Raw genomic sequence first — 64162 nt, forward strand, 5'->3', positions numbered from 1 at the left:
GGTGAGTAGCGATAACAGTTACCTCAGCTGTAAGCGACTAGATCAGCTGTTAGCGTTAGACATTGACTAGCTAGCAGCCAAGTATTTTAACTCGCATTAAATCATGTCAATATTACAACATACTTTATTACTGTTATTAAAAACCTTGTAATGTTAATATGATTATCAACTGGTTGTGTGTATTTTTCATTTGGGTTTTGTATTTCCTCTCAGTGTCCAAGAAAGATCCAGTGACAGGAGTTGTGTGTGTGAGGGCGTTATGTCATCCGTCAATGGACAGATCTAAACCACCTCACAGTTTAAGTGTAGGATAAGTGTAGTGTTAAGATGGTGGTTACCCATGTTCTTGGGTTAATCGTGTTCTTTTGTTTATTTTCTCTAGGTTAACCATGTTCATTTGGTTGACCATGTCCCCCATTCACGTCAAAAACGACCAGTGTACGCTTAGTTACTACTATGTTTTCACTAACAGCAATCAGTGTTGTAGTAGCAATGTAGTGGTGCAGGTGTAGTATAGTTTGTTTTTCCAGGTATGCTGAACATCCCATGTGAAAGGTGAAACACATAAGATAGGTATAGAAGTGTATGTAAATCTGCTAAGTCTAAGGATTCTGAGTGTACCTGCAAATTAAACTGCTCCACTGACCACATTAAAAGAAAAAGATTAATCCCTTTACTAACAGTGTTTACAAGAAAAAAAGTTAGCTAACAGTGTACAAAAATAAATAGTAGTTTACTTGAGTATTCCATATAAATATATGACAAATCAGTTATGCTACTCCTGTTTTAATATATTTTTTAAACATCTTGTTACAGGTGGGGCTGAAGGACTCAATCCCTGTTGAGCTGGCCCATCACAGCTGTACATGTGTAGCTGGATCAGTGCTCTGTAACCATGGTGTGGCTCTACTTTTCCAGTCTGCACATTATTCTCAGCTAGACATTCCAGTTGTTCCACCAGTGCTGAGCTGTACGGAGAGTGAACAACCGTGGCACAAGCCAAGAACCCTGGCAAGTCTTGGAATAATGTAACAATTTCAATACATCATCAACACACACATATATCACATACGCTCATCATTGCTTATGGCCTATATTCACAGGGTGTTAAACCAGGTCCCGTCGAGAAGATGGCTGTGCTGTCTGCCAAACCAAAGCAGAGGACCATGGCCGAGGGAGTAAGGTGAGAATTTGGCTAGTAGTTAGTAATCTATTAATTAATTTGTTAGGCCTACTTTTCTCAATCAAATCAAGAAAACGTCTCTAGGTTACGTATGTAACCCTAGTTCCTCGAGGGAACGAGACGCTGCGTCGAAGCGCTTTGGGGAACGCGTTCAGCGTACGCGACTCTGAATATCGTGTGTAATCAGTCCAATTGAAGGGCGTGACGTCACCGACGTGGTGACGTAAGCGACCAGGAAGCTATAAAAGCACGTGCCACGCAGCTGGCGTCAGCTTTGAGTACCAGCAAGCGCCGGCAGGGGTGCCGGGGGTATGGCTCCGAGACGCAGCGTCTCGTTCCCTCGAGGAACTAGGGTTACATACGTAACCTAGAGACGTTCCTCTTCAGGAACTCGAGCTGCGTCGAAGCGCTTTGGGGAAAGAGTCCTAACGCCGCCAGACTACCAAACCCCTGCCTGGTGTGTATCCGAAGAGCACAGCTCAGGACAGGAGGACAGAAGCGCCTGGAGTGACTGGCATATCTAGGCCATAGAACCTAACAAATGTAGAGGGCGTGGACCACCCCACAGCGTTGCAGATGTCCAGCATGGATACACCTGCTAAGAAGGCCTTAGAGGCCGCCATACCCCGAGTAGAGTGAGCCTTGGCTCCCGACAGCGGGGGACGACCAGAGGACTCATAGGTGACGTTGATAGCCTCAACTATCCAACGACTAATAGTCTGCTTAGAAGCAGGAGAACCCCTCTTGGGGGGACCGTAGCACACAAGCAATTGGTCAGTTTTTCTCCACAGGGCAGCTCTGTGGACGTATGCGTCCAGTGCTCGAACCGGACACATACAGTTTAGCTTCGCCTGGTCGGGCTCCCGAAAGGGAGGAGGACAGAAGGCCTGCAGCACTACAGGTCGTGGTGTAACAGAGGGAACTTTGGGAACATATCCCGCTCGAGGGTATATGAACGCTTTAGTCATGGGTGCAAACTCAAGATAAGAAGGGGCCATCGAGAGGGCCTGAAGATCTCCTACTCTCCGCAGAGAGGTAATAGCCAACAGAAAAGAGGTTTTAAGTGTGAGATGTCTGTCTGAGATATCTTGAATAGGTTCAAACGGGGGTTTGCACATAGCCTCTAACACCACAACCAAGTCCCACGGGGGAATACGGGACCGTACTGGAGGTCTCAGCCTCAGTGCACCGCGGAGGAAACTTGTAACTAGGGGGTGTCTTCCCAAAGACTGACCGTCGAGAAGGGTGTGGTAGGCCGCAATGGCCGCCACGTAGACCTTCAGAGTAGAGTGGGTCAACCCTGCAGAGAGCCTAGCCTGTAGAAACTCCAGAACTGTACCAACTGGGCAGTTTGCTGGGTCTAGCTGGCGGTCTCTGCACCATGAAGTGAAAAGCTTCCACTTCAGGGCGTACAGTTTCCTCGTAGAGGGAGCTCTGGATTGGAGTAGGGTCTCCACAACCTCAGTTGAGAGACCAGCTGCTACCAGTTGTGCCCCCTCAGGGGCCACACCCACAGCTTCCACAACTCCGGGCGAGGGTGAATTATCGTGCCCTGCGCCTGTGAGAGTAGGTCTGTCCTGATCGGTATCTCCCACGGAGAGCCATCGAGGAGCGAGACTAGATCTGAGAACCATACTCGGCCCGGCCAGAACGGGGCTACTAATAACAGACGGACCCCGTCCCGGCGTACTCTCGCCAGAACTCCCGGAAGCAGAGCGATAGGGGGAAAGGCGTACAGACGAAGCCTCGGCCAGGTCTGTACCATAGCGTCCAGTCCCAGAGGAGCTGGATGAACTAGAGAGAACCAGAGGGGACATTGTGACGTCTCCTGAGTCGCAAAAAGGTCTACTTGAGCCCTGCCAAACACTCTCCATATCTGATCTACCACCCGTGGGTGAAGTCTCCATTCCCCGGGCCTCGGCCCCTGGCTCGACAATATGTCTGCTCCCATATTTAACTTCCCAGGAATATATACTGCTCTTAATGAGAGGAGTTTGTTCTGGGACCACACCAGGATCTGGTGCGCCAGCTTGTACAAAGGGCGCGAACGCAGACCGCCCTGCTGGTTGATGTAAGAGACCACTGATGTGTTGTCGGTGCGCACCAACACATGGTGACCTCTCAGGTCTGGGAGGAAGTGCTTCAGTGCACAATAAACTGCTAGCATTTCTAGACAATTGATATGCCACGTTAGATGGCGATCACTCCACAGACCACGGGCAGGGTGGCCACTCATGACCGCACCCCAGCCGGTGAGGGACGCGTCCGTCGCTAGTGTCACACGGCGACAAGGAGCTCCCAGCACCGGGCCCTGATTCAAGAACCAATGTTTCTTCCACATGTCTAAGGCACGGAGGCAGCGCCGCGTGACCTTGATAGTGCGAAGCGGATTGCCCCTCGGGGAAAATCCCTTGGTCTTGAGCCACCACTGTAGGGGTCTCATGTACAGCAGGCCAAGAGGTATCACGTTGGACGCAGCTGCCATCAGACCCAACAATCTCTGAAATTGTTTGACAGTGAGTGACTGGCCTTCTCTGACTCTCTTGACTGAGATGAGGATCGACACGATACGAGCAGGGGACAATCGTGCCTGCATCGCGGTCGAATCCCATACTACGCCTAGATAGGTGGTTCTCTGAGCCGGAGAAAGTACACTCTTCTTGGCGTTCAGTCTCAAACCCAGCTCCCCCATATGTGCGAGAACGACATCTCGATGTCGAACCGCAATCTGCTCTGACTGAGCTAAAATCAACCAATCGTCGATATAATTGAGAATGCGGATGCCCTGCGTGCGCAGGGGGGCCAGAGCCGCATCTACACACTTTGTGAACGTGCGGGGTGAGAGTGCGAGGCCAAAGGGAAGTACTCGATATTGGTAGGCTTCGCCCCCGAAAGCGAACCTCAGAAACTTCCTGTGTTGAGGAAGGATGGAGATATGAAAATATGCGTCTTTGAGATCTATCGTGACAAACCAGTCCTCGGACCTGGGGTCTCATTTATAAAACTATGCGTAGGATCTTTACTAAAAGTTTACGTGCGCCCAAAAGCCAAAAATGGCGTACGCCAAAAAATATTCCGATTTATAAAACCGTGCGTACGCACACCTGTAAGCAATGTTCCCTTTATAAATCACAGATCACCCGCAGATGTGCGTACGTGAACCAGCCTCATATCCCGCCCTGTACACGCCCATTTTTAACCATAAATAGTCAATGCAAATCACCTCATGATTGCTGATCAGCATGTAAATGAGAGTGGAATCCCATATATACCTGGAAAACTGGCATGCGACCCGCCAATTAATTAATCCAAGAAAGTGAAAACGTGCATTTCTGTTAGCCTAATTTTAATAGCTAATGGCGACAGGTGAGAAAAGAGGAAAAAGACGTAATTTCTCAGATACTGAGATTGAAACACTTGTAGGGGAGGTGGAGGCTCGGAAAACTGTGTTATTTGGTGGCCACAGCAGTGGGGTCACTAATAAAAAGAAGCAGTGCGAGTGGCAACATTAATAGAATGCACATGCTTTCTATTAACATAAGCAAATTCATTTTCAGATGGTGCCCTTATAGCAACATGAGTGCAGTCAATTGCGCCGATTACATTTGGGAAACCAGACATTGCTGCAAATTGCGTTTTAATTTCGGCCTGTTCTCGCACAGTGTAGGGGAACCTGATGTATCGACTAACCATATTAAGTATACCATTTAAAACGACAGATATTATGGCACTCAGGGACGGCTGTGATATACCAGACCTATAGGGTGAGATGATAGATTCCAATAGAATTATTTCATATACAAAAAGGTCTTAGAGACAAATTTGAGGATTACTTATAGTTTTTTTATATTATTAATTTACCTGTCTGCCAATTCCCGCTGGAAACAGCCGGTTGCCAAGAACCCCAGAGTGGTGAGGACTTGTATTTGGACTGGGATGGCATGGTTCCGGCGTGTTGCCCTCTCTAATACTGGACCCAATTCAGCACATAGATCCAAGAGCACAGCTCTAGGGAATCTAAATCGGCTTATTAGCCAGTCATCATCATGGGCCAGGAAATCATCATGGTCCCTGAAAACTCGTTCTCTCCTTATTCTGCCATTAGCGTAATCCTCCAACAGTGCCAGGAGTGCCATCATGAAGCATTACATACCCGGGTCACCGGAGAATTTATATGTTTCTAGCAAATAGACTGATCGTTAACACCTTGACAAAATCACTTAATTAATTTGTGGGCGAAAATTTAAGACGAAAATGTTATAGTGAACACATGCTTCTTGACGGTTTTGTAATGAACACCGTAATAGTTAGGACCGATGATGAGTAGCGATTGTGCTTCATGACTGTATTTGCAGACTTTGACATTTTATGATATAGGCTATGTACATTAAGGAAAATATTTCCTTTTTACACTGTGTTCTGCAGTTCTCTAATAAAAGGGTATTTCATGCTATTCTGTAGGCTATCACATGTATCGCGCCATGTCCTCCTGTGCTCCCGTTGTGGACAATGTGACTGTAAGGCAGCGCTGATTATTATTTTATTTTACTTTTAATACATTTTGAATTACGTTTGGATTTTACTAGATGTATATAGCCTAAAATAATCGGCACAAATAACACTGTTGGATTTAATCTTCATGATAATGTGGATATAACGTATGAAATGGAGTGAAAATTAAATGTCATTCATTCTTATAATCGTTCTTCTCACATTTATTTTCTACAATCTAACTTCAGTTCACGACCTCACCATCGGTGTCGCCAATTCCCTTTGTCTCCAGAATGTGCGTACGCACGGCTCAAAGTTTGCTTAAAGGTGCGCACATTCTCCCGTCAAGTTTGTTTTTTATAGATCACAACCTTTGCGTGGGAACTGGCGTACGTACGTTTCCAGCCCCGTTTTGTGCGTACGCACACTTTATAAATGAGGCCCCTGATCTGAGCTACAACATGCTTGATTGTGAGCATTCTGAACTTCAGTCTCATAACTGAACGATTTAAGACCCTCAAGTCTATAATCGGACGCAGCCCCCCATCCTTCTTTGGAACTATGAAATACCGGCTGTAAAATCCGGACTCCCTGTCCTGAGGAGGGACCACCTCGATGGCCCCCTTCTCTAATAGGGTTTCCACTTCCTGTTCCATAACCAGACCCTGCCCGGGGCCCACTATCGTGTGAACGACCCCGTTGAATATAGGCGGCACGGAGCCGAACTGAATGCGGTAGCCTTTTTCTACTATATGCAGGACCCAACGAGATACATTTGGCAGTAGTTTCCACGCTGCTAAATAATCTACTAAGGGAATCAGTCTCTCGAGACTGACCTCTGGTGTAAGAGACCCCCGCAGGGGCGGCGAGCGTCCCAGCCCCGCTACGCGCACGGGCGGAGGATACTGAGAACGATGCTCGCCCGGGGCCACTGCGCCCTGGAGCACTGGCAGGGTTGGCAGAACGACCCCTAGAGGGCACTGAGGTGGGACGGGCACCGTGGACTGCGGCGTGTACCGTTCTACCCCAGCAGAGGCTGCCCTCTGAAACCCCGGGCCATTGGCGTCAGGGTTTCTTGGCCGAGGACTTCTTAGCTTCGATAACCGCCCTTAAATCTAATTTGGGCTTAGAAGACCTCGGCCTAGAGCGTCGCTGAGACTCTCGTTCCCGACGCGGAGGAGCACGAGAGGCGACGCTCTGCTTCTGGGCCTCGCGGTGTGAGGAGCTATTGTCCACTGACAATAGTTTTATATAATGAGTTTATTAATTAAATTAATAAAAAGACAAAAAGACCTTGAGATATGTTTGTTAATTGTACCTGAATTAATTGAAAATTAATTTGCTACATTTGACTAATATATTTGTTTTCCTAAAAATTTTAAATTACATTTTAATTAACAGTAACTTAAAAACTTTGCATTTTGAATGATGTCAAAAAGACGGAGTACATTTTTATGTTTACACTGTTTGATCACGCCTCGATAAAGAACCCGCGTATCTAACAGTAGTTTCGCATTACATCAATTAATTTGCACGTGAGTTTTATTTATTTTTATACCGTGTATTCTCCGTGTAAATTTAAGCACCGAACCGTGACGCCCGTACCGTTTCAGTTCAATTCGAATACATGTACCGTTCCACCCCTAGAAGTGATATACCTTACTGGTGTTTCTCAATTGGTTTCAAATAGGTCCACACTGTACAAAGCCATCAGTGGAGAGTTGCTGGACCTGTCCATTCTCAGAGTGTCAGAGATCTACAAAGAGTTCACCCCAGTTTCTGCACCAACCATTTGTACAATGGGTATCACCTGTGAGGTGCCACTAGTGGACTCTGCACTCGGTTTGGTACAAGCAGGCAGTCCCCTGTCATACCAACAACCCAAGGCAAGAAGTCGCCCTTTTCCTCACCATGACGCTCCACCACGCCCAGATTTGCCATTAGCTGGCTGCCGACTGGAGACATCATGCAGTACGTTCGTTTTCACTGAGCATCAACAGCTGCACTTCAAGTCACTTGAGGTTACCTGGGAGATGGCTAACAAAATAGAAGATGCAACTAGGAGTCAAAGTACATCAGCAGACTGGCATAGACTGAGAAAACCTAGACTCACTTCCTCACATTTTGGGGAAATATGCCATGCTAAACCATGCACCTTAGATAAGATGGCAGACCGGCTGCTCAAAGGGGTCCGTCAGACAGCAGCAATGAAGAGGGGTCTCGAAATGGAAGCTGATGCCATCAAAGAGTACTGCAAGCTCAAGAGGGTGAACTACTACCCTTGTGGCTTCATAATACACCCTGATACTCCATGGCTAGGTACATCCCCAGATGGGGTTGTCTTTGACCCAACAGAAAGTACTGAATTTGGCCTTGTGGAAATAAAATGTCCAAACATTAAGAGCTATGTTGATTATCCACATCTGAAAATGCACGATGGCAACTTGGAATTGAAGCAGGGTCATGGCTCCTACTGGCAGGTGCAGGGTCAGCTGCTCTTAACAGGGATGGAGTGGTGCGATTTTGTGGTGTTTGCGGAGGAAGACACCCTGATTCAAAGAATATACCGGGACAGTGGTGTGATGCAAAAAATAAGAGAGAGAGCAGACTTCTTTTTTTTCTACACATACCTACATGCATATCTGCAGTAATAAAATGAATTATCAGTAAACAATAACTGTCTTTGTTCTTGTTGATATCTCATTATAGTGTGAGGCCTTCAAGTGGGTTGTTTTAAGTTAATTTAAATTTGTCAAGTTACTAATCAGAAAATATGTGCTAAACAGTGTTGTAAAACAGGATTGACCACTTGCCTTAAAGTGTACACAGCAAAGGTGAACCCACACCAATGTATTGCTAGAATTTAAACTAATATTCAATGAGTCAGGCCGACTTTGGGGGAAATTAAACAACACAAAGGGAGACCAAGTTAATATAGATTTCAAATAAATAATTTATTAATTAAAAAAAGTCAGTAAATGTAAGCCAAAACTAAATTGTGGTGTGAATCAGTATATTGTTTGTAAAAAAAAAAATAAAAAAAAAAAAGGAAAATGAGGAAAAGCAGCAGCCAGCCATGAAGCAAGCAGTCAGATTTCTACCTGGCTCTTATGTTCTCTCCAGTCTTTGACCAGAGGTCCGTTTTGGTAGTTGCACAAGATACAAGATACAGTGAAAAGTTGGTTAATGCTCCCTGAAATAGACAAAGGGATTACAGTGTCAAAAAGTTTGTTCTCCTTAACCCGCCTGATTAGCCTTTCAACATGAACCCGCAGCCGCGCGATTGACTGTGTCTCCAGGACGTCCTGTGCTGCCATTTGTTCCTTGTTGGAGCGGAAGGCAGGCCTGTGAAGTCTTCCTGGCACAAGGTTGTCCACTCTAAAGCCCTTGTCCACCATCACAGCCATGTCAGGGGACAGGAGAGGTATGATGCCAGACAATCTGAAGAGCTCACGGTCACTGATAGAGCCGCCATAGAGAGCAGAAACAAATGTCAGAGGACCATGTGGTGCCATGCCAATCATGGCCTTGAAGGTACAGTGTGATTTGTAGTGCGAGTACACCTCACTCTGTAGCACAAGTGAGGATGGAGTTTGGCACCGCAGTTCTGTGCAGTCAACAATGACCTGGGTGTCTGCATATTCCTTGAACTCAGGAGGTAGGCTGGCTGTGATCTCTTCAGGTGTCATCCAGATACACACAGCTCCCAGTACACAGTAAAGAAAGTTGGCCCAGGTTGTGATGATCCTGCTGGCTGTTGTCCGATGGATGTTAAATCGGTGGCCAAGCTCTCTCTGTGTGCATCCGGTTGATAGATAACTTAGAAAAAGAAAAAACTCATCTATGGGCGGCAACTTAGTTGATCTGTTCGATGTTGTCTTCCCTGCCACAGAGGCCGATGCTTCTCTTGCCACACTTGTCACACGGATCATCTTTGATGTTGCTGGTTCGATGAGCCTGCAGAATGCCATCAGATGGTCATAAGAATGGAATCTTTTAAACAAAAATAACATTGCTGTTAGTCATGGTAGTCTAATTTAGTTACACATGATCAATTATCTTAATTTTTATTCACTACATTTATTTTATATGAAGAAAAGACAATGAAAGGTTGTGTTGAGTGCTGTAGGTAGCACAAGTTTTGGCCTGATCTCATTATGTTAGTCATAAATTACATTACTTTTACTTTTGATATTTGATGTACACTTGTAGGAAAATACTCTTCCTCTTGTAAGGTGGACTTTTAGTGGAGCAACATTTTACATGTGTAGTAGCCATCTTTACTTTCACTAAAGTGCATGACTTGTGTGATTTTTTTTCCCATCGCTGTTAATATGGTACAAGATATCAGCTTCCTGCAATTCAAAACACTTAATTATGACTCACCTGGTATAAAATCGGATGTCCTCGTCCGATCCTGCAAAGCGCTTCAGTCTTAAACAACTCCGCAGCTGGAGATCCTGAATTTGTAGTTCGAGCTCCTTTACTTTCTGGCGAAGTGTATCGTTTTCCTCAGCTAACTGATCTGCGACCATTGCTGTTGTAGGAGTAATACAGTAATCATGATCTGGTGCCAGGGTAGCCAGCTCCATCTCTTCTTCTGAGTCGATGTCATGGACAGGAGGAGGGCTATCCGCTCTGGGTCTCCGCTCCCACACGCTCGCCCTCGGTGCCGGTGTTTGAAAATTATTCCAGGAAAAAAGAGCAGGAATGGCCCCTTTCTTCAACCGTCTCAATTTCCCCGGGTTGTTTACAAAATCGCCCTTTTGGAAATGCCTGCTGCAAACACGACTCGTCTTGCTTGGGGTGAAGTCGGCCCGCCGTACTCTTACCATCCATTCGGCTCTCACCAACACATCCACTGGAAAGCTATGAAAGCTTATAGTACTGTTGTACCTGGACGAATTCGCACACAGGGGTACACAACAATGGAGTGCGGTCTTTTTCACGCGTTGATACGCCAACCGCCACTCTTTTACCCGAAATCCGCTCATGTTGAAACTTTGTCTAACTTATGTCTACTCAAAACTAGCTACTCCGGAAAATCTCCACTACAACAACAACACGACCTACCGGAAGTAGTCGACCGCACACTCAAAACACGGAAGTTAACCGGAAGTTCTATTGTGCACGTAGCCTATTCTAGTGTCCGATTTACAAACGCCGTGGGCCGCTTCACCATCTTGCTTGGAGTCAATGTTTGTCGGAACTGCCTCACATAGTAACGGTTGCTATGATGTGTGATTGGACAATGGCCGTTTTGGGGGAGGGGCCGGCGAAAGGCTAATTCCCTAGGCACGTTCATGATTCCATGATTCCATCCAATCCTTTCATATCTTTCGCAACGGGTTGGACTCTGTAAGCACGAAAACACACTTTCCTGGCAGCAGACATCCCATGCACTCTATATCTGCCTGTAAGCACCAGAGGACTGGAATGTATGATCCGTTGCAGCATTGAGGAGCACCCAGTAAGCAGACGACAGCTGTATCTTTGGCTCCCCGAAATGTTGTTTAAAGTGAGACTCTGAGATGGTAATATCCCTTGAACAAATGTCGACATCGGGTGGGTACTACTACTATTTTTACATCCACTGTCAAACAGTCTCCAAAAGCACTCCGGCTTTGCGTTTCTGGCACTACCTCTGCCTTCCAGTCAGGTGTATGCCTCTACATTCTTGAAGGCCCGCTGATGCTTGCCAAGTAACCTGATTTACTTCCCTTAAGTATTTTTCTGTGGCTCTCTTCTCACAACACCAGAATGAGGGTGAACTATCTTCCTCAGGTCAGGTGATAGAATCCTGAATCAGCTGTGCAAAAGTCAAGTTCTACTCTTCCTTGATCCTTTGTTTCATCTCTCTTCTTAGGAAGTCATCTCTTCGTCCAAGGACTAACTGCTCTTTCAAAGTACTCTCTTTACCTACTTTGCCTTGTAAAGTTTCTCCTGTAGGTCATAAGCATAGGAACGTATGTTCTCACTAAGTCTTTCAACTTTGAGCCAATAGGTACCTTGTTCCCATGGGTTTCCTGAGCACATTAAAAATGGACTCCACACAGTCATCGTTTTCTCCCAAAATGAACATCACAGTATCTTTAGCTCCCCCCTTTAGGTGATGCTCTATCAGCTCCACTTGATCTTCCTCTAGTACTTTCATGACTCGAAATGCTGATTTCATAGAAACTATCCACTCTTTCATACTTCTGCCATCAGGCTTTGTGGAGCCAGAGAAATCTGTAAGTTTATGATCCCTTGGGATAATGTTTGTTGCTAAGGGCGCAAGAGCGTATGCTTGCTGCTCCATTACCGCAATTCAGAGGAAATCAGCAGGAAGAGGATCAAAGAGTTTTTGTCGATACGAGACAAATACTCGGGCCAAGACATCTCCTCAGCACACACTTTGAGCAAATGCTCCTCTTCGTATCACACATCACACGCAGTTTGGTTCCTCAGCAATCATGCTCGGCTGAAATTCACAACAACACACACTTGATCCAGCTTCTTGTAAGCTCGCTTCAACACCAGTCAAATGCTTTCCTCTCAAAAGCACAGAACTAACTCCCCGCTTATTTTTTTTACATTCCCAGCTTCTCTTGTGGTTGCATTAGTTTCATTCACCTCTCTTTATATATAAAGAGAAATATAAAGAGAAGAGGTTGGAAATATCTCAGCTTGTCTTGCGCTTTTGACAGGCCTATCAGGTGTTTTCACCATTTCTACCCTTTCCTTCCTGTCCTCATTCTGTCATAGCCGCTCTGTCTCCTCCTTGAGTCTAGCGTAAAGTGTCCCAATGCACAACACATGTAAAAATGCATTATAAATAGGCTAGTCATCAATCAGTCACTCATCGGTGTAAAAGAAACCCACCGGTCTCGCCAATTTACTGCATTTCCATTGTTGAGTGATGGATGACAATCTTGTTGTCTTCGGTTTGAGCATACACTGTGCTTTAATCACTTCTGTCACACTTCTGACATATAGCAGCTAATCAAAAGTGTATTTCTGATTGGAGACTTCATTATTCGGATACATATATGCGCTCTCGTGGCTGACATTTGCTCATATCTATATTTATCCACCAGAGTCTGGCCAATTACACAGTTTTATCCATGAAACCCGCGGCTAACACATGGATCGTTTGAGCGATGATTCATGACCTGTGTCGACCGGTATATATTTGTGCAGGAAGAGAAAAACAGCACTTTGTGTAATGGCTGGGATTGAGTCAACAAACCCTGAGGGAGTGTGTGAGAGACTGGATCATATGTGGCTCACCAGCCAACAACTCATGTTATGATGGCAGTGTCTTCTGCACAATAATAAACAGAGTTTGTTCACTGAAACACCAGGTAAGATGTGCTAGTGAGGTAATGGCTTGTCTCGATGACTGTACTTTATAATACAACTAGCAGACATGCTTCATACTGACCTAAAATGAGTCTCGGGTCACATACAGCTGAGAAATTAAAAAAGGTTTTCGGAAAATTATATAAACTGCTCAAAAAAATAAAGAGAACACTTGTGGGTTACATTGTGTTGTTAAGTGTTCCTTTTATTTTTTTTTAGCAGTTTATATATATATTCAGCAGGGATGCTTTAAGTTGATGAAAAGTGATAGTAAATGAATCTTTTTATTAAAAAACTGTTCTTTTGCACTCTCTATTCAGCAGTTAATCCCGAAAAATAAAATATATGATGATTTCCACAAAAATGTAAAGCAGTACAACTGATAATAATCAGAAATGTTTCCTGAGCAGTAAATCATCATATTATTCTGATTTCTGAAGATCATGTGACACTGAAGACTGGAGGAATGATGCTGAAAATACAGCGGAGCGTCACAGAAATAAATTACAGCTTAACAGAGATTAACATTGGAAAAAAGCTGTTTCATTTGTAAAAATATTTCACATTATTGGAGATTTGTATGATTTGTTGACGTAAAAAATGCAGCTTGGTGAGCAGAAAATAATATTTTTAAAAAACATCAACAAATTTGAACATTACTGTATTTGTTGATTTCAAATCATTTTACAAATATTCACCTGTTGTGAGATAACATTTCATTATTAATAATGAAAAATTATATTTTCTATTGCTGTACTTTACATAAGCCATTTTGGAAAGAATGTTGTTTTAGTATCATTGAGATACTATTACACTTTTTAATCATATTTGTTTTCCATGATCAATACAATGTAAGTTAAGGTTTTAGGCATTTTTTTGTGTGGGTTTTTGTCATTTTTTGTTTCTCACATATCTTTATTACTATTTTTTCAACAACAAAAAAATTAAATGTCAATTATTATTTTTATTTTTATTTTAGTTTGTTTCCTTTTTTTGGCGCACAAGTTTTACTAAATAAAAATGTTAAAATATTTAAATATACTGTATATTATTTCAAGTAACAACTTTTTGTATGGTTTTAAGTTTTATTCCCCTTGGAAAGTCTGTGTATGCAGACTTATATGAAGTGCAACAGTGTTAAATGCTTTTCAGTCATATTGTATTTACAAAAACCAAACAGTACATATACATAATCAGAAGCTGATTTCATGTTCTAAGACAAGTGAATTTCTGAAGAAAGCTTGTTCTCTCAGTGTCACCAGATGCCGACTCTTGTTTGACAGAGTTGCTGTTGTCAGATGGTGGCTCTGTGACCTTTGACCTCATGAAACCTTGCTTCTCTTCCTGAATGAGGACCGGTTTGGATGAACGAGAACAACCAGCGTTGAGAGTGGCCTGTCAGAGGAAGCACAGAGCAGAAACGAACAGAGAAATCAATGCAGGCCCAGCCAATCACCTTCAGAATAACATGAAACACAGCTCTTGCTAAACATTATGCAAATGAGGCACCTGAGTGGATTAACATGAGGCATCATACATGATTTATGGAAATGTTGTGCACAAGGTCACTTTTATCTAAAGTCAAACACAAACTTTTCTCCGTCAGGGAGAGTAAAATGAAATTAATCCGCAGTTCACCTGCTGTCACATCCAATTTCCTGCGATACGTAATTCTTATTCATAATTCATCTGTAAACAAAGCGTGTGTGAAAATCTGCCTCCACTAATCTAAAGATGTGAACCTTGTTCAATTGGCCGCGTTTACAGCTGATGCCAATAAAAATGCTAATTCATTCTTTATTTTTATTTTATCATGTGCTGTCAATGAATCACAATACAGTTTATTAATGTGCACAAACTAAAAGTACTCAAATTGAAGTTATGTGTGTGACCCTGGAGCACAGAATCAGTCTTGAGTCTCTGAGGTATATTTGTTGCAACAACCAAAAATACATTGTATGGGTCAAAATTGTAGATTTTTCTTTTATGCCAAAAATCATTAGGATATTAAGTAAAGATCATGTTCCATGAAGATATTTTGTAAATTTCCTACTGTAAATATATATAAAAAATATTGATTAGTAATATGCATTGCTAAGATCTTCATTTGGACAACTTTAAAGTTGATTTTCTCAAATATTTCAATTTTTTTGCACCCACAGATTCCAGATTTTCATACAGTTGTATTTCGCCCAAATATTGTCCGAAATAAAACATTTTGCACACTAAACGACAAACAGCTGAACATACAGCTATGAGGAAGTACTGCAGTGCTAAATCATTCAGAATAAAACTTTAATAAAATATTGAGAAACAAATATCAATTAATGTTTATTTGTATAGCGCTTTCCATAATACAAATCATTGCAAAGCAGCTGTACGATGAATGTTCCTACAATATATTTAGTATTTGGTAATATATTTAATAAGCTATATTTATATACTAAATACTTGAGAACAATGAAGTGAGAAACACACGTTACCTTGAAGTAGTTTTTGAATCTTTTGCTGACCACATACAGAGCCACCGGGTTGATGCATGAGTTCACAGACGCCATGTTGAGGCCGATGTAGTCAAGAACAAGAAACGTGCTAAACATCAAAAATATAGATTTAGATCACTTAGTTCACTAGTTTTTGGAGCAGAGCTCATGTGTTTATGCATATGCATGCATTATAATATTAATAACACGTCTTACCTCAGTAATTTGCATCTGTTGGGATCGTGTTCATCATAGATGGTTAACTTGAGGATCCTGCTGAGGTGAAGAGGAAACCAGCAGATTGCAAACACAAGAACCAGACAGAAAACAGTCCAGGCCACTTCATGTCTCTGTCATCAGAAGAGAGGATTCATCACACACTGATCAGACAAATCATATCTGTCTTCTGCGCTTTCAGTCTGGTTATTGCTAACTAGAAATGGTTTAATATAAAAATAAATAAATAATATATATAAAACATTTTTTGTTGTTGTGTCTTGTTGTTGTTGTTGTTTTTGTTTTTGCGATTATACCAATGTTTTTATTGTTGACTAAAACTAAAACTATTTAAAATCAAAATAAATAAAATATTAGATTTTTTGGGTGATTCATATCACTGTTGTTGTTAATTAAAACTATTTAAAATGTAAATAAATTATATATATATATATATATATATATATATATATATATATATATATATATATATACAGCAATTTATGCCAGTTTTGTCATTGTTAACTAAAACTATAAAATATAAATAAAATATAAATAAATTATATATATATATATTTTTTTTTTTTGCATTTATACCAGTGTTGTTATTATTAACTAAAACTATGATAAAATAAAAACACTAAAAATGAAAAGAAAAACAATAAAATAAAGGTACATAGAAATATAAAAACATATATATTAAAAAAAACTAATAAAAACTTTAAAAGCACAAAAGACTCCTTAAAAAAAACGTAAAATAAAATAAGTAAAACATTTATTTTTTTATAAAATATTAACAAATACTACTGTATGTACTGTATAACTAATACTACTAGTAATACTACAGTATATAACTCATTTTGCTGTATTGCAGACAGTAGTTTTGTTTGTATGATGGTATTGTGTGATTCTGGTCACTCAGATATTCAGATGAACTGGAACAGCTTTCCAAATCCCAGGTCCAGATTTACCTGCTTTATGTGTTTGTCCAACTTCTTAACGCTTCCGCTTAAGATCCTCCAAGTCATCAGCGAGTAAAAGACAGCGATGCACGCCAGCGGCACGATGAAGTAAAACCCAAAGAGCCACCAGTCTTTGGCCATTTTATAAAACTAGAACGAGAAAAAAGAGAGTTCCTGATGATCTTGACGTTATTTCAAAGGAAGTATGTCATCATTAGAGTCTCGAACAGATCTGAGCTCAAACCACGAGCTGTTTGATGAGGGAATCAGACTTTCTTTACAGCAGCTGCTGTCTATATCAAAAGTTCCTGACATCATAGGAAATAATTGGTTTTAATGACATGCAATATGCAGAGCTTGATTATTTGTGTTGATGATTTTATTGCATGTAGTATCTCTGACTACAGTTGAAGAAATAGTGGACCCAAAAATGGTAACAGTTGTTATTTATTCACATCAAATACATTTTTTGAGGGACACAAAAAGATAATTTCCCCCCAAATTGTTTTATAGAAAAGAGCTGTGTGCAAATCATTCCGAAATTCTCCTGCAGAGTATATAAAGTTCAGTTTTTGGGGTGACATATTCCTATTACGTATTATTACAGAGCAGCTCACAAAAACATTGTGTTCACCGGAAAAATGTTGCTTTTGCTTGCAAAACCTCCTAATTATAGTTTTTCCTCCCAGTTTTCAAAGTGAACACAAAGTTTCTTTGGGAAACATAATACTTTATCGAGAGAATGCAAAGGTTTTACAAGTAAATGAAAGTTTTGCAAGCAAGTGCAAAGTTTTACGAGTTGGGACCTTACGCTAACTTGTGCTGCTCTTTGATTGCATTGGACATTATAGAAATGATCTGGCTGCCTTTGTGTTCTTTAATTAGCACATTATCAGTAAATCATCTGCAGAACTTTACTATCGCATCGCTGCTTTTATGGGATTGCGCTAATTTGCCTTGTTTAGTAATTCTGGATCAAAGTACAGTATCTTGGGGGACTGCAAAATGCATTTTTCCTCCCACACCTCCTGCATGTTCCCTAAGGGGTCTTTATATTTTTTATATTATATTGTAGTCTTTTATAGCAGTATTTCTTAGTTTACCTGCATGAATGGAGTGGATTGTACCGGATGAAGGAGGCATATCCGCAGATGCTCGCCTCTGTAATCCATCGTAATCAAGTCAAACGCCACAGCCTCCGGAACAGCCAGCAATGTTGAAATCATCCATATTAAAGACAGTTTGATAGCAGTCCATTTGGGAAAACCAAGACCTTTGATACGACTCCTGGATGCAACGACTCGGTACCTTCAGAACAACATACATTTCTCCTTTAGGTACAATATTCGATCCCCAGCTCTGCTGCACTACATTATGCACTGCTCTCTGTGTTGTTAGGATTAGAAAATGCTTTCATAAATTAATAAACTGGTCTACTTCAGCGGCTTAACAGCACTCATGGCAAAATGTTTGTGATGACTACTCAAATCAAGGTTTCGTTCACAGAAGACTAGCACGAATCCCAGCGTGACACTTCAGTTTTAAAGTTGAACGTGTGAGATAAGATCTAAGTAGCTAAACAATTCATATTTTATGACAGAAATAGAAGTATTATCCAGTAGGTGACCATTCACTTCATTAAATACAGTATATTAATAATTACAGTAATTGCAACATTTTAACTCACGATTCAGACTTTTTTCTAGCAATTCTGAGTCTTTTTGAGATTATCAGGATTGCGAGGTATAAACGTAAAATCGAGAGATATAAACATGCAATTCTGAGAAGAAAAGTCTAAGCTGTGAGTTGTAAACAATTACCTTTTTAGTTTTTTTTATTTTGTGGCATGAAAACAGAATTGTGAGATGTAAACCTAGATTTCAGAGAAAAAAAAAGACAAGTGTGAGATATGAACTCAGGAATTGTTTTAGTTTTTTATATATATAATCGTGAGAAAAACTTGCAATTACATGTATTTATTTAATTATTCTGTTGTATAAATTGTCGTCCATACTTTTCTGCCACATAATAAAAACTACACAAATACGAAAAACGTTTTTGAAAAAAAAAAAAGTATACATTTATATACACAGTATATATATATATACACAAATGTAATTGTGACTTTATATCTCACAATGCAGACTTTTTTTGAGCAATTCTGAGAATGAAAGTTAAAACTGGAATAAGATGTAAACTTGCAATTGCGAGAGAGAAAAAGATCAGAATCGTGATTTAAAAAGTCACAATTACTGTTATTTTTTATTCCCTGGTGGAAACTAGCATCTATAGAAATTAGCTTTCATAGAAAATTGACTATTATTTGAATGTTAGAGACCAGAAACTTTAACAGAGCCATTTAGTTATAAAATTACATAATTAACTAGACTTTCTTTTTCTTTATTCCTTTTAAATTCTATTTGATTCCTTTAAATAAAAGGACAGTTACATTTGTGACAGCAAACCCTCTCCCCACAAACTAAACAATTTGGTCAAATAATTTGTTCCCCCGATGTTCAAAACATGGCTTTATAAAGTAAACATATCTAAACTTAACACTCTTACCTGTCTATGCTCAGAGCGCACAGACTCAATACCGTTATCCCAACAGAGGTTTTCTGAATGAACGGCAACAGTTTACAGAGCAGGACACCAAACGGCCAGTCCACTGCCAGGAGCTGCAAAACACAACAAATGATTTATATCATCCTATTTCGAGTGTTTTCAATGCACAAAAAAATTCAGCAAAGTTACCTTATAAACATTAATGGGTATGCCAATCAAGACGTGCAAAATGTCGCCTAAAGCCAGACTGCCGATGATAATATAGGGTCCATTTCTCAAGCATTTGTGTTCTTTGATTATTCTCAGGAGAGTCAGGTTTCCAACCATCCCGAACAGGAATACGAAACACGAGACAATGCTGTTGATGTACTTGAAGGCGTCTTTGATCCGTGCTGGTCCAGAACACATCGGGGTTTTGTTTGCTGTGGCATTCACTGGTTTCCATGAGATATTCTTTGCATCGTCAGGAGGTTTGTCTGTTGTCTGAGCACTAATGAACCCTAGTGAACTGTTAAAACACAGCAGTAACAGGACAATGACGGGCCCCTCCATGCTAAAGACTGAGAAAAACCAGAAAGAGTGTCATTTCAAAAGTTTTGCATGAGATATTAGACAGATCCAGTCATAGTGTCTTACCTGCAGCTCTTTGTGTGTTGTAGGTGTGAGTTAGGTGTGTATATATATATATATGCTCTTTTATGAGCAGCTTCTGCAGCACATAAATCATGTTCTTGGCAGGATCTCAGATTCAGTGTGTCATTCAGACGCCTGCGGGTTACGACACTGAGATTCCACTGTAAACTAGAGTGTGTGACACATCATTGTTACTCATTTCTCCTGACGTATCGATGTCCTTCCAGATGTTCACTGGAGCTCCGCCTGAATCCACTCACTGCCAGACACATGAATGAGATGAATGCAGAGACTGTTCACTATCCATCTGTCTGTCTGTACATCGGTCTATCTAAGAACGGTCTATTTAAGCAATTTTGAGCGTGGCATGGTTGTTGGTGCCAGACGGGCCGGTCTGAGTATTTCATAAACTGCTCAGTTACTGGGATTTTCACGCACAACCATTTCTAGGGTTTACAAAGAATGGTGTGAAAAGGGAAAAACATCCAGTATGGGGCAGTCCTGTGGGCGAAAATGCCTTGTTGATGCTAGAGGTCAGAGGAGAATGTGCCGACTGATTCAAGCTGATAGAAGAGCAACTTTGACTGAAATAACCACTCGTTACAACCACAACACACACAACCTTGAGGCGGATGGGCTACAACAGCAGAATTGAAGTGACATTCAGCAAAGGATGGTGACCCATCCAATCATCTCAATTTATCCATCAATTTATATCTCCATCCATCTCTACATCAGTCTATCTGTCCAACTATTTATCCATCCATCCATTCATCCTTCCATCAATTTATATCTCCATCCATATCTACATCAATCTTCCTAACCTTCCAACTATTTATCCATCCATCAGTCTTTATCTCCATCCATCTATCCATCCTTTCATTAATCTATATCTCCATCCATCCATATCAACTTCAATCTAATATCTAACCAACAATCTATCCATCCATCTCAGTTTATCCATCTGTCCATCATTATATATCGTTATCCATCCATCTCTTCCTCAATCTATCTGTGCACCTATCATCTATGTTCTTGTGGCTCAGTCGTAGAGCATTGGATTAACAGCACCAAAGTCTGTGGGCTCAATTCCCAGGAAACACACATAATGAAAAAATTTACAGCCTAACTGCACTGTAAGTTTCAATACCACGACTTAGGTGCCCTTGAGCAAGGCATCGAACCCTCAACTGCTCCCCGGGCGCCGCAGCATAAATGGCTGCCCACTACTCCGTGTGTGTGTGTGTGTGTGTGTGTGTGTTCACAGTGTGTGTGTGTGCACTTTGGATGGGTTAAATGCAGAGCATGAATTCTGAGTATGGGTAACCATACTTGGCTGAATGTCATGCCACTCACTTTCACTTTATATCTCATCTATCTATATCTACATCAGTCTAACTAACTATCCATCCATCCATCCATCCATCAGTTTATATCTCTATCCATTTCTCCATCAATCTATCTATCCTACCATTTCTACATCCATCTCTCTCATTCCCCAACTCCATCCCTCTATCTCTCTTTCTCTCTCTCGCTCTCTCCCTCCCTCTCTCTCTCTCTTTCTCTGCACAGGTTATGTCTGTATTTCTGCTGTTGTTGTTGGAGGAGCGGCTCCATATGTTGTCTTTTGTCTCTCGCCCCCAGCAGAGCTGCTCCTGACTCACTAATTTACCCAGGTGAAGGGACGTGATGACAGGGTCATCGCCATGGCAACCAGCCCAGCTCAGACCGAGCGGGAATAGATGAAGCACAGCAGGCAGGCGGACAGCTGTGCGCATCAGTCATCATCCCAAACACACACACACACACATATACACACACACACCAGGCTCAGACCGCTGCTAGATCCTGGAGCTTTAATGCTCCTCTCAGTGACCTTCATTTAGAGCTTCTGTTAGATTTCTTGTCTTGTTTTTATTCCTTGGCCCAGACCCAGTGACTTTTGGCACACTAATGAAGATTGAATTGAGAAAATGACCTTGCATTAAAAATTGTATTTTGCATGATTAAAATGCTGCCATCTTTGCTTATGGATACACATATTTTATTATAAAATAAAATAAAATAAAAGACCACAAGGGTTGATTGGTCAATCATGCATTTAATGAGTAGCTAGTGAACATGAGCCGAAACACTGAAGTTCTCTGATTATTACTTACATTTATAAAAAAAAAAATAATTGTTACAAAAATTCATATTTCCAAGGAGGAATGCACACAGTGGGAATGTTAGCAATTTTACAAACTCTCACTTTCACCCACAAACCACATGTTCCCATCTCCACGGTTAAGACCATCTGCACAAACTTGCTCCACGATTCTCTCTCTTTCTCTCAGAGAAAAGACGTACTGATGAGATTTCATCAAAATCACTCACCTTTTGTCACAACTTCTCTGGCTCAGGAACGTTTTATAATTCACTTCCAGCCACCGATTCATGAAACAAAAGAGCTCCTGAAGCTCTAAACGACGCTCATTTTCATCCTCCTCACTGTAATAATGAGGCCTTTGAGACCGGACCGAGCAGAAAACCCACGCCGTCACCTTCAGAGGATGAATATCATAATTATGCAATTATAACCAAAGGCTGAATATTAAAAATACAGAGCTATAATCAAAGGTCACGTATTATGATACGATGCACAGGAATGCATAGCTTTAACGCTTCGTGCTTTGGATATGTGGTTGGATTCGGTGAAGTGTTAAGGTAGACGACTTCGAGTTCATCCGTTAACATAATTAGCTTCCCATCTGGAAATGTCTCTGTTATAATCTGCTTAGTGGGAGCTGGTGAATTCATCTCCATTGTAATGAAGGACAAGCACAGACAGCCAAATACGCCAGCCATCTTTACCTCCAGGGACCAATCAACATGCTCTCATCCTAATGCATTTATCCCATCCGTCCTGTACATCAGTGCCCAGGCACTCGTGGGTCACAACTGTGAGAAACAACATCGAGAAATGCAACTAAGCATATAATTATGCAGAGCTGGAGTTTTAAAAGGATGAAACACTTCAAGGATGTTTTGTTGTTGAAGCCAAAGGCCATGCATTCAAGAAAACTTCTCAAGATTTTGGTGCAAATTCATCTGTTACTGGGTAGAAACTAGTTAAATTAGTCATAAGTCAATGTGGACTAACATAAATCACTAACAAAACTACAAAAAACAAATCTGTTTGGTTTATAAGGCATTCAGACACACAAGCAATGCTCCTAAATCCTACTTTTCTAATTAATCAACTAACTGCAGTGACATAGTAGTAATAATAAATAATACAGCATACTGTGATATTAGTGCATAATGTCTATTTATCAATTTTAAATAATCCAACATCCTTTTTTATGACTTATTGGAAAGAGACAGTAAATAGACCTGTATTACTTGAGCTTTTCTGGATCTGCGACGGTCAGTCGGTCAGCAGATGATTTCCAATCTGTTTTTCTCTAATGCATGATAAAACATGCTGATTTCCAGTAAAGATGTGGTGTGAGATCTCAGCGCTGCTCTCAGGTTCAGGCGTGTCAAAGACTCAGGAACAACAGCTGTTACACAGAGCCCAGGTGATGCATGAACATCTGCACACATCACAGACCTGGAGAAGCTGAGCCAGTGTCAAAACAAACAGCAGTCTGAACTCTGGAAGACTGGAGAAACTGAGCGTGGCGTTTGTCTGCTCATAACTCAGGGTTTATTCTCATCCTTCGATCTTCTGGTCTGTAGATGTGGCTCGGCTTCCTCTTTTAGTGTGTGTCTATGGGATTTTTAGTTTTTACCCGTTTTATTGTCCAGCTGGTGAAAATAGTGCATCTGATCGCTTTTCAGTGTTATTACAGTTAAGCTAAAGCCATTAAATAAATAAATAAATAATTCCTTGAAATGAAATAAATGTTAACAGAAATAATATATATATATATATATGTGTGTGTGTGTGTGTGTGTGTGTGTGTGTGTGTGTGTGTGTGTGTGTGTCTGTGTGTGTGTGAAAAAACTAGCAGAAATAAAATGTTTAACTTTAAAGTTAAAAATTAAAAAATATAAATAAAAAATTATAATTATGATAATTGTATTATTATATAATATGACACACACACACACACACTACTGTTCAAAAGTTTGGGATCAGAACTATTTTAATGTCTTTTTAAAGGAGTTTCTTCTGCTCATCAAAGGTGCATTTATTTAATTAAAAATACTGGAAAATATTTCACAGTATTACATTTTTATTTCATTTTTTTTCTGTTTTAATATTCGTTAAAACGTAATGTTATTTCTGTGATGCTCCGCTGTATTTTCAGCATCATTCCTCCAGTCTTCAGTGTCACATGATCTTCAGAAATCATGAAAATATACTGATTTATTATCAGAGCTGGAAACGGTTTTGCTGCTTAATATTATGCCTGTGATACTTTTTTTCAGGACTCTTTGATGAATAAAAAGTTAAAAAGAAGAGTATTTATTTAGAATATAAATCCTTTCTAACAATATACACAAAAGTTTGGGGTCAGAACATTTTAATTCTTGTATTGTTTTTAAAGAAATTAAAAATTTTATTCAGCAAGGTTGTGTTAAATTGTTAAGAAGTTATAGCAAAGATTTATATTGTTAGAAAATATTTATATTTTGAATAAATGCTTTTATATTGTATTAGCATTTTGCAAGATTACGTTTTCTGATCCTAAACCTTTGAACAGTAGTGTATGTATGTGTAAATATATATATTGTGGATAAATTGTGAATCCCTGTGTGCATTTATTTAGAAAATTTATGAGGATAAACTAATGTTGTTCTGCCCTCTGGTGTCGCTTTACTGATATCACACAAACATTTCAGCAGGTCACAGACATTCATTGGGTTATTTTAATCCTGGGTTTTTCAGACAGAACTTTTTCTACTCGGTTTTTAAAAGTCTGACATCACAGACTTTTAAAAGCAGTTTGGGTCAAAAAAAATAAAATTCCCCTGAGATTCGGAGCCAGATTACAGACTTTGTTAATGATTTTAGAAGGACGGCAGCATCATGATGTTATTTTTACACAGAGATGGGTAGCTCTATTAGTCAAATCTGCTGACTTTTGCAATCTTTGTTGCATTATATGTCAATAGCGGTCATTCAAAAATGGGAAAAAGTACTTTTTTCTTTTATTTTTTCCAACTTTTGCATGCCTGTAACTCAAGATGTATTGAAGACATCTTAATATCCTTTTAGATATTGGCTCTTAACAAACTTTTCTTTTTGTATCTTCACTTTTAAGCCCTGATATGGTTCAGCTACAGAGATATTGGGATGTTAATGTGGCTCCATGAGTAAACTGAAACATTTTCAGTGGTCAAAAATGTGGTTCACTTTGCATACAGCTGATAATTTTTTTTAATCACCATTTAAAATCACAATTAGCACTATTTATGTTTGCCTTTCTTCAGACAAAAAAAGTCAGAAATTTGCTTGATTTGACATTAAACAAGTTACCCAACCCCCCCCCCCCCGAAAAAAAAAATCAATTGTTACCAATGTTAAGTGTTGAAAAACACTTTAAAAACTCATTTAAATGTAAGAAATGTATGTTTAATGCACCGGTCATTCTGTCAGCATATTGTATACTGCAGAAGTATGTTAGTAAACTATTAGTATGTCAGTATATAGTAGGGCTTTTTCTGATTTTATCGATTAATTCAAATGCAATGTTTTGCCATGATTTTATTTTTTATAATTCGAGGAATCGTGATTTTGAATAGAAATATTACTAAATGTTAGATTGATACACTTTGACAATATGTTACTGGAACAGGGAAAAATACAATCCCATAAAAAATATGATATAAATATATAATCAAATCATTTAGGTCAGGTGTTTTTAATCTCATAAATATAATCAGCCTTGTGTAAACCTGGAATGTAAAAGCAAGTGATACAGTTTCATGTGTAAAGAGCGATTTTATACTATAAAATTTTTTACAGTTTTTTCTGTATTTTTGGTCAAATAAATGCAGCCACGATGAGCAGAAGAGACTTCTGTATGACGCAAAACAAATCTTACTAATCCCAAACTTCTGAGCAGCAGTGTATTCATCACGACACAAGTGAAGGCTGTTGATATAAATATGTTATATTTCACAATATATTTTCATGTGTAATTTATATAGTGAAAAAATAAATAATATTTTGAATATTTAAAACAAAAATAATTACTCTATGTGGCATTGTACTTTTGGATGTATTATTTATTTAAAAGAAATATAAATATTTCTTATTTTATTACAATATTTATGCATTTATTTACATTTTAGTTTTATTATTTATTTATTTTTACAGTTTTACTCTAAACTATTTCCCAGACCCCAGAAACACATAACACTGCTTCATAATTTTCATATTAAATCATTTCGGTCAGGTGTTTTTAATCTTTTAGATGCCCCAGAACCCCAGATATTATCGTCAATATGTAAAAATGTAAAAGCAAGTGATATATATTTGTTTTATATGTTAAGAGTGAATTTATACTGTGAAAACAATGTGTGTGAAATATATACATACACGGTCCTCTATTACACACACACACACACACACACACACACACACACACACACATAACAGAGGACTGTGTTTGTGTTGTTAGCTCACACACTCACCTCAGCGGAAGCTCCTTCCGGTGCTGGGCGGAGTCAAGACGCAGGCAACCAATCAATGAAGCGCTTTCACTTTGACTAATATATTCACCCAAACTCCACCACACTGCATCGAATTTCACTCATATTTTAAAATAAAAACAAAACGAAAATAATGAGTGGTTTTATAAAGAATATGTCTTGTATTGGATATATATTAAGAATATCTCTTATGAGTAAGAAATTATATATTATATAAATAAAATAAGTATGAATAATAAAATTATATATATATATATATATATATATATATATATATGCTGTATATATAATTGTATTTTATTCATATTATTTTTACTATTATATACATACTTCCAGACAAAACTAATTATGTGCATATTTTTTGTATATGTACTATTATTAATATATGGAAAATATCCTGATAAGATATTCTTATAGAGCTGAAAATATTGATGAAAGCAGTCTGTAAAGCTTAAATAATTGCTACTTTTTTTCTGTAATATTTTTATTTTTTGTACTCTTCCACTGCATAACACAAATATCTGCATATATTGAAGAGTCATCATATTTTGTATTCAGAGGCAAGCAATCACACCGATAAGTGGTCAAGCAACTTTATTATTCCAGGGCAGGACATTATTCACAATTTTATAATTCAGAAAAAAAAAATTGTAATATAAAATATAATTGTAACACTGTACATTGACTCAGATTTTAGAAGCACTTTCCAAAAAAAGGGCAAAATTGAATCTAAACAGTGAATCAAAGCAAGCTCATGCATAAAGTGCAGAAGGTGCCACTCAATCTGCTTCAGCTGTAAGACATTTCTAACAAAAGCCATTAATTGTGACAGAAATCATTTAACTAACACCCCTTTGTGCTTTTGGTCAGTCAAGCCAACACAAACCTCAGTGTGACGAGGAAAACGTCCTGAGAATCAGATATTAAAGATTTACGTGACTACAAATTAATTACAGGATATATCCAAACTTTGGCATTTCTCCGTTCATGTCAGGTCATGAGCACGTCAGCGCAGGGAGACCAAAGACTCCTGAAAATGTAATTAATTTAATTAACCGTCACAGTTTTCTTGCAAAAATTACAGGGAAAAGATCAGATAAATAGAAAAAGTGCACATACAATATATGGCTCTGTTCGTAATCACACACTACTCTTTACTGTAAATGTTTACTGTAATGCACACTATGCATATTTTCTGTCAGTAAAATACCTGGATGACCTACAACATCTGCCAAAATGCTATTACAGAGCATAGAAAAAGCCGTTCTATAAGTATACACCACAAGACTGGAATAATTCAGATAATTAAGTCTCTTCTGCACACCAAGGCTGCTTTTATTTGAACTAAAAATACAGTAAAAATTGTGAAATATTTTTACAATGTAACACAACAGCTTTCTGTGTGAACCTGTGTTGAAGTGTAATTTATTTCTGTGATGCGCAGCTGTATTTTCAGCATCATTTCTCCAGTCTTCAGAGTCACATGATCTTCAGAAATCATTCTGAGATGCTGCTACTGAAAGTATGTATTCAGCTAGTATAACATTTCCCGAACGCAGTAAAAGTTCCAGGATGTGAAGAGCACAGGAGCGTTTTCTGGTTATATATTCAGGATGAACGACAGCCAATCATGTGATGGTTGATTCCATGCATGAATTTGGATCTGATACGGACTTGAGGTCACACTAAAAAGCCTAAAGAATGAGTAAATAAAGTGACTCGAGGTGCATGAGACAGAAGAGTCATAAATAATCCTCAACTATTAGGATTCAAGGTGCAGTGTCCTACAGTGTACGATCTGTTAGTGAAACCGGGTGAAACATTTTTATGGATTTTCATACAATTTTGGTCCAGTTTTGCAGGTGTTTAGAGCCTGGTTTACACCTGCTGTTAAGAAGAGGTCAGGAGGGATGCATCGCTGTTGTTTGCTTTAAATCTGCAGGAATAGTTCACCTGGAAATATAAATGTGCTTAGTGTGCTCATCCTCAGGTCATCAGAGATCAGGATGAGTTTGTTTCTTCATCAGGTTTGGAGAAATGTAGCATTGCATCACTTGCTCACCATTGGAGTGAATGGGTGCCGTCAGAATGAGAGTCTGATAAAAACATCACAATAATCCACAGCACTCCAGTCCATCAGTTAACATCTGGAGAAGACAAAAGATGAAACAAATCCAGCATTATTATTATTTTTTTTTTTATGGAGACTGTGAATGATTTCAACTTCCGAAAAATGACTGTTATTGTTCCTTAAAACCATTTTCATTAACTAAAAAAACAAAAAAACAAAAAAAAACTGTAATGAAATAAAATATGCATTATGTGAAGAACTTAAACTTTTTTTTCTTTTTTAAATATGAAATGCTGACTGAAATAAGTAATAAACGAAATATGGTGACATAAAAAAAAATATTCATATAATTTATTAAACAAAACAAAAAAATAACACTTGATATTTTTTTAATTATTTTTATTTAATTAAAAATTAAAATAAAAAATGCAGCCTTGGTAACAAACTGAAATTAATAAGTGGAAGTACTAAATTACTAAAACCGAAATGGAAATGAAAATTATTTTAAGCTAAAAACAAATATAAAAAAACAACAACAACTAACAAAAATGACAAAAGCTCATAAGAAAGTTAGTAAAATTGGGGGAGGGGCAACGAAAACTGCAAATATAAAAATAAAGGCTTATTCAAAATAACATCCATAATAACACTTCCTCCAGTGAAAAAGTGTTCTGGTCTGAATCAGGAGAGAAATCAAGCAGCGTTTAAACAGCTCTAAACAAATCTGTGAGAGACTACAGCAGATGCACTTTTTCACTGGAGGAAGTGTTATTATGGATTATTATGAACTCATATTTTAGTTAAAAACATCTTAAAGCTGGATTTGTTTCATCTTTTGTCTTCTCCAGATGTTAACTGATGGACTGGAGTGCTGTGGATTATTGTGATGTTTTCATCAGACTCTCATTCTGACGGCACCCATTCACTCCAATGGTGAGCAAGTGATGCAATGCTACATTTCTCCAAATCTGATGAAGAAACAAACTCATCCTGATCTCAGATGAGTTTTCAGTTCATTGTCACGCTGTCAGCAGGTTTAATGGAGGAGCGTTCAGTCGCGCGGGTCGCTGATCTCTAAGTGGTCTGGGATGGGGAGCCCGGTGAGGACGGTCAGACACTTGTTCCAGACGCTAAAGACGGGACAGATGGGCTGAGAGAAGGCGATGTCGAAGGTGTGCAGGTGCTGCGTTCCAGCGGCGTCGTAAAACGCCAGCGAGCCGGAGTCGTAGTCGAGCAGGACGCCCAGACGCCGCATGTGAGGAGACGGCTCGATGGGGAACTCCTTACTGTTGTGACGCACGGCCCACGAGGTGTTACAGCGGCTCAGGACCCATGATGCCGAGTCCTTACCGACCCAGCCGTGCTTGGGAGCCGATTTGTAGGCGATCCCGATAGCAAACCTAGAAGGAAAAAGAGAGGATGCATGAAGTTGATTTATACACTCTACAGGTCAAAGGTTTTGAATAATTGAGATATTTTAATGTTTTGAGTTTCTTCTGCATACTTGCGCTGCATATGTTTGATCAAAAATACAGTAAAAATTGTAAAATATTATTATCATTTAAAATAACTGTTTTCTATGTGAATATGTGTTAAAGTGTAATTTATTTCTGTGATGCTCCGCTGTATTTTCAGCATCATTCCTCCAGTCTTCAGTGTCACATGATCTTCAGAAATCAGGAAAATATGCTGATTTGCTGCAAAATGTTCTGATTTATACAAGCATAAGTAGATGTTTTACATCATAAGGTTTATTTGTTATCCTTAAAAGTGTAGACGATATTGTTAATGATATTATATATTATATATATAAATATTATAACTAACGATCAGCTTTTTGTGAAGACTGAATGGGATTTTAACTTCAGGGATTGAGTGTTGTGCTCTTTTCAGTGTTGTTATTGTTCATTAAAACAATTGTAATTATTTGAAATAAAGATAAAATAAAATATTAGATGAAGAACTTAAACTTGAAGTTCTAAAATTACTAAAAAATAAAATAAAATACAATTATATTAATAACTTCAACTTAAAAAACATAAACATTTTAAATGCTGTATTGGCAGCTAACTGAAATAAATAAGTTTGAATGTAAGTTCTAAAAGTTTTATAAATATAAAATAAAAATAAATAAAATATTAGATAAAGTATTATTAATAAAATATTATATATATATATATATATATATATATATATATATACACACACTAAAATGACTAAAACTGAAGTAAAAAAATAAATAAACCTAAATTAAAAAATAAGTAAAATAAAATGACAAAGGCACATAACATTTCAGAAAATGTAATATATATATATAAAAAAAAAAAAAAAAAAAAAAAATTATATATATAATTAAGCATAAAAGCTAATTAAAAATAGTAATAAATCATATAACAATGTTTAAATAATATGTGTTCACCATGTGCTTCCTCCGATCAGAACCTCCCAGTAGTGTCTGCCGCTGTCGATGAACACGTTCCCCGGCACACCGTAGTTCCCCGAGCTGCCGAAGCGGTCCTGAGCGTGGCTCTTCATCGACGAGGCTTCGTCCCGCTCCACCGTCAGACTGTCATGGGACACCTTCAGCTTCCTGTGGGCCGACTTTGGGTCCAGCTTGAACGGCTGACCTGCCATCCACAAACAATCACATCCATCCCATCAATGCATCACGGAGACTCATGGCTTCAGGATAATTCCTATCAGATGCATAAATGATTCTAAGATGAATGTGTGTTGCAGTGTGAGTGAACAGAAGGCTCACTGTTGGTCTTGAGTTTGGCCGGAGGACTGCTGCGGCTTCCAGCCTGATTCAAGGCCTTCACCATGAAGATGTACTTGGTGCCGCTCTGCAGGCCGTGGACCGTGTAGTGGTTCTGCTTGATGTTGGGCACGATCATCCAGCTGTCCATCGAGTTACACAGACCTGAAACGACATGCATGTTTAATACAACAACCCGAAACATGCTCTACATTTCTACTGGAGAGTGACAATATACTGACATGCTCCTTCACTGTGACCATGTGCACAACAGAGGTACATATATACTGCTTAAGAATTATTCTGCACGTGCCATTTCTGAAAATAAAAATGATTTCAGAATTAATTTGAGTTAATATAATAATAATAATAATAATAATTGTATTAAGATGAAGCTCAAAAAGTAAAATCATTTCGGGCCTGAAAGTCTTGTGAAATCATGGTGTACAAAAATAAAAATAAAAAAATAAATAAAAATAAACATAAATATAAACATAAACAGAGAAAAAAAACATACAAATTAAACAAAAAAAAAACAATAATAATTGGATGAAAAACCTGAAATGACATATGTTTAACAATAATACAATTAATCAAACTAAAACCGAAATAAAAAATATATAAAAGCTAAATATTAATTTATTCATCCAGGAAATCCTAAATAATTTTACTATGAGGTCAACGTCATTAAACATAATGAAACAAATATTGAACATTTATTATATTGACTGATTGAAATAAAGCTGAAATAAAATTGTAAAATAATGTAAAATAATAATTGTAAAAATATTCAACGAAAAATAATTAATTCTGTCAGGCCACAGTACTGTATGAATCCATCCAAATTTATTGAATTAATTAACTGAAATAAAGCTTAAATAAAATAAAAATGATTAAAAATCTAGACTAAAAGAAAAATGTACTGAATTGTGTTTTAAGTTGGAATACTAAAATGAAGTTAAATTAGTTCATTAAATTAGTTTTTGGTTTTTTGCAACCCAAAATGACTAAATATGCAGCAGCTTTTCTCAAAAACTGCAGTGATGAGGCATTTCTTGTGAACACCCAGCAATAATCATAATGCATTTCTGAATTAGCATTAGTGACAGTAAGAATATAATTACCTGTAAATAATGTGTGCATAATTAATGTGACATACAGTGCCCTCCACAATTATTGGCACCCCTGTTTAAGATGTGGTCGTGGACTTCTAAAAAATAAAAGTTTTTTTTAAACAACATAGAACCCAAATGCAAAAAAAGAGCCTCTTTGGTGGTAAAAAAAAAAGAAAAAAATCACATTTAGAAAAAAAAAAAACAAACCTTGAAATCACGTGTACCACAATTATTGGCACCCCTGATGTTAATACTTTGTACAACCCCCTTTTGCCAACAAGACACAGGTTTTCCATTGGGTTGACGTCTGGAGACTGAGATGGCCTTGAGTTTGTGACTGCTGAACCATTTTTGTGTAGATTTTGCCACATGTTTTGGATCATTATCCTGCTGAAAGACCCAATGACGACCCATCTTCAGCTTTCTGGCAGAGGCCATCAGGTTTTTAATTAAAATGTCCTGGTAGTTCAAAGCGTTCATAATGCCATGCACCCTAACAAGGTTCCCAGGGCCTTTGGAGGAGAAACAGCTCCACAGCATCACAGATCCTCCACCATACTTCACGGTGGGCATGAGGTGCTTTTCACGCCAGACCCACTTAAGAGTGTTTGTGCCAAAAAGCTCAATCTTAGTCTCATCTGACCAAAGCACACGATCCCAGTTGAAGTCTACAGCGATATCGTTGACTTGATTGCAAATAAATGCACAGACACTATTTAATTGAACAGAGATGACATAACTGAATTCAATGATGAACTGCCTTTAACTATCATTTTTGCATTATTGACACTGTTTTCCTAATGAATGTTGTTCAGTTGTTTTGATGCAATGTATTTTGTTTAAAGCGCTATATAAATAAAGGTGACATTGACTTTGACATTGACAAAGGTGAAGTCCCAGTGCCGCTTAGCAAACTCCAGACGTTTACGTTTGTGAGTGTTCGTGAGAAAAGGCCTTTTCCTTGCATGCCTCCCAAACAGCTTGTTGGCATGTAGAGAGCGTCTGATGGTTGTTTTGGAGACTTTACGATTCTGTGACAGTGAGCTTAGGACATTTTTTTACTTCTCTTACCATCCTCACTGTGCGTTGTTGCAAGATGAACTTGGGACCTTTTCCAGCCTTGTTTGTCACTGTTCCAGTAGTTTTAAACTTCTTAATGATTCCTCTGACTGTAGATAAGGGCAAGTTAAGGCGATTGGCTATTTTCTTGTAGCTATTGCCTGACTTATGAAGGTCGACACACATCTGCCTTACTGGAATGGTGTGTTGTCTTGTCTTTGCCATGTTGACAAATGGGTAAGAGAATTAGTGAAGTGACATTCAGCCAAGTACGGTGACCCATACTCAGAATTTGTGCTCTGCATTTAACCCATCCAAAGTGCACACACACAGACTTCCCCCAAGGCCTCTGTGTCACATCATATTTATACCCCAAGGTCATGAATTACTAATTAAAAGTTCCTAGATACCCTGACCGACTTTAGAAACTACAGAAACATATCTAAAAAAAAAAATCAATTCAAATTTTCAGCGGAATTGTTAGGGGTGCCAATAATTGTGTCCAAATGTGTGATTTTTTTTTTTTTTTTACCACCAAAGTAATGTGTAAATACTTAAATAAAAGGTTGGATTTTTCTCTTTTTTTGCATTTTTTTTGCAATTTGTTAGATTATTTTTTTTATTTAAAAGATTTCATTTAAATCTGCTGGTGAAATTAGGCATTATAATAAATAGCAAATATTCTCCCCAATATTAATTATGTATTAATTGCATATTTGGATTAGCTGATAATCACCCCTCAGTTTAACATTTCTACATAAAATAAATAAAAATAAATAAATTACTACATGACAAAAAAGCAGGTTGCACATGAATTGTGGCTGATTTTGCATTCATTCTTGCAATTCCAGGATCTGATGTTATTGCATTGAAATGCATGACTGGTTTGCTCTACGTTCGTCCTCAGATCTGCCTGACAGCGTCTCAATCGCGCTTGAAGTCCACTGTAACCTGACTGACTCAGAAAGCTTTCTGTGGTGGTCTGGAGTGAGTCTGTGCTCGTTCACTCACTGATGACGTTGGTCTGTCCGGTGGAGATGGTGTACTGCAGCTCGTACGAGACCACGCTGAACTCGTCCTCTGATGTCCAGTGGACTGTGATGGTGTCGTGAGACGCTGTGCAGAGCTCCTCGCGGATGTTAGGAGCGTTCGGAGCTGTGGGAGAAAACAAGAGATTATTTCAGTCATTGTGTCAGGTCAGGACACACATATACTGCACGCAAATGCATCGCTAATGTGCAGACCCACAGTCTCATATAAACACATGATGTCTTTACTAGCTACAGCAGCTGTTTCTCACTTCATGAGCAAGAGTTGATCACAGCGTTTAACCCCAAAATAGAAACTATATACTGTGGGAGATGATCGTTTATGCGGCGACACTGAGAACCTGAAACACACTTGTTTCTTTTGTTATATAATGCAATAATGCAATAAAACATAAGCCCTTCCTTTTACAAATACGTTATCATGAGCAAAAATAAATTAATTAAATGAATAAATAAATATATGTAAAACATATAAGAAAATAATAATCAGGGTTATTACAGATGATATATATATTATTTGTTTTTTATTTATTTTTCAAGTAAATTGAAATAATTTTAGATGTAGATGTAAAACTAACTCAACCGCATTACGGTTTCTTTCTACAATGACAAAGCATTTAAAGATACAGCCAGACGTCCGTGCCAAAACTTGACTCCTTATGAAGTTCATCTGTGCCAAAAATCAGACAAAATGCAGTAACGATGTTGCTCAAATCCATGACCGAGGCCAGAGTGGTGTGTGAAGTAGATGAAGTAGATTTCAGAGCTCCTCACAGGAGCAGAAGGGACTGAAGTAAATATGTTTCTCTGGTTTTTCATCTCTGTGCGGTCCTTCATTCTGAGTCACGGCAGACGGCCGGCTCGAGGGAGTCATCAAACACACAGCCTGCTTTATTTCTCTGCCAACGGCTCACTGTAGCTGCACAAAATCACTTCATGCAAATAATAGTGATGCCATCCACATTTTTTGCCATATGTTTGCCCTTTAAGGCACAAAACAATTTATGCAAAAACAATACATAAAGGATTCTAGCTCTGTAAACAGCAATGCTTTGAAAGAAGTCTCTTCTGCTCATCAAGGCTGCATTTAATTGATAAAAAAATACAGTAAAAACTTTGAAATATTATTGTAATATTTTCATGTAATCAAAAATTCAGTAAAAATTGTGAAATATTATTGTAATATTTTCATGTAATCAAAAATACAGTATTTTTTGTATATTATTGTAATATTTTCATGTAATCAAAAATCCAGTAAAAATTATGAAATATTACTGTAATATTTTCATGTAATCAAAAATACAGTAATTTTTTTTTAAATATTATTGTAATATTTTCATGTAATCAAAATACAGTAAAAACTGTTTTGAAATAGTATTGTAATATTTCCATTTCATCAAAAATACAGTAAAATTTTTGAAATATTATTGTAATATTTTCAATTCATCAAAAATACAGTAAACATTTTGAAATATTATTGTAATATTTTCATTTAATCAAAAATACAGTAAACATTTTGAAATATTATTGTAATATTGAAATGTAATCAAAAATATAGTACAATTTTTTCAATATTATTGTAATATTTTAATTTCATCAAAATACAGTAAAAACTGTTTTGAAATATTATTGTAATATTTTAATTTAATCAAAAATACAGTAAAAACTGTTTTGAAATATTATTGTAATATTTTAATTTAATCAAAAATACAGTAAAAACTGTTTTGAAATATTATTGTAATATTTTCATTTCATCAAAAATACAGTAATTTTTTTTTTAATATTATTGTAATATTTTCTGAGTGAATATCTGTTAAACTGTAATCTATTTCAGTGATGCACATTTGTATTTTCAGAATGACTGTTTTCAACATTGTACATAATCAGAAATGTTTCTTTGAGCAGCAAATCAAGAACTTTAACAGATATTCACTTAGAAAATATTACAATAATATTTACAAATTTTTACTGTATTTTTAATCAAATTATGCAGGAGCAGTAGAGAGCAGAAAGTACTTCTTTCAGAAGCTTTAATGCATGCCGATTTCCAATCCAAACCCGTCTGAATTGGAGAACTGACCGGTCAGGTAATCCAGAGCCTCCAGCATCTTCTTCTCTCTGGAGAAGTCCAGTGCGAACGCGTCGAACGCGTCGTTGAGGTTGATCTCTGGGATCAGGATCTGTGAGGACGCCGTCGCCATCGACACTCTGTGAGATTATAAACATGTACAAACTCATTTACTTCTTAGCTTCCATTACACTATAAGTGGAGCACAAAAGCAGTCTTGAGTCTCTGGAGTATATTTGAAGCAACAGCCAAAAATACATTGTATGGGTCAAAATTATGCATTTTTCTTTTAAACCCAAAATCATTAGGATATTAAGTAAAGATCATGTTCCATGAAGATATTTTGTAAATTTCCTACCATAAATATATTCAAACAAAATTTTTGATTAGTAATATGCATTGCTAAGAATTCATTTGGACAACTTTTTTTTTTTTTTGCACCACCAGATTCCAGATTTTCAAATAGCTGTATCTCAGACAAATATCCTCCGATCCTAATAAACCAAACATCAATGGAAAGATTATTTATTCAGGTCCAGATGACGTAGAAATCTCAGTTTTGTCAGACGGACCCTTATGGCTGTTTCTGTGCTCAGTAACTCATCTGGAGTGTCCTCACCGCTCCGAGACGCTCTTGGCGGTCTGCAGAAATCGCGCGTGATCCGTCTCTTTCAGAACCTGATCGGCTTGAGCGATGAGCGAGGACGATCTGTCCACGAACTGCTTACAGTTAGCGATCTGCTGAGCGAGCTTTCTCAAGCGGACCACCTAGAAACAGACAAACACGTGCATGAGAACGCAAACAGGCCAGCTTTCCCAAACCAACATTAAGAGTTTGTCCTTTTCTTGTGTAAAAACGCCAACGGTTATCCACGTTATCATCAGATATAAAAGGGTTTGATGAAGGTCAATTCAAGACTTCTTTAAGACTTTTTTAAGACCACATAAAGAACATGTAAAGACCTTATTGAAGGGAGCACGATACTGTACATCAGTGTGGTCTCTAAATGTTAGTGTTTAGGGAGAAACACTATGAGTTTTAATAGCAACACTAAAAATAAAATTCCCAACTAATTTATAATAATTTTCAATATTATTATTATTTTTTGTTATAAATTAATAGATAAAAGGTGTCTGGCTGTAAATACAAACAAACATACACACACACACATATAATATATATATATATATATATATATATATATATATATATATATATATATATATATATATATATATATATATATATAGATATATATTTTCTTATTCAACTAGTTGCCAATGCAACATTTTTTCCCCCATTTTTCATATAGTTCAGGTACTAAAATAATGAAAACTAAAATGTAAAAAAAAAATGAAAACAATAAAATTACAAAAATTTAAATGAAAACTGAAAATCTAAAATAAACTCTAAAATTATTTTAAAAACCATGAATTAAAATAAAAAAAAAACATTAACTGAAATAAAATATTTCTTAAATATTGACAAATCTGTAATTTTTTTTATTTTTATTTCAGCTACATTTCTCATTTTCATTTAGCTGAAGTACCAAAATTACTAAAACTAAAACTTAAAAAATGCATAGACATCATTTAAAAAACAACAAAAACTAAAATATAAATAATAAAAAATTACAACATTTTTTAACTAAAATAGAACTATAAAAACACATTTTCCAATAGCTCTGCTCCCAAGCGTTAGAAAATATGGAAATAACTTTTACTGTAAAAAAACGAATATCTTCCTCAGTGTTTTTGTCTTATTTTCCAGCGCAAATGTCTAAAAGATTGTTAAATCAAGACACATTTATTTGAGCATCAAAATGAGATAAGATAAGAAGTCTTATGCTGATTTGCTGCTCAAACATGTCTGATTGTTGTCAGTGTAATGCTCGAGTACCTTTCCTTCTTTGATCTTGGTGCAGATGATTTGTCTTCTCTGCTGTACGATGTTTATCAGCGTGTCGCACTCTTCTGTCAGTTTGTTCTCCTGGTGAGCTGCATTGTGCTGAGATCAAATGATCAAATCATTTAACAAACAATGGAAAAATCACACAAATGTGTACAAAACACTCATTAAATAAAGACATTGGAGGCTGGCTGCATCAAGTTGCACGCCTAAAATCACAGAGCATGTGGTTTTATTAAACAAAAATAAGAGTGATATAATAAAAGACAAATATTTGATTAAAAATACAATTTATTATTAATAATAATTGCTGTATAATATAAGCAGAGTAACATCTGTCTGGCTTTAAACAAACTTAAACATACTTTAATGATTAACTTATTATAAACTGACTAATAATGTCAAAATAGTGTGAACAAAATCCTTAAAATAGGTTTAATGTATTTTAAAATGTGTCTAATGTGTTTTCAAACTTTAAAAACTATATAGACATAATAAATTTTTTTTATAATAAAATCACAAAAAAATCTAATTGCTAAAACTTCAAGTAAAATAAAAATGAAAACTGAACATATAAAAATAAAATATAAAACAATAAAAACATTTTCATTACTTGAAATAAGATAAACATTAACAGAAAAAAAACAAAATGTATGTTATTTTAGCTAGTATCAGTTTCCAAAAAAAAAAAAAATCATATATATATATATATATATACGTATATTCTAATAATAAATCAGAATATTAGAATGATTTCTAATTCTGAAAGGATCATGTGACATCATGTGTGGAAATTCAGCATTGCATCACAGAAATAAATTATATTTTAAAGGATATTAAAAAAGAAACGATTATTTCATATTGTAATAACATTTTGCAAGATTAACTTTTTTTCTGTATTTTTGATCAAATAAACGCAGCCCTGATGAGCAGAAAAATCTTCTTTAAAAACATTACAAGCCTCACTGATCGGTAGTGTAAAACATTAACATTAAACTCATTTAAGTGAATATAATCTGAGCTAATGCTGCAGAAGGACCTCCACATGTTGACACGTCTGGATCAGCTTCGCCATCAGGTTCTCCAGCTCACTGTTCCTCTTCATCAGATTGCTGAGGTTCGAATCCAACATTTGCTGCAGAAAAACAACAGAGATATCATTTCAGCACAGTTTAACTCACTGAGGGGGAAGCTGGAGCCAAACTGAATCATCTAGCAAACATCCATCATTGAGTTTAGATGAGCGACTGAAGCAGGACGCGTGCACCGATGCTGAGATCTGTTGTTATTAAACATCCAGAATAAAGCATCTGCCACAGATCTGGCTTTAGAAAAGACGATCAAGTCCATTTGATGAGCTGCAACCTCATTTCTGCTTCACATCAACAAACTAATAGTGCAAAGGCTTTTATTTTGCATTTGTATAGTTGAATACAAAATGTTGCGGATAAAAATAATTGTATGGAGTGAAAGTGAACATGCCTGGGTTATTATCGTTAACTATATTAAATATTTTAACACTTTCTAATAAGCTTTAGTTAGTTTTCATACTTAAAATTAGATATAGATTAACTGAAGTAATTAAAATAAAATAAAAATGTTTTTATTTCAGCTATAGCTGCAAAAGCAACATTTCTCATTTTTGTTTAGCTGAAGCACTAAAACAAATAAAGCTTAGAAATATATATATATATATTAGGGGTGTAACGATTCACTCGTTTTCTCGATGCAACGATTACAAAACCTTACGATTCATATGCATTGATCTTGAAACATGATTTTTGAATCGTGAATCACCGATCTTGGACAGTAATCGATTCAAAATGCTAAGAATCGAATGAATCGCGATTTCTATAGTGATTCAATGCTTTCAAAATGTATACACATTAAATTACTACACGTACGAATTAATGGAGACCTTGAAGAGTGTTCGTGAATCGTGCCTCTTATCTGTCCTTCACGCGCTCCACTGTTTACCGCCTGAGACTGTCACAGGATTGCGCTCGCACTCCGTTCGTCTCTGACGCAGCTGACGTGTGATCTATAGGACTCGTGGCCAGTAATGCTAACGTGAAGTAGTTTTACTTTTCTGTAGTTTGTCAATGGCTCTCTGCATCTTACCGACGGAGTTACCGGAGCCGTCGACAGCTGTGTTTATTGCATGACGGAGCAGAAATGTAAGTGTCTAAATCATACGCACAGTTCCACTGAATGATAAATGTGTTTAAACAATGCGGATGAACCGAATATACGAAGGAAACTTTTAAAATTAACCACAGCATTAACAACGACCTTGAAATAAGAGCACGAGATTTATCTGATAATATGCATGAAAGTAGCGTTTGTTTCATTAGCAAACAGACATCTGGCGCGAGATGAAGACGTTTTCACACTGAAAGAGAAGCGATCTCGCTCTCATAGACGTGCCAGGCTTTATCTGCAGCTAAACTGAATAAAAGCAGAATGAACTGATGAAACCCACAAACAATTTATGAATGATGCAGTGCTAATTGACATTTATTACAGTACAGAAACTATAAAGTATATTTTCTACCTTATTCTGTGCAGAAAATTTAAATAATTGCTAATTAAATGTAGCCTAGTATATAAAACAATCATAAAATTGCCATTAGGAAAAAAAATATCGATTACAAATGATTGATTATTGTCCAGCAGTGTATTTGATTTATTACAGCTAATTAAAAGTAATTAAAAAAATAAGATAATTCCTTGTAAAAAAAAAAAAATAAAATAAAATAATAATGATAATAATTATTATTATTAATATTATATAGGCTACATACATAAAATGATTGTATTTGACATTTCTGTCACTTCTGAAATTATGGCTACGCCCCTGGTGTGACAAAATGTTAGCTTATACATAATACTCTTTAAGCTCTTTTTTAAAAACTTGGATTACATACATTTTTACGTATGCCATGTCGCATCATTAAACTAGCATTTAACAATGGACAAAAGGTTTTTTTTTTCTAACCTATGGTTCTCTAACCATAAATGCTACTGTAATTTGCCCCCTGTCTAAGCATTTAAATAATCCTGTGAATGCACTTAAAGAATGCAGAATCGAATCGTTATAATCGAATCCAATCGAATTTAATTGTGAATCGAATCGAATTGATTCGTTCTTAATTTGCAAAAATCGTTCTTGAATCGAATCGAAAACCTATGAATCTTAATCGAATCGAATCGCTGCCTTGCCAAAGATTCACAGCCCTAATATATATATAATAAATTACTAAACTACATAATTAATAAAGCTTTAGCTAAAATTAAAATGAAACCCAAAGATATGTAAAAAAAAAAAAAAATCTTAAAGCTTTAAAAAAATATTTTCATTGCTTGAAATAAGCTAAAAATGAACTGAAATACAATATATTATAAAAAATAACTTAAACTAAAATTAAAAACTAAAACTTAAAAACAATATATACAAAATAAATAATAAAAAATACAAAACAACAAAATTACTAAAAACTTTAATTAAAATTAAAATGACAACTTAATATAAAAATAAAATCTAAAAGAAAACAATTTAATAAAAAATTTACTTAGCATCACTATATATAAAAAAATGAAAACTAAAAAAATATAAAAAGTTAATTAAAAACTAAAAGATAATTCATTTTACTTGAAATAAGATAACATTAACTGAGATAAAATATAAAAACCATTTATTTCAACTACGTCTCATTTTCATTTTGCTGAATTACTAAAATAAACATAATAACAACTATACAGACATTTTAAATAATACTGAATGACAAAAACAACAAAATCACTAAAACTTAAACTGAAATTAAAACTAAAATCTCTAAAAATAAAATCTCTAATTAAAATATTAATAAAACCTAGATTAGTATGTAAATCATGTTATTGATTTAAGACCAAGAAAGAAGTTCACATGCACACAACTAACCTACAAACAGTCCAGAATATTATATATGTGTGTGTGTGTGTGTGTGTGTGTGTGTGTGTATTAGAATGATCAGCTGATTGATTGGTCTGAATAAATAGTAAATGAAGCAGAAAATGCCTGTAAAACATGACGTTTGAGTGTTTCATTTGTAAGGTTAGGAAATGAGGTCGGTGAGTTCAAACCATGACAAGAGACCAAAGAGAGCATGTGTAATGCGCACAACGCTAAAAATAGACGATCAGAGAGAGATGGAGATCATATTCTCTGCCGGAGATCTGATTTATTGTGTGACATTTAATCCATGATACATTTTCTCAGATTATACGTCTCTGTTTATCTTTGGGGTTTTAACACGAGTGGAATACTTCACTTTGGGCAACTGGAAAAAAACACAACCGATTCTGCACATGTTTACAACAGTGATGAATATTAAATTTATGCAGTCATTTCAAGTTACGAAATGATGCAATTTGACCTAATAAGGCCTTTTTGTCCTGCATTTTGGTGCATGTGGGTGAGTTTATTTGGAAGTGTGCATGCAGAATTATTTATGAGCTTGAGTGAGTTGATGAGTTGATTCTAATTGAACCTAAACTGGAGAACAAGCAAGTGGGAACGTTTGCATCAACATTAAAGAAATAGTTCACTCAAAAATGAAAATTTGCTGAAAATTCAGACATCCTCAGGCAATCCGAGATGTAGATGAGTTTGTTTCTTCATCAGATTTGTAGAAATGTAGCACTGCATCAGTGTCTCATCAGTGGATGCTCTGCAGTGAATGGGTGCCGTCAGAATGAGAGTCCAAACAGCTGATAAAAACATCACAATAATCCTGTTTTGGACTGTTTTGTAAACACTTGATCTGTGCAGATTTCTCTCCTGATTCAGACCAGAACACTTTTTCACTGGAGGAAGTGTTATTATGGATTATTACTATTTTGAATTAGCCTTTATTTTTATATTTTCATTTCCTAGTTTCTCCCCCAATTTTTTTTAATGTGATTGTTATTTTTATTAGTTGGTTTTAATGGATATATATATATATTTCTATTTTGCTTTTTTTATTTTTAATTGTTATATTTTTATTTTTTATTATATATATATATATATATATATATATATATATATATAATTTATTTTATTTCAAAAACAGTTTTATGTAACAATAACATCATTTACAGCACAAAAGTCATTTCCTGAAGTCAAAATACCATTCACAGTCTCCATAAAGAACATTATATTTTGAATTATGGACTCATATTTAAGCCAAAAGAAGCAGTTTTAAAATTAAAACATCTTAATGCTGGATTTGTTTCATCTTTTGTCTTCTCCAGATGTAAACTGAGGGACTGGAGTGCTGTGGATTATTGTGATGTTTTATCAGGTGTTTAGACTCTCATTCTGATGGCACCCATTCACTCCAATGGTGAGCAAGTGATGTAATGCTACATTTTTTGCAACACAATTGTAAAGCTAACACTAGAATTCCCATTTTTTCCTCTACAATACGTCATCTTCAGAGCATTGGGCAAAGAAAGGCCATTATAATATGAAGTTGGAGAAATCCCACATGACTCTGAATGGACCAGTGAACATCACTTACAGCACCTTTTAAAAAATTTTAGGCCACAGAGTTTTGGGTTGTGTTTTAAAGTGCCTCGGCCAGCACAAAAATAGAAGCTTTTATCCGAACCACTAAATCATTAATGCAATACATGTTCAGGTGTGAAGAGCCATAGAAAGGTGGAGAACATGTTGAGCAGGAGCTCCTATTGTTAGCAAGCATTTCAAAATGGGATCCATTAAACGTGCAAAACATTGACATCTAAAAAAATTAACAGATTTACAGTAAAATGAAAGGTGCTTAGTTGCATAATTTGTCTTCGATCAGATCTTACTTCTAATATGAACACAGGTAAACATTAAGATCTCTTTTGAAACTGTTATGACTATATTGTCATAACTCCTAATCTTGGGTGTCCTGAGAGTGAGGACATTTCAGCAAATGTTAATTTTTGAATTACTCCATTAGAAGTTCAGCAGTTTCCTCGTTCATATGGAAATAGAAATAAAGTAGAAATATGCTAAATAAGTAAAAAAATGACAACTCTCAGCTGGTATTTCTGCAGTACATGTTCATTTTCAAAGAAAAACTGCTTTCGAAGCACATAGCGAGTGCAGCCATCTGACAAAGCCCAGTGGAATATGATCGCTGGAAATTATTACTGAAGCGTCTGTGGACTGTGAGCTTACACTCACTCCAGTCATTTCCAGCAATCAGATTTTTCTCAGGAAGGAACAACGGTGATTCCAGAAAAAAGGTGTAGAAACAAACGCGCTTTCCAACAAGAGGAAACTGCCTGACTTCCTTTTTTCATCCGTTTCAAATTACTTTCCACTTATTGTCTGCTGTCGAGAATGTTACAGTATGTTTGCAAAGAAAAAAGTGTTTGGTTTGTGTTTCTGGAGCCTTGATCTGGATCATTATGTTGCCTGAAATACTTTTATTGCACCAACTTGGTTTAGGGTTTTTCAAAACAATCCCTCTATGACTACAGCATCTCAAACTCGAACATCGAGTTTAATTCATGCAAACTATCATTAAGACAGTTATGTGTTTAACTATCCAAGCATCGAAAGCTTAGCAACACCTCAGAAATCACCTAGCAACAACTGAGTACACCTTAGCAACCACTTTTACATTTAATCATTTAGCAGATGCTTTGATGAGAAATTAGAAGAGCAAATAGAAGCTATTCATACCATTAAGAGGGCAACGGTTTGCTGCAACAAGTCTTAGTTAGTCTAGCAAAGAACACATATGAGTTGTTGTTGTTTTGTTTTTGTTCTTTTCAGAAAAAAGAGACGAATAGTATAACACAATGTTAGCATTAGTAGGTCAAGATGGCCCAAAACTCGAATTGAGATAGGCAGGTCGTTCCACCAGCTTGAAACATGCAAGCTTCTGGAGGGCACTTAAGTCTGAAATATTGAGTTTAGGTACTTTGGTGCAGAGCCAGTGGTTGTCTTCTAGGCAAACATCAGTGCCTTGAATTTAATGCGAGAGGCATTTTGGTACCCAGTGCAAACTGATGAAGAGAGGTGTGACATGCGTCCTCTTCAGCTCATTGAAGGCCACTCTTGCTTCAGCATTCTGGATCAGTTGCAGAGGATTAATAGTGCATGTCCGAAGGCCTGCTAAGAGAGCATTACAATAGTACTGTAGTCTGGAGAGAACAAGGGCATGGACAAGGAGTAGTGTGGCCTGCTCTGATAGAAAGGGTCTAATCTTCTGAATGTTGTATAAAGCAAATCTGCAAGACCGGGTCACTGAAGCAATATGGTCTGTAAAGCTTAGCTGATCGTCAATCACAACTCCAAGGTTCATGGCTGTCCTGAAAGGAGTTGTGGTTGACAAACCTAGCTGTATAGAAAAGTTGCAATGAAGTTCTTGGTCGGCTGAGACCACACGCAGTTCTGTCTTTGCAAGGCTGAGTTGAAGGTGGTGGTCCTTCATCCAGTCAGACATGTCTGTCGGACAGGCTGCAATCCAAAAAGCAATTGTTGGATAATCTGGTTGGAATGAGAAGTAAAGTTGAGTGTCATCACCATAGCAGTGATAGAAAAAAACATGCTTTTGAATGACAGATCCTAAAGATAACATGTAGACAGAGAAGAAAAGTGGTCCAAGTACCGAGCCTTGAGGAACCCCAGTAGCAAGAAGTTGTGACTTGGTGACCTCCCCTCTCCAAGACATCCTGAAGGACCTATCTGAGAGGTAAGATTTGAACCACTGGAGTGCAGTTCCTGAGATGCCCATCTTCATGAGGGTTGACCGGAGGATCTGGTTGTTAACTGTGTCAAGAGCAGAAGACAGATCCAAGAAGATGAGTATTGAGGATTTGGAAGCTGCTATTGCCAGTCGCAGAGTAACCCGAGAGCAGGGCAGTCTCAGTTGAGTGGCAGCTTTTGAAACCAGATTGGTCGATGTCCAGGAGATTGTTCTGTGCAAGAAACATAGAGAGTTGGTTGAACACAACTCTCTCAAGTGTCTTTGCAGTGAATGGAAGGAGGGATAACGGTCTGTAGCTCTCTAAAAGTGCTAGGTTTAGAGTGAGTCTCTTAAGCAGTGGGGTTACTCGGGAAATGTACCAGTGTGAAGAGAGGTGTTGATAATGTGAGAGAGTGCAGGTTTAACTGAAGAAGAAATGGCCTGAAGGAGGTGAGTGGGGATAGGATCAAGCAGACAGGTAGTAGGGTGCTTCGAAAGGACCAGTTTGGAAACATCTGCCTCCGAGAGAAGAGTGGAGGAGGAGAGAGTTTGTATGTGTTATGATGTGATTGTCAGTTTGAGGTGTGGAGAATTGGCTGCTGATGGTTTTTGATCTGTTTATGAAGAATGCTGCAAAGTCATCAGCTGAAAGAGCTGTAGTGGGGGGGGGGGCAACAAAGACATGAGAAGGTTTTGAAAAGTGTGCGAGAGTCAGAACAATTGTTAATTTTATTGTGGTAATATGTTGTTTTAGCAGTTGAGACTTTGAGACAGAAAAGGAAGAGAGGAGACACTGATACAAACTAGGGTCTTTAGAGTATTTTTTTTTTAATTTGCGCTACTTTGCAATGAACAGTGAACATCATACAGCCAGGGTTGGCTCTCACAACCACAAAGCAACCATTCACAAAAGTTCAGCAATCACAATGTACTGCATGCATCAACATTTTAGCAACACCTAAAAAGCAGCCACCTAGAAACCATTCACAAAACCTTAGCAACCACATAGCAAACATTCACAAAACCATCAAAATGTTGGTGGATTCAACGTTCCATGCAGTTTCTTTGTAATTATTTGTGAAATTTGCAAGCTACTTTTTTTCAGCATCAGCATCAACACATATCATTAGATAATTTTGATAGATATGATTTCATAGTTTAGATTTCACCTATTATAATTCAGCAAAGCATTCAAAGAAAAGAAAAACACTGCAGTGATTCACAGTGTTTGCGCTCTTAATTTTCTAAAGGGCATTTATCTGGATTCAGACGTGTTTGTTTGTCAAAAGAAAATGCTTTGTCTGAATGATTTATAACCACTTTAGACTCTCTACAAGGTTCTAGCAGTAAATATAACCTCTTGTCTATTATTTATTACAATAAACAAGCTATACTGGTTTTTGTAGTTGGGTCCATTTCTAAGCAAAACGACACAGCAACCGTAAGGTTTTGTTAATATTTTGGTTTTATTTTGATATTTTCACTTTAATTTTAGTTAAAGTTTTAGCAATTTTGTTGTGTTTTTGAGTTTTTATTTATGTTGATATATGTGTTTTTATTAATTAGGTTAATAAAGGTTAATAAAGTTCATAGAAAATAAAGGTAATTTTTAATAGTTCAACTTATACTTAATAAGATGAAATGAGAAATGCTGGCTTGGCAACTAGCTGAAATAAAATAAGTTTATGTGTACATTCAATTTAATAAAAATATTCTAAGTCAGTTAATTACTTTTTTTCCCCAATTCTCATTATTTAATAATAACATAAAATAAAACATAAATACTACCATGATTTAAATTATAATACTTGAAATGAAATAAGCGTTCATTGAAATTAAATATAATTAAACATAAATAATACATTAAGTAAATAATATACATTTAAAAACCATAAAACTAACTATTAATAAGTAACAAATTAGTAGTTTATTGAGGCAAAAGACATAAACAAACTAATTAATAGTTTGTTAACAATGAGAATTGGATCTTAAAATCAAGTGTGACCATATATATTATTTCAATTCATGTTTATTTTATTTCAAGTAACACAAATGTTTTTTTTGGAAGGTTTTACTTTTAGCTACCAAATACTGAGACATTCTCATATATTTATGTTCATTTGCCATTCAAATTAGCATGCTGATTGTGTTTGTAATAAAACAGAAGATAAGACATAACATAATGCCATTTCTCTGTGTTTGGATGTGCATCACATGATCAGTGTAAGCATGATCAGGCAGAGAATCATGTTAACGACAGACTGACTGAATCTTCAGATCATCGTCGAGTTGTAAAATAGGTCACATGATGCTGCAACACAACACACAGCTCGATGAGCCACAGCACAGTGTCTGCGCACATGAATCATTCATTCCCTCCAGCAAACACAGCAGAGGATGCTGGGATTGAGAGAGATCAGTCGTGTTTTTCACTGTGTAAATAGTGTTCTGTTGATAATAAAGGGGAAGGGTGACAGGGGAGGCCAGAGGTTACATTTCCCCCCAAAAACACAAGAAACAGCATTACATTTTACGTCAATAATTATTTTTAAATTATTATTATTATTATTATTGCATTGTTCTGTCATTATACTCGTGACAATTAAGGAAATGTTCTGCTTTAATTACATTTATCCACAATTTATATAAATATATTTTTAAATTCTCATTATTTATTAAACATTGCCTTGACAACTATCTGAAATAAGTTTAGTTATATATTTTTTTAGTTAAGCCTGTTTATAGGGTCAATTAAAAAATTTTTTGCATTAGTTTTTGTATATAATCAGACGTATTGATAAACAGGCTTTACACACTTTAAATTGTAATATATATATATAAACTATATAAAATAAAAATAAATATATATTATTTCAATTTATATTAATTCAATTTATGTGCAATTTACAAAAATGAACAGATAATTAACCTTATTTTATATTTTAGCAATTTTTATTATGAGAAAATGATTAGCTTATTATTTTTTGTAAAATACCAGCATAAACGATAAAAGACAAATACCAGAAAAATGTCCTGAAATATTGTTTGTTAGCATAAAAGTTGGCAAGCAACATATAAACCTGGCATTAATAGAGCAGTTAATATTGTGGTCTTAAAACCTGGAAGAGAATAAGTATTTCTGAGCCAATATGGCAGGAGTGTTTTTATAATATTGGTTGGGAATCATAAAGATGTGAGCTAAGTTTATGTTCGTATCAGATAACCATTGCAGTTCTTATAAAGCAACGTGCATTTTTAAAGCACACAACGGTTTCGAACTTCACCTTTGGGGTCTGACTGTAATTTCTGTTGTAGAACAAAACATGAAAGTCTCTCAAAGGAATGTTTACCACAGACATTATTTTACTCATAAATAGAAAAGCTCTATTATAAAAACCCCACATTAAATTCCTGAGGGAGCCCATAATGAATTATCCTGCCAGGTCGGCCTACAAATCTCTGTCATGACTGAACAGCTCAAGACAGAAAAACTATTTTTGAATGCAGCTCGTCCAATCAGTATTCAGAGTGCTAACAATACACTGTATATCAAGAAAACATCAGCAGTCTCACCTGCATAATACATGCCTTGTATTTATTGTCAATTCAAAAAGCATGTCTAATCAAAGAAATTCATAAAACTTTAACGATATGAGAATTTATTAACATTTTATTCTTTGTTGGTTTTAATTTTGCTAAATTTTATACAGATTTACTGTCAAAAACTGTGATGATCCAATAAATACATAAAACTTTAACAGTTTAATGAATCTTTAATTATAGTTATTATACACACACACACACACACATACACTGATTATAATTAATTTAATTAATATTGGAAAATTGTCTTTTTTTACTGTAATGCATTTTTTCTGTACCATGAAATATTACAATAGTACTATTTCCTATTTTGTTTTTATTAAGTAATATTTATTTAGTAAAAATAATAATTATTGTTGTTAATAATAATATTAAGAAATTGTGCAGCCCTACAAACAAGCACAGCAAGCTTGACTTTTTATTTATTTATTTTAATATTATTTTAAAATCGCAATTTAAAGTATTAAAAATTAAAATTAAATTGTTTCCCCAAAATCATAAAAATCATGTAAATCATCATCATTTTTTATTGTATAGTGAAATATCACACGCCTTATTCATTTTGTTTTAATTCCTTTTATGTAGTTATAATAATAATAATAAATTGTGCAGCCATACAAACAGGCACAGCAAAACAATTTTTTTATTATTAATTTTATTTAATTCGCAACTGCAATTTTCAATGCTAAAATTCCCAAAATTGTGTAAGAAAATAGTTCTTATGATGATGTAATTATTGTGTTTTAAATCATAGTTGCAATAAAAAAAATTAAAACTGTCTCGTTCGTTTGTCTCTTACCTTCAGCTTGTCGAATCGCTCTCCCAGTGCTGCCACCTGGTGTTCACGGTGATGCCCGACCAGTTTGCACAGCGAGCAAATCAGCTGATCGTCCGTCACACAGTACATGTTGACCTTCTCCTCTCCATGCTCGGGACAGGCCAGTCCTCGGAGCCGAGAGTCCGGTACAGGCTCCGTGAGCCGGTGTCCCGTAAACGGCTTCTTGTTCGGGTGAGTCGCACGCAGGCATTCCTGACAGTACGAAACCTCGCAGGTGACACAGGTCTTGACCGCCTCCTGTGGCGGGTCCTGCTCGCAGAACTGGCACTGGACGGCTTCGCTCGGCGAACTCATGACCCTGTCGTCATCCACTGCCGGAGGATTGCAGCGACGCGTCTCGGTCGGAGAGTTTGGGCCGCTCAGAGAGGCCTTCTGGATGCGGTCGATGATGTTCTGCAAAGTGACGTTGCGCTTGAGGCCGTCTAGTCCCTGCTGGTCGAGGGTGATGACATAGCGACAGGTGGGACACTGGAACGCAGAGAACGGTTTGCTGGACTCGTCAAACGAGGGACAGTGGGACACCAGAATACGGTGAGCGCAGTTGAAGCACAGGCTGTGGGCGCAAGGCAGCAGTAGAGGATCCTCGAAAAGCTCCAGACAGATTGGACAAGTCAACTCCGACTCCAGTGTGTCCATCTTCAGTGAAGCGATGGGGACGTCAGCCAAACCCAGGGAAGCCGTTTAGCCATCTGCGAACAAACAACAGAGCCCTTGCTGTAACATGATAAACACACACTCCCACAAGTCTGTGTTTTACCCCAACGATCACCATTAAAACAAGGCACTGAGCCGCTTTTCCAGAACCTTCACTCTCACTGTTGTTATGTGGTGGATGCAACAACTAATTCACATTAATCCGCTTTTATTCAGTAAGGATGCATTCAATTGATCAAAATGAGATTAAAGATATTTCATAATGTTGCAAAAGCTTCTATTTTTAATAAATGTTGTTCTTTTGAACTTTCTATTCATCAAAGAATCCTTAAAATACAATGTATACTATGGCTTCTGCAAAAATATGAACCATTTTCAGCATTGATAAAAATAATCAGAAATGTTTCTTGAGCAGCAAATCATCATATTATTCTGATTTCTGAAGATCACGTGACACTGAAGACTGGAGGAATGATGCTGAAAATACAGCGGAGCATCACAGAAATAAATTACAGTTTAACAGAGATTCACTTAAAAACAGCTCTTTTAAATTGTAAAAATATTTCACAATTTCTACTTTATTTTTGATCATAAATGCAGTCTCTGTGAGCAGAAGAGACTTCTTTTATAAACACTACCGACCTCAAACTTTTGAACGGGGGTGTATATTGCCTCAGAAACCACTCAAAGCTTTCATGACTCATTTATATTTCATAACCACAAGCTGCAGGAAAGAAAACTCATATTTGAGACTTCTTTATCTTAGTCGATTCTCCTGAAATTTTCTCCTGCCGCTCCGATGTTTCTCCCGAGTAAAAGCCCTCTGGAGTTTCAGAAGAGATCTTGACATTGTCTGTGCTCTGATTTGACACAAAGTCAGTCAAACATTTCTCATCAACTGATCTGAGCTGCTCCACATTCAGTTACTGGACGGGGTCCATCTCAAATGGTCCAATAGACGATGCTTGACAATGAAGGAAACCAAAATATTACATGCAATGGATACATATTTACCTAGTAATCCACAATTTTGTTGAGAGGGGACAAAATTACAGTTTTCCCCTGAGATTTTGAGCCAAATTACAGACTTTGTACATGACTTCATCATCATGTTATTTGTATACAGAGATTGGTAGGTCTATTAATCTGTTGACTTCACCAGTCCTGGTTGCATCATATGCCAATGTAATGAAAAAGCCATTTTTTTTGTATTTTTTGCATGGTTTGGATGGCTGTAACTCCTGAAGTATTAAATATATCTTAGTATCCTTTCAGATTTAGGTTCTTAACAAACATTTCTTTTGTTAATAGCATTTTTAAGGCCCAGTATGGTTCAGTTCCTGAGATATTGGGATCTCAATGTGGCTCCATGAGTAAACTGTTAAATAGTATTCCTGATTTAAAATTCCCCTAAATTTCCGGTTGATCATCTCTAAAAATCTTTATACATATAATGCCAGATTATAAAAAATAAACAAAAATAAGATTTTTCAGTTTTCACAACCATTCAATCAAAAACCAAGTACAAACTCAAGATGGATGTGACAAATATTTACTCATCTGGTCTAGTTTTATTTCCCAATGGGAATTTTGGAACTTTTACATTACTTTTGACATAAATAGAAGACTTTGTTGTCACTTTTTATCAATCCTTGCTGAATAAAAGCATTGATTTCTTTCAAAAAAAAAAATTAAAAAAGGAAGAAAACAAAACTGACCCCAAAATTTTGAATTGTAGTGTATATGGTTACAAACGATTTCTATTTTGAATAAATTATTTTTATTAATTAAAGAATCCTCAAAAATGTATCACAGGTTGCAAAAAATATTACGCAGAAAAACTGTTTCAAACATTGATAATAAAGCATCATGTGACACTGAGGACTGGATGCTGGAAATTCAGCTTTGCATCACAGAAATAAATTATATTTTAAAGTATATTAATAAAGAAAACCATTATTTTAAATTGCAATAATATTTCACAAACATTATGTTTTTTTTCTCTATTTTTGGTCAAATAAATACAGCTTTGATGAGCAGAAGAGGCCTAAAAAAAAAAAAAAAAACATTACAAATCTCACTGATCCCAAACTTTTGAACAGCAATGTATAAACTTTGTTTTAAAAATTGCATTTTAAAATCAGAGTTTTTTTCACCAAATCATGCAGCTCTATGATTTAATGCCATTGTGTAATTTTTGTAATTACAAGTACTACATTTTTGGAATCTGATGATGTAATCCAGATCACATGTGCTCAGTTACTGCTGAAAACCATTAAAAAAAAAAAAGAACAAAATTAGCCCACAAAAAAATAAATAAAAAAATGGGAAAGTGGCATGGTCACATAAAACTAATTTGCATATGTCCTAAAAGCACCACCCAGATTCTGCATCAAGCCTGTCTGCATTGTATTTTTCATTGTTTAATATTATAATGCCATAAAACATTGCGGCTCAGTCGAGCAGAAAGCTTCGTCCAGATCTGCTGCTTTGTTTCTGACAGCTCCAGTTCATCATCATCTCATCATCCGCTCATTATGTGTGAAAAGAAGCTCAAGTTCATTAGAAGAAGAAGATGCAGTAATTACTGCTGGCACATCGACTGAGCAACGGTTTCCCAAAGCCTTCAGGAAACAAAAGACCAACTGTTTGAAGCTCACACAATATCTGTCAAAATGAGCTTCCTTCTCTACATGAAGACTCTTAACCACAACGATTACACGCTGGTTTATCACTCCTTTGACCCAAATTATGTTCTCATTACATCAAAAATATCACAGTTTTTCATGTGTTAAAATAAAAATAAACTTAAAAAAACTCAATAATACAAAAGGAGTAATCATGTAGAATCCAAACATTAATATTTGAGCCTCTTTGATGAATTTTTCAATCCTAGTCACAATATGGAGGCTCAAATAAAGTATTTATTTTATGTATATTAATAAACGTGTGAGTTTGTTATTATCTGCCCTCCTTTGACAAAAAATATGACATTTCTGACCTTTTAAAATAGTAATAAACTCAAGAAAACTCACTAAATAATACAAATGGAAATATGTATTATATTGATATTAGTTTAGCAATGAACTTATTTGGGTTTATAATCAGGATGAATGAATTAATGTTTAACTGTTAAAATCCCTCCAGAGCAATTCCCAGCCGGCAAATGACCAACCTTCAACGTTGAAATATGTTTGAAATAAGGTCAGTTGTTGTTTTAACGCTGAAACAACGTTGATACAACAGTGAATCAACGTTACAATATCAACGTTGATCCAATTTGCAAAATCGAAAGGTAATTCAACGTTGATTCAACCATGGTACCAACGTTGTCTCAACCTTCAATCAACGCTGAAATGCCGGCTGGGAAAGGAGCAGAAAATGACTAAACACTGACTGACTTTATTTCACTGGAATTCACTTTAAACTCGGTTTTCCAAATCCTCTGAGAGCAAATCATCGAGTTTAACACTAAACTCTTGGGTTAAACTGAGACAGGTACATGCAGACATTAGTAGAGTAAACGCAGTCTCCCAGCGCGCGCGCTTCTGTTTGACCCACCGATGGATTTCGCGTCGCTTCTCGCTTCACAGCCATCTCCAGAACTTCTCGACAGATTCAAAAAGCTTGTTTTTCGCGGAAAAAAAGCTCTTCCAGGGCAGGAATAACAGATGGTGCAGTCACCCATAACACGATAATCCGAACTCACTGCCCTCACACACACACACACACACATTAACACTACAGATGGGAAGTCCGACCCATTTCCGCGAATCGGTTCTTTCGAACGGATCCTTTCAATGTAGCAGCGATTCGGTGATTCTTTTGCGTCATCGCGTAACCCTCTGTAAAAATGACTTTCCTTCTCTACATGAAGACTCTTAACCACAATAATTACACAATCTGGTTTATCACTCCTTTGACCCAAATTATGCTCTCATTATATAAAAATATCACATTTTTTTTCATGTTTTAAAATTAAAAATAAACTTAAAAAAAATCAATGATACAATATACTCAATAATACAAAAGGAAGAATGGTAATCATGTAGAAACCAAACATTAATATTTGAGCCTCTTTGATGAATTTTTCAATCCATGGATGCTCAAATAGAGTATTTATTATATTAACAGCGCCCCATTTGACAAGCTCTAGTCTAAACAAATATGTAAACACGTCATTGATTTATTATAATAGTTTTATCAACGTTTTAAATTTGATTTTATTCTTATATTTTCTGATTTGTTTTTATTTTCCTTAAAGTTCTAGTCAGTTTGTTGTTTTTGTCAAAATTGTTTTATTTAGTTTTAGTTTAGTTATTTTAATAATTAAACTAAATGAACATGAGCTGAGAAAAACTTAAATTATTGAAGAAGAATAATTTTAAAATATAATATGTTGTTTATATGTTTTTTTTTTTTTATGCTTTTAGGTTTAGTTTAATATCCCTGCAACTTATATATATATTTATAGATAATATTAATTTAATTATATACACACACATACACAATTTTTGTGTCATTTTAAAAGTTCAACAGCTTTTTTATAAATAAAAAAAATAATTATACGTACATATTTGGCTTGCTTAGTTGGGGACACTTCATCTACAGCGATATCGTTAACTTGATTGCAAATAAATGCACAGACACTATTTAACTGAACAGAGATGACATCACTGAATCCAATGATGAACTGCCTTTAACTATCATTTTTGCATTATTGACACTGTTTTCCTAATGAATGTTGTTCAGTTGCTTTGACGCAATGTATTTTGTTTAAAGCGCTATATAAATAAAGGTGACATTGACATTGACATATACATTATACATATTTAATAATCATCAAGTAAAACATAAAATCATTTGACGAAATTAATTTTACTCACAGTTAAATTTAAGAGTAATACCTGATTTAATATTAAATGGTCAATTATTGATTATCTGGAGATGTCTGTACGTTATGAATCATCACGAGTCCGAAACACCTACTTGACGAATCGAACGGAATCGAATCATTTTTGCGAATTGGTCCGAGAAAGGAACCGAACGAACGATTCGTTTGGTGAATCGGACATGATTAACACACACACACACACACACACACATAGAGAGAGAGAGGGAGAGAGGCTGTAAGTAAAGTTAGCACAACAGGAAAAGCTGCCTGATAATTCCAGGAAAAGCGACTCCACCCAAAGAAAGAGTCGAGTCACTGTCTGTCTCCTCCATCAGTGACTCATGAGCCCTCCTTCCGAGTGCCCTCACTAGGGAACAACACTCAAATATTTCTGCGATGACTTCAGGATCAGTAATCGATACACGTGCGAGAGATTGTGAGAGATAGACGGACTGACCGCTCACAGATGCTACACGGATATAATGACTTTGACATTAATTAATCTGACCATGAACTGAACGCAATACAATTAAGATCATTAAGGCGACAGGCTGAAGAGAGAGCAAACACTGGACAAATATTGTTTTATATCAGCCTGAAGACCAAGTGACACATGAATCTGTATCAAAATATCATAGAATTAGTTTGGACACGTGACCTTTAATGACCTTAGCATTGGTTTCTTCCTGAGACTGCAGTCAAAACCCAAAAATACACCCACAAACGATATTGCCGAAAAAGATGGTAGTTAAGTAGAGGGTAAGTATATATATATATATATATATATATATATATATATATATATATATATATATATATATATATATATATATAATATTAATATAATGTTAATTCATTTGTAATATTACAATTAATATAAAATAATAATTAATAAAATGAAGTTTTTTAATTTAAATAAATACATATATTCACAATATAAAAATTAATTAATTATTACTAATATAAAATTATATATATATATATATATAATATTAATATAATGTTAATTCATTTGTAATATTACAATTAATATAAAATAATAATTAATAAAATGAAGTTTTTTAATTTAAATAAATACATATATTCACAATATAAAAATAAATTAATTATTACTAATATAAAATTATATATATATATATATATATATATATATATATATATATATATATGTGTGTGTGTGTGTGTGTGTGTGTATAGTTTTTATTTATTCCATAATTAATATACAATTATATATAAATACTTGTATATTAATAGTTAATATAGTATCTATATATTTTTTTATTCTTTTGTAATAATACAATTCATGTAAAATAATAATAAATAAAATAATGTACATTTTCAATTTAAATAAATATTTAAAATTTCAAATATATTTATTTTTATAAAATTGCAATTGTATTTATTTTGTTGTAAAAAAATATAAAATATTATTATTACAGCTTTGTTATTTGTAAATTTTTTTCTTTTTGTTCTAATTGTAATATTTTCTGATATTTTCAATGCAGCTCAGCAAATTTCCCTCAAATTTGTATTACTGTAATACAGATTTTTCACGTTTGAGTTTTATTATTATTTTTGTTTCTCTTTTAATTCTCATTAATGTCATGACTATTTAATGCCCCATACAAAAATACTGTAATATAATATGTATCTTCTAATTTAAATCAACATAAATTAATAGAGAATCAGGCTTAAATGTCATGAAAATAATAAATTGCAATCCACAAATGCATCTTAACGGTCCACAAAATATAAATTTTCTTTACTCAAAATATATTTACTTTTTTTTTTTCATTTGACTTTCGGGTTAAATATCTGATCAGCAAATGTTATGCAGATGAGATTGTTTCCGCTCCCATCGGGGACAGTTATTAAATATGGATCATATATAGAATGCATCTCCTGGCTCTGCTCGTCTGCGATCTATCTCACTCCTCTCAGTGGTTTCTCAGGCTTGCAGCATCTCTCTGCTCTCATGGAAAATTAATTTTGACCAAGCGGGTCAGTTTTTCCTAGCAGCTGTCCAAGGCTTCAGAGCAGCTCATGTCAGACGTGGCCTCAGGACCACACGACTATCACACACACACACACACACACACACACACACACTGACCTAAACAAGCACAAACCCTGCACGAGGATGCCAGCTCTGCTCACTGTGATGAGCTCCTCTGAAAACACTTTCAGTGCACTCCATGTTAAAACAGTGCTTTACACTGAATGCATCGTTTGCTGATATAGACATGTGAATAATAAACCTAGTTAATATTAATCTTGTCTTTATCTGCATGTGTGGCTCGAAGCAATCCTGCAAGTCTGGGTACATACAATAAAATAGATCTCAATTAAACAAAATTAATATGTATGCTTAAAAAAATGATAATGATAATGATATAAATTAAATTAATGCTTAAATTAAAAAAAAAAAGAATAAAATAAAATTCAAAATAATACATTTAAAAAAGTATCAACACATTAAACGTAAAACGCTTATGATATAAAATGATGAAAATGACAATTATATATAAACTAAATGATATAATGGTATAAAAATAAAATGTATGCTTTACACAATAAAAATATTTGTTAAAGATACAAATAATGATGCTTAAAAAAGTTGCTAATGATAAAAAACTAAATCAAAATAATAATTTATGCGTAACACATTAAAACGTTTCTCTAATGTTATAAAAATAAAATAAAAAATATGCAAAACAATAAAAAAGCTGTTAATATAACATCATTTTTTTTTATTTGTAAGTATTTTATATACTAGTATATACAAACATATTTAATAATATAAAATAAAATAAATGCATGCTTAACTCAATAAAAAAAACACTTGATCACGATATTACCTTGATCTCATTGATCAGTCTTGCACCAGCTGGTTTCCATCATCAAACTACCTTAAAATAAGACTCTTATAATGTATTAATTTGAACCAAACTGGCTCTGGCGATCAATGGAAGCACACATGATGCCAGACGCTGTGCCCTCTGCAACACAGTCCTTGTTTACCAACCAAATGATATTCCCATTCAGTCTCTCATCCCTGCAGTGATTACTGACAGATTCCTGAGAAAACCAGACCTTCTGGTGTTAAATAAATAGCAGAAGGTTCAGCTCTTGATCTCACCATGAAGGTATTTCAATAGTCCACTTGCTTACAACAACGCTGTTGTTCTTCATCCAGCAGCAGAACTTTGTTACGAGTTTGCACCCATAAGCTTTGTGCTCCAAAATATATTAAACCAAGTGACCGCATGTGCACTGAAGTCTTCACTAACTTCACTTTTATCTTCATCAACTCTTGTAATCAGCTAGTGTGTTGGTGATTTCTAGAAGTTCACACACAATGCATGTTCACTAGTGTTGCATGACCGGTGCAGACATATTGTGGATCATTTCCAACATAACATACTGTTTCAATGACATTTGGTTCAAATATATTTGGGGGATATATCTGTGAATTGCAGGCATATTTCTGATCTGTGAATTTAATTGCAAGTTATCTTGTACTATCTTCTATCTTCTAATTTTTTTTTTTTAATATTTTGCATTTAATTCAATGACATTGCATATTTTCTAATAAATTGCATGCATTTGTATACTGTATTTTTGATTAAATCAATGTTCAGCATCAAGGTGCCATGCATTTATAAAAAAAAATAAATAAGAAAATGTTGCAAAAAAAAAAAAAGTGCATATGCAAATGCATATGACAGAAAAATACTGAACACATGTTATATTGCACACTGTAAACACAATCAAAGCTTCAAAAAAGCGCGAAAAACGGGACATTTAAAATACATTTTGATTTGATATCTCAATGACACATGGTCCAAAATACGTTTTGGGATATATTTGTGAAATACACATTTTTAAAGCATGAATTTGTATATTGCATTGCTAATTAAATCAATGCTCAACATTGAGGTGCCATGCATTGGGAAATATTTGTAAATTGCATATCTTTTTTATTAAATCACTGTTTAGCTTTAGGCGCCATGCATTTACAAATCAAGCAGAATCTTCAGTTCAAACATTATTATTCATGTGCTTGACTACTGCTTTTTATTTTGTGCATTTAATAAATAAATAAAAACTTTAGAGCATTCATCGTAACAGTGACATCTATTGGTAGTTATTTAAAAATAGGATATAATGTAAACTTTTCAAACTGCACGTTTTCTTTCCACCTTCTGGCAACAATCATGGAAGAAAAGAGACTGATTAACAGAATCAAGGCTCCTACAGTGTTACTTTCACAGAGCTATTTATGAATCCCTTCCTCCAAAAGCATCTGGAAAAAAGAGGATGGTTCTTCTTACCTGCATCATGATGGAAGATAAGATGAGTTAACAGACGACCTGAAGGAGCGCAGCCGGAGTCCAGTGTCAGACAGACAGAGAAACGCTGTTCTGTGCTTCACTCTTTCCATCTCTATCATCATCAGCCTGTGAGGCGCCAAACCAGCCAATCAGATAGCGGGGGCGGGGCGTCTACAGTGTGGGCGGCGCCGAGTAAAGACTTCAAAGAAGTTCAGTAGAAACATTGTTTCTCTTCACGTGGAGCTCTAAAGAAGAACCTTAAACTTATCTCAGCTGTTCTAAACCATACGTTTATTAATCTTTGTTAACATTAGTCAAGGCATTTCAATAGTTCATCTAATCTGATCAATTTAAAGCTACACTATGCATTTTTTTATTTACATGTCAACATATAATTAACAAGAGAGTCAAATCATTTCTTTACTTTACCCAGATGCACTTTTCCACGAATGACTCTTTCTGCTCTCGTCTGCGCTCAAGAAAATCTCAAACAGGCCAAACTCATAGATCATATTCATATTCTGCACATTGCACAACATATAATTGGGTGTTTCTTCAGCGTCAGGCATTTTTACAGTATGCTACAGGCGTTGATTTTTATAACACCAATATATTTCAACTATTTGTAATATGAAGGTCACATCAACACTGTTCTGGAAACTTTACATCATGCCTTCATCTTTTAGATTCACTGGATACGTCTAAGATTATCAGACGTGGTCTTTCAGTTTTAATATATGAAAAGCCACCATTTTTATAACCATGGCAATCTAATAAACATAAACTGAAGCAACAATTGGTGTAGAAACAGTTGCAGAAAAAAATGCTGGTAAAAAAAAAAGTCTTTTCCAAGAAATATAAATGTCTTGTAAAACATACTCCAAATAGTCTTTGTTTTATTTACAAGTTTGAAACACACACACACACACACACACACACACACACACACACACACATACACACACACACACACACACACACACACACATACACACACACACACATATATATACTGTTAAAGTGTAGAAGTCTAGAAAATAAATAGACTGATATAAGCAAAATTATTTAATCATTATTGAAACTATTGCAATATTTACAATATACAATAGGGTGGCTCTTTTTTTGTGTGGAAATGTTAACCTTTCACCTCCTCGTTTGTTTCTCCATATGTTATGCATGCAAAATCGAAATGTGTTATTTTTGTTATTTTTGGGGGTATGCTCAAAGATGTATCTTGCCAGTTCCTCTAAATTGTTTTCAAACTAAACACACGATCTGAAATAGAAATGATCATTTGTTGGTCGACGAAAGACAGAACTAATTTGCTGAAGTTTTGAACATGTTAGTTGTCGAATCACTTTCTAAAAGCTCAAAAGACAAGTTCCCAGCATTGAAGAAACAGCCGCTTATAGATTTAACACGCTGCATTTAATGATCTGACATGCAATCTGATGGCCTGCTTCATGCACTCGAGGGAAACGCTGCTTTCACCCAAACGCTTTTACTGAACAAACGTTTATTCTGCTCTTTATGAAAGCCTCAGTGGTGTTGTGTGCGAGTGTAGAAATACTTCGGTTGACTGCTGTAAGATCACTGCCACTCTTTCCCAAGTCTGTGGTAAACCTGAAGAATGCTGGAATTTCTACAGTCAGACGAGTTTAACAGAAAGCCTTCATCCGCACGGTTTCTGAGATAGATAACATTCATTAAATGCATTGTTTCACCAGCTCTTGAGAGCATGCATGCTATCGATACCTCAGCCATCTGATGTGGATTGTGATCAGGATTGTTCCACATATGAGCTCAAGCTCAGGATCTGTGGATCTGTGCCTGGACCGTGCATTTTTTCCAAGCCTGGCTCTGTCATTATTCTGCAGCTTTAATTCTGTCCTGAAACCTTCAGCCAAAACAGAGCAACAAAACACAGTGAACACAACTAACTAACTAACTAACTAACTAGTGATTCATCTGTGCTGTGAGGACCGAGAGTTCATCAGGAACTGGTATCGATTCCAAGATGAGATCATGAAAATCTTGGATTTGTGAAGTGAAGGGCGAGTTCAGATGGAAGTTAATGACTCTTGTTGTTTATCTCAAGCCACATTTCCCTGTAAAATGCAATGTTGCAATGGAGTTGGACAACTAAATGTTTATTTCCTGATGGAAACATTTGTGTTTGTGCTGCAGCGGTAAAAGTTTGAGGTCAATTCAGGTTTTAGCCTTTGATTGTATATGTGTGTATATATATATATATAACCACCTTAATGGCCCCTGTACAATATAATGCAAATCAATACCAAAATTGGTAACTTTTTAAATTATACATTTCTCTATAAATTACTAACGAAATAATTAAATAAATAAATGAACAAATGGTAACAGCAAAATTATCTGAAAAATAAAGCTTGAATGAAAACATCCTGGCAATAAAAAATAAATAAATATAAATAAATAAAGTTTTATATATATATATATATATATATATATATATATATATATATATATATATATACAATCCAAACACTAGTATATATATATATACTAAATTAAATAAATAATTTAATGTTAGCACCCCTAAATCTAAAATTATCTGCAAAACAATTTTTTTTTTAAAGTTTAAAAGTTTTTTAAAGTTTAATTGTAGACTGCATGTTAATAAAAAAATAATTTGAGATAAATAAATAGAGCTAACATTTTAGAAACTCTAACTAAAACTAAAATATGTGCAAAATTTTTAATGAAGACTGCGTGGTAATAAAAATAGCAGAGCTAAATAAATAAAGTTTGAATTAAGACTGCATGATAATAAAAGTTAAATAAATAAATACACAGCTAAAATATACAGATAAATAAATAGATGATCGCACCTCGAAGACTAAAATTAAGTGCAAAACTAAGTTTAAATGAAGATTGCATGTAAATAAATAAATAAATGGTTGGTACCACTAAGACTAAAATTGTCTGCATGTAAATAAAAATAAAAACAAACAAATAGTAGCCCCCTCCAAGACTGAATCAAGTGCAAAATAAAGTTTGCATGCAAATACATAAATAAATAGTAGTACCACTATAAGCCCAAAATTGTCTGCAAAACAAACTTTGCATGAAGACTACCGTCCAGGCTGAATTAATTGCATCAGTTTAATACTTTAAAATTAAGAGGTTTAAAACAAACCCTGAGCAGAAAAACTGATACAAACACTGTAGACAGAAAACAGCCCTCGAACAGTTTAATGATTAGTCATCTTCAGCGGACCGAATATCAAACAATCCCCCAATGAATCCCAACCAGCGCAGAGCAACAAACAATCGCTCCTCACCAGTCTGAGATCCAGCGTTTGGCCGTTTCTGAGATGCACCTTAAGAACCAGATGGCAGATTGGCAAATCATCTCGGTGAGGAAGCCAGATCCCAATCCAAACGCCTTCCCTCAAGCCCTGAGCTTTTGTCTTTGCATTTTTGTCTCTAGACACATTATAACTCGAAGTAAGCAGTCGACTTCAAGAGTGAAGAGCAACGGGGCTTTTTAAACCAATTTGTACACTCCACCTCTGGTGCTACACTTCTGCATAAA

At 36.0% G+C, this 64162-nt stretch overlaps 2 protein-coding genes across 3 annotated transcripts; both read right to left on the bottom strand.

Annotated features, from left to right (window-relative positions):
• Positions 1–13834: 13834 nt before the first annotated feature.
• ednrbb (endothelin receptor type Bb) lies at positions 13835–19801 on the bottom strand. The gene is made up of 7 exons (XM_059561299.1): positions 19434–19801; positions 19245–19357; positions 17783–17987; positions 16689–16829; positions 15718–15851; positions 15502–15610; positions 13835–14413 (listed from the first exon to the last, which is right to left on the bottom strand). Exons 1-7 carry the CDS (start codon positions 19794–19796, stop codon positions 14225–14227), a joined length of 1254 nt encoding a protein of 417 aa, XP_059417282.1. The 5' UTR covers positions 19797–19801; the 3' UTR covers positions 13835–14224.
• A 9633-nt stretch (positions 19802–29434) lies between these two features.
• On the bottom strand, positions 29435–60699 carry LOC132153228 (E3 ubiquitin-protein ligase Midline-1-like). 2 transcript variants are annotated; one of them, XM_059562584.1, is made up of 10 exons: positions 60589–60699; positions 50668–51395; positions 39593–39688; positions 38545–38652; positions 37264–37412; positions 36657–36784; positions 34539–34682; positions 31357–31518; positions 31015–31222; positions 29435–29995 (listed from the first exon to the last, which is right to left on the bottom strand). In XM_059562584.1, exons 2-10 carry the CDS (start codon positions 51340–51342, stop codon positions 29647–29649), a joined length of 2019 nt encoding a protein of 672 aa, XP_059418567.1. In that variant the 5' UTR covers positions 51343–51395; positions 60589–60699; the 3' UTR covers positions 29435–29646. The 2 variants fall into 2 exon arrangements, with proteins under 2 accessions (XP_059418567.1, XP_059418566.1); XM_059562583.1 differs by lacking the exon at positions 60589–60699 and adding an exon at positions 54922–55137 and having other exon boundaries at positions 29436–29995.
• Positions 60700–64162: the final 3463 nt, after the last annotated feature.

The sequence above is a fragment of the Carassius carassius genome, chromosome 11 (genome assembly GCF_963082965.1).
Source record: "Carassius carassius chromosome 11, fCarCar2.1, whole genome shotgun sequence".
Lineage (NCBI taxonomy): Eukaryota > Metazoa > Chordata > Actinopteri > Cypriniformes > Cyprinidae > Carassius > Carassius carassius.

Coding starts and splice junctions, on each gene's coding strand:
- ednrbb (XM_059561299.1), bottom strand. CDS start 19,796: ATGGAGGGGCCCGTCATTGTCCTGTTACTGCTGTGTTTTAACAGTTCA. Junction 15,611..15,717: donor AACAGATGCAAATTACTGAG/GTAAGACGTGTT, acceptor TTTGATGTTTAG/CACGTTTCTTGTTCTTGACT. Junction 14,414..15,501: donor GATTCAAAAACTACTTCAAG/GTAACGTGTGTT, acceptor TTCCTCTGACAG/GCCACTCTCAACGCTGGTTG.
- LOC132153228 (XM_059562584.1), bottom strand. CDS start 51,342: ATGGACACACTGGAGTCGGAGTTGACTTGTCCAATCTGTCTGGAGCTT. Junction 34,683..36,656: donor GGCTCTGGATTACCTGACCG/GTCAGTTCTCCA, acceptor TTTCTCCCACAG/CTCCGAACGCTCCTAACATC. Junction 31,223..31,356: donor GGCCAAACTCAAGACCAACA/GTGAGCCTTCTG, acceptor TGTGGATGGCAG/GTCAGCCGTTCAAGCTGGAC.